The sequence below is a fragment of the Zingiber officinale genome, chromosome 11B (assembly GCF_018446385.1).
Source record: "Zingiber officinale cultivar Zhangliang chromosome 11B, Zo_v1.1, whole genome shotgun sequence".
Taxonomy (NCBI): domain Eukaryota; kingdom Viridiplantae; phylum Streptophyta; class Magnoliopsida; order Zingiberales; family Zingiberaceae; genus Zingiber; species Zingiber officinale.
The window spans coordinates 27,258,227-27,313,107 of NC_056007.1; the positions used below are offsets into that span (position 1 = coordinate 27,258,227).

A 54,881-nucleotide genomic window follows, 5' to 3' on the forward strand; every position below is an offset into this window, starting at 1 on the left:
AGTTATACCTTTCTTTGTAACTAATGACCTCTTGATCTTCTATTGTATTCCTCTCCTCCTCTTAGACATTGTGTGGGCAATGATCTACCAAGATGGAATCCACCCGAACCACTTCTTCTCCTCCAAGACTCTCGAGCCACCAATGGATGCCAAAATAGGAAGCTACCTTCTCTTCTTCTTCTCCTCCAAGTAGTCGATCATCAAGGAGATGGAACTTCTTTGATGTGCTGTCGGCCTTGAGAGAAAGAAAACAAAGAGAAAGAAGAGAAGCAAGGGTCGACAACCAAGGAAAAGAAGAGGAGCCGACCAAGAGAGAGTTTCAGCCACAAGGAAAATAGAAGAGAAGGCAAGGCTTAGGTTAATATCATAGGGTACCCTCTACCACTTTTTTATAATCCTTGGTCTTGGCAAAAAAGGAAATTTTAATAACAATTAAAATCTATCTCTTTTAAATTTCCTATTGTACATGGCAACAAAAGGAAAGTTTTAAAATTAATCTCTCTCTTTTAAAACATGTAGACAACAACTACAAAAAAGGAAAGATTAATTAAAACTTCTCTTTTTAAATCATGGTTACAAAAAAGGAAAGTTTTATCAAAAATTAAAATCTCTCTTTTAAACATTATACATAATTACAAATAAGGAAAGATTTTAACAAAATTAAAATCTCTCTTTAATCTTTTGTACATAGCTATAAAAGGAAAGATTTTAAATTTTAAAACTCTCTTTTAAAACCATGAGGATGGCTATAAAAGGAAAGTTTTTAACACAAAATTAAAACTCCCTTTTATTCTTATGTGGTCGGCCCCTAGCTTGGATACCAATCTTGGCCGACCACTACTTGACTCAAAATTAATGCTTGGCCGACCCCCTTGCTCCAAGCAAGGATGTGTCCGGCCTATTACTTGGGTAAGAAGTGGACTTTGTGAATACATGACTTTATTGAAGCTACAACAGGGACCAAAGGAGAAATTGGTTTTGGTCTCCCGATGAGTTTGAGCCTCCTGTGTTCGCCCCGAACACCCAACTCAAGTTCATCAATAATAACTCATACCACTAAAGAGTTATTATTGAACTACCGCACCAATTCCAAATTACATTATGGGCTCCTTCTTATTATGAGTGCATTAATCTCCCTGTGTTTAAGATATCGAATGTCCACTAATTAAATGAGTTACTGACAACTCACTTAATTAATATCTATCTCCAAGAGTAGTACCACTCAACTTCATTGTCATGCCGGACTAAATCCACCTGCAGGGTTTACATGACAATCCTTATGAGCTCCTCAAGGGGGCATCATCAACCTAGATTACTAGGACACAGTTTCCTTTTATAATCAACAACACACCATATAAATAATATTATTTCCCAACTTATCGTACATATTTATTTAACGAAATAAATCTCACCCATTGATAAATTAAAGAAATAAATACTAAGTATATATGCTTGTTATTATATCGAGATTAAGAGTACGCACATCAATAAAAATAGAGGTTTTGTTCTTTTATGCAGTTAGTATAAAAAAGAAATGACCTCAAATGGTCCTACTCAATACACACATAGTGTACTAGTATAACTTTATAGTCAAGATAAACTAATACCAAATTACACTATAACAATTCCAATGGTTTGTCCCAATCCATCATGGTTGTGAGCTACTATTTAACATGATCTTCTGTGTGGCACCACACACCATGTTATCTACAATATAAATTAAATGGACAACTATATTTAACATAAATGTAGACATTTGACCAATGTGATTCTTATGTTCATACAAAACCTAGGCTTTTAGTATACATCCCAGCAATCTCCCACTTATACTAAAAGACTATGTTTCCATATATGCTGTCATACATCTGATTCTCATCCTCTCAACATGCCGATCAAAAGCTCTCATCGGAAGGGCCTTAGTGAAAGGATCTGCCAGGTTATCTTTTGATGCAATCTTGGTGACAACAACCTCTCCTCGTATTAGGTGGTACTTTCCCTCTATATGTTTACTTGCCTTATGGACTCATGGTTCCTTCGAGTTTGCTACTGCACTACTATTATCACAATAAATTGTAATAATTTTGGGTAAACCAGGAATCACATCTAAGTCCATTATGAAGTTTCTGAGCCATACAGCTCTGCCTTAGAGGTTGCCACATACTTAGCTTCCATGGTGGAGTCCGAAACACATTTCTACTTAACACTCCTCTATTGTTATTGCTCCACCTCCTAAAGTAAATAAAAAATCCTGAGGTCGACTTACTATTGTCCCATTTAGTCCGAATCCGTGTAACCCACATGGAGCAAATTATCTGTCTTGTAAACTTGCATATAATCTCTTGTCCTTCTCAGGTACTTTAATATATGCTTTACGGCAGTCCAGTGTCCCGGTCCTGGGTGACTTTGATATCTGCTGACCATGCCCACGATAAAACAGATATCCAGTCTCGTACATAGCATTGCATACATTAGACTTCCTACAACCGAAGCATAAGGAACTGCCTTCATATCCTCTATCTCCTTTGATGTTTTAGGACACATCTCTTTAGATAAAGGTACTCCATGTAGAAAACCTTTCTTGGAGTTTTGCATGCTAAAGCGAGCTTGGATAGTATTGATGTATGAAGCTTGGGATAAGTACAACATTCTTTTCTTGCAATCCCTTATTACTTTGATCTAAAGAATATGTCCACATTCTCCCAAATCCTTCATATCAAACTGCTTGGACAACCATACCCTTACGTCTGATAATATTTTGACATTGTTGCCAATGAGCAAAATGTCATCTATGTATAGTACAAGAAATACCACCATGTTTCCATCACTCTTCTTGTATACACAAGACCTATCCGGACACTGAATAAATCCATAAGACTGGATCACTTCATTAAACCGGATGTTCCAAGATCTCTTGCTTCATCATATGTCCAGGGATCAGGTTCATGTTCACCAGGGATCAAGTCCAAAGACTCTCCCAAAAATAACCCTCCCACTAAGATGAGGCATTACTTGTAATTATGTATCATTTGTGACACGTGTTACAGTTTCTTGTGGTATCTCATCTTGTACCGATGGTACTAAGGTAAATGTGTCTTTTCTTCAAGAACAATTTTACTCATGGACTTGAGGTTCATTACATAGTCCTCTTCTAAAAATCGGGCATTGGTGCTAACAATGACCTTCTGATCTTTAGGACTATAAAATAAACTACCTTTCGTTCCTTTAGGATAACCCACAAACAAGCGAACTTCTATTCGTGATTCTAACTTATCAGTGTCTCCCTTCAACACATGTGTTTGACTACCCCAAATCTGAATATACTTCAGACTAGGCTTACGCTCATTCCATAATTCTATGGGAGTAGAGGGTACTGACATAGAAGGTACCATGTTCAGAATGTATACTACCGTTTCTAGAGCATATCCCTAAAATGAATTTGGTAATTCTGAATAACTCATCATTTATCTAACCATTTCTATAAGAGACCAATTCCTTCGTTCTACCACACCATTCTGTTAGGGTGTACCAGGTGCAGACAGTTGGGATTGAATCTCGACCTCTGATAAGTAACTCCTAAACTCTCCTAAGAGGTACTCTCCACCACAATCAGACCGTAGTGTCTTGATACTTTTACCATGATGTTTCTCCACATCAGCCTTGTACTCTTTGAACTTATCAAAACACTCAGACTTGCGGTGCATTAAGTAAATGTACCCGTATCTCAAATAGTCATCTATAAAAGTGACAAAATATTTGAAACCACCTCTTGCCTGGATAATCATAGGGCCACACAAATCAAAATGAACCAATTCCAACACATTTTTGGCTCTATACCCCATAGCCTTAAAAGGTGTCCTGGTTATTTTCCCTCCCAAGCAAGACTCGCAAGTTGGAAAGTTTTCCATCACCAATGAACCCAAAAAGTCCATCGACTATTAACTTTTGGATCCTACTTAAGTTAATATGACCTAGCCTTAGATGTCAAAGATATGTTTGGTTCATTTCCGAAGGCTGCTTTCTCTTATTTGAATTAGAAGATGTGTTATTAATTTTCATTTATTACACTGTGGAAGTTATTGGATTAAGAGTATACAAATTGTCAACCAACATACTAGAATAGATAATCTCCCTATTTTTCTTGACAACCACTTTGTCATCAAAAGAACTAGAATCTCCATCCATAAATAGTTTAGAAACTGAAATCAAGTTCTTTCTAAAACTTAGTACATAAAGATAATTTCTCAAAATCAATGTTTTATTCCTATCAAAAGATAAATAAACATCTACCACTACAACAGCTGTTACTTTTGCAGTAGTACCCATGTAAACGATGATTTCCCCTTCATATAGTCGTCGGGTTTCCTGGAACCCCTGCAATGAATTGCAAACATGATCAGTGGCTCCCGTATCTACACACCAGGTACCGGTAGATAATACCACTAAGCATGTTTCAATAACTAATGAATAAGATACACCTTTATTGTTCTCACTTTTGAGAGGACAGTCCAAATTTTGTTTCCAATCAATGTAATTTGGACCAGTAAGTTTGTTCTCTTTCAATATAACAGCAAGGGGATTGAAGGTCATCCTAAGAATCTCAAAACATTTGGTCAAGACTTTAGAATTTAAAATAATATTGATTCCTCAAACAATATCATTTAAATTCACCAACACCTCAAACACCATGAATTTTGTATGCCACGATAGTGTGGACGTATACAAAATCAAACATTTGTAAGAGGAGAGTTTTACCCATTAATTATCTTGTCAACCTAACTTTATGACAAATAAAATTACCTCAAACATCGTGAATTTTGTATGTCATGTTAGTGTGGACGTATACAAATTCAAATATTTGTAAGAGGGGGGTTTACCCATTAATTTTATTATCTTGTCAACCTAACTTTATGATAAATTAATAGTTGGTTTTTCTTCGGTCACACAAATAATAGCAGTGACTCTGATAGGGAGGATACTATTAAATATGCCTATGTGTATACCATTACTTGATACTTAGTCCATTAAATAGGATTGTGCCCCTTCAGTTGGAGAACATCACACGCTCCTAAATAATTTCCTATAACCATCCAGTAAGGAGGTTTGATCTAGTGATCCATAAACAAACTCATCCGTTGTGGAGGAAGGCACTCAGAGCCAACACGCAAGTTTGAATGCATCACTTACAAACCAGTAATAGAGACCATGGAATTTAAATAAAATTCCTCTCCCACTTAGTTATTTATAGATGAGGAATTTTAACATGCACACAAGCACACAAACACAAGCACACACAGCATAAAAGGCAACAAATAAGAAAAATAATTTTCCTACTATTATGGCCTCATCCAATGCTGTCCTCCGTATGCCACCAACCCTAGTCCCCACCAAAGGGTTTACGTCATCGCGTCCATCATGCTTCCTTTTCCGCTGCGCCTCCGGTGCTCAATTAGTATCACGCCTCACAAGGATACGATCCACGACAAGAATAAAATTTTACATTTATTGATCCTATATTCCATGAAGGAATGTACATATAATCTAGATTGAACAGAATGTAAAATCCTAATAACTAATACAGCTCCTATTGTATTTAATAATTACAATCACGGACACATATAAAATTCCCTCGACTTGTCCGAGGGTCCAATCACACACAATCACAATAGGTCATAATAGTTGGAGCTTGTAACCACAGAGTTAAACTATTTGCACATCCTACTACTATCCTACCTAAACTTATGTATGAAAAGTGCATAATTAACTGAAAACCAAACACACAGAGGCAAAAACCTAGCTCTGATACCAATTGTTGGTTGCTACTCAGAACACCGTTCTATTTCCCCTTACAAAAATTTATACAAGCACAAAACTTAACCTAGCTACCCATGTGCTCTACTGAAGTTAGACTTGGATTGTAAACGATGCTCAACATTATCCAAGTTGCTCTTCAGAAGTTAAACTTGGATTGGAAACGATACTTAACATTTTTACTCCAAGTTTAACCGATGTGATTTTCCTAAGTTAAACCATATTACAGAAGTTGATTAAATATCTATTTCAAAGATTGGCTTCCAGGTTAAACATGGCGAGGCACTAGGCCTTCTTGGTTATGGGATCATCCACCACTTCCTAGACAAAGCCTTTCAAAGAAATTTGGATATTTAACTTCTTACAGTAACCCAAGGTTTAACTACAGAGACCACAATAGAAACACAAGATTGAAACGTAAAATCGAAATACAAAATCGATAGCATGAAATTGAAACATAAAATCACTAGCCTCTTGTGTTGGTGTTTCAGAATCCATGCAAAGAAAACTAACTAATTAATTCAAAGTGGAAACCATTAATTAGTTATACCTTTCTTTGTAACTAATGACCTCTTAATCTTCTGTTGTATTCCTCTCCTCCTCTTAGACGTTGTGTGGGCAATGATCTACAAAGATGGAATCCACCCGAACTACTTCTTCTCCTCCAAGACTCTCGAGCCACCAATGGATGTCAAAATAGGAAACTACCTTCTCTTCTTCTTCTCCTCCAGTAGCCGGCCACCAAGGAGATGTAACTTCTTTGATGTGCTGCCGGCCTTGAAAGAAAGAAAACAAAGAGAAAGAAGAGAAGCAAGGGCCGACCACCAAGGAAAAGAAGAGGACCCGGCCAAGAGAGAGTTTCGACCACGAGGAAAATAGAAGAGGAGGCAAGGCTTAGGTAAATATCATAAGACACCCTCTACATCTCTTTTATATGTTGGTTAGTCCTAGGAAAACGTATCGGTTCCACTATACAAAATTTTTTTGTACAAGTGTCGAACCTTTCCTTAAATAACCTATTGTGTTCTTTAGAAGTTAAATTAGGAATCGCAGACGGAACTTAACATCATTGATTCCAAATTTAACTTATCTGTTCTTAATGGTTTAGATTTGAATCGCAAGCGAAACTTAACACTATTGATTCAAATCTACCTAGGTTATTAATTTCATAAATATTAATTTTCAAAATTAGCTTCTAGGACTGCATGGCGAGGCACATGGCCTTCTTGGATATGGGAGCAACCACCACCGCCTAGGCAAAGCCTTTTAAGGAAAGTTAATATTTATTTCCTTAAATAACTCTAGGTTAACCAAAAGGAACAATCGAATCACAAGTTTGAAAAAGAAGAAAACACAAACTCGAAAAATAAATTCGAAAAAACTAGATCTAATTACCTCTTGTATTTAGAATTCTTACAAAGAAAATAACTAGTATGATGCAGAAGAAAATTACTAGTTATACATTCTCTTTGTAAACTAATGACCTTGAGATCTTCTGCCGTATTCCTCGCCTCACCTTGGACGTCGTGTGGGCGACGATCCTCCAAAATGAACACCACCCAAAAGAGTCCTTCCTCTTCCTCTAGAATTCGGCCACCACCACCACCAAGGAGAAGAGAGCAAAGGGAAAGGGAGAAGAGAGAAGCTCAGCCACCAAGGGATCTCCAAGCAAGAGAATAACAGTTGTGTCTCATGAAGCCCCCCTCACCCCTTCTTTTATATTACTTGCCCAAGGCAAATAAGGAAAAACTTTTTACAAAAAATAAAATCATCCAAGAGTTTTTCCTTTTCCCTTTTTATTTTTCCTTTTCTTTTCTCTTGATTGAATCAATTACCAAAATTAATTTTTGTGATGATTCTATAATTTTTAATATGGCCGGCCCCAACCCAAGCAAGTGGCCGGCCACCTCATCAAGGGGAAAAAGGAATTTTATTTTTATAAAATTTTACAAGAAAAACTCTTATAAAATTTTACAAGCTCTCTTTCCAAAAGTAGGAGTTAAAAAGGAAAGTTCTAAAAATTAAAACCATGTTTTAAAATTTAAAACTTCTTTTACAAAATTTTCTTTTTTAACATGATAATAGAAAATTTTAATTTTAAAACTTATCTTCCTTTTTTTTCTTAAACCATGAGGATGGTTAAAAAAGGAAAGTTTTAAAACTTTTAAAACTCTCTATTAAAACATGTGGCCTAATTCAAATAAGGAAAGTTTTAAAAAAATTTAAAATCTCTCTTTTAAAACTTATAGTTTTCTACAAGGAGAAGATTTTAAAAATTCAAAACACCCCTCCTATTTGAATTAATCTTGGCCGGCCCCTACAAGCTTGGTCACCAAGCAATAGGGCCGGCCCCTATAAGAGGATGTGGCCGGTCATTGCTTGGTCACCAAGCTATGGTCCGGCCCCCTTCTTGTACACCAAGAAGAACCTTACATTTGGATGGACTTGAGGCTATAATGAGGCTACGACAGGGACCTAGAGGAGAAATTGGTTTTGTCCTTCCGATGTGCTTGAGTATCCCGTGCTCGCCCCGAACACACAACTCAAGTTCATCGATAGTAACTCATTCCACTAGAGATTTATTACCGCACTACCGCACCAATCCCAAATTACATTATGTGCTCCTTCTTATCATGAATGTGTTAATCTCCCTGTGTTTAAGATTACGAATGTCCACTAATTAAGTAAGTTACTGACAACTCACTTAATTAATATCTAGCTCCAAGAGTAGTACCACTCAACTTTATTGTCATGTCAGACTAGGTCCACTTGCAGGGTTTAACATGGCAATCCTTATGAGCTCCTCTTGGGGACATTCTCAACCTAGATAACTAGGACACAGATTCCTTCTATAATCAACAACGCACACTATAAGTAATATCATTTCCCAACTTATCGGGCATATTGATTTATCAAGCTAAACCTCACCCTTTGATAAGTCAAAGAAATAAATATTAAATATATGTGCTTGTTATTATATTAGGATTAAGAGCACACACTTCCATAATAACTAAAGTTTAGTTCTTTTACTAAGTCAGTACAAAAAGAACATACCTAAATGGTCCTACTCAATACACTTAAAGTGTATCAATATAATTTATTAGTTAAGATAAACTAATACTTAATTACACTATGACTATTCTGATAATTTGTTCCTTTCTATCTTAGTCGCGGGCAACTGTTTATAATTTATAGAGAACCGACAACATGATCTTCTGAGTGTGACACCACACTCCATATTATCTACTATATAAATTAATTGAACAAATTACATTTAACAAATAAATGCAGATATTGACCAATGTGATTCTTTTATTTCAACAAATAAATGTTTACAAAAGCTAGGCTTTTAGTATACACTCTAAAATTATAATCTTTGGTCTTGGCAAAAAAGAAAATTTTAATAACAATTAAAATCTCTCTCTTTTAAATTTCCTATTGTACATGGAAACAAAAGGAAAGTTTTAAAATTAATCTCTCTATTTTAAAACATGTAGACAACTACAAAAAAGAAAGATTAATTAAAATTTCTCTTTTTAAATCATGGTTACAAAAAAGGAAAATTTTATCAAAAATTAAAATCTCTTTTTTAAACATTATAGATAACTACAAATAAGGAAAGATTTTAACAAAATTAAAATCTCTCTTTAATATTTTGTAGATAGCTATAAAAGGAAAGATTTTAAAAATTTTAAACTCTCTTTTAAAACCATGAGGATGGCTATAAAAGGAAAGTTTTTAACACAAAATTAAAAACTCCCTTTTATTCTTATGTGGTCGGCCCCTAGCTTGGACACCAAGCTTGGCCGACCATTACTTGGCTCCAAATTAATGCTTGGTTGGCCCCCCTTGCTTTAAGCAAGGATGTGTCCGGCTCAGTACTTGGGTAAGAAGTGGACTTTGTGGATACAAGGCTTTATTGAGGCTACAACAGGGACAGAGAGGAGAAATTAGTTTTGGTCTCCTGATGAGCTTGAGCTTCCTGTGTTCGTCCCGAACACCCAACTCAAGTTCATCAATAATAACTCATACCACTAAAGAGTTATTATTGAACTACCGTACCAATTCCAAATTACATTAAGGGCTCCTTCTTATTATGAGTGCATTAATCTCCCTGTGTTTAAGATATCGAATGTCCACTAATTAAATGAGTTATTGACAATTCACTTAATTAATATCTATCTCCAAGAGTAGAACCACTCAACTTCATTATCATGCTGGACTAAATCCACCTAGAAGGTTTACATGACAATTCTTATGAGCTTCTCAAGGGGACATCATCAACATAGATTACTAGGGCACAATTTTCTTCTATAATCAAAAACACACCATATAAATAATATTATTTCCCAACTTATTGGGTCTATTGATTTAACGAACTAAATCTTACCAATTGATAAATTAAAGAAATAAATACTAAGTATATGTGCTTGTTATTATATCGAGATTAAGAGTATGTGCATCCATAATAACAGACGTTTTGTTCTTTTATGCAGTCAGTATAAAAAAGAAAACAACCTCAAATGGTCCTGCTCAATACACACATAGTGTACTACTGTAACTTTATAGTCAAGATAAACTAATACCAAAACTACAACCATTCCAATGGTTTGCCCCAATCCATCTTGGTTGTGAGCTACTATTTAACATGATCTTCTGTGTGGCACCACACACCATGTTATCTACAATATAAATTAAATGGACAACTACATTTAACTTAAATGTAGGCATTTGACCAATGTGATTCTTATGTTCATACAAAAAGCTAGGATTTTAGTATACATCCCAACAGTGGTGGTTGGATTAGAGAAGAGGCGACGACAGTGCGGTGGTGCATATGGATAGTGGCCGATGGTGGAAATGCTAGGGTACCAGAGATGGGGTGGTTATGCTTCAAAATCGAGGGGAGACCGGTGGCTCAACCCTTGCGACGACAATGACTATGACATCATAAATCTTGCCTCACGTGAAGGAGGTGACGACGTCGGGCAGTGGCGTGCTTCGGGAGCCAAAGCATGGCTCAATGGGGCTTGCAGAGATGGTGTCGACAGAGATGCGTGAAGGAGGGGGAGGGATTAGGACAGCAACGCGATGGGAAAGCCATGGCATCATCCCCTAGCAATGGTGAAGACTGCGGTGTCGTCGGTCTGGCCTTTGTGAAAGTGGGGGAGGCGGCGGCGACAAGTCGAGAAGGGGAGTAGGGCACGGATACAGGACGAATAGAAATGGGAAGTTTATAATGTAGCTCTTTTTAATTAAAGGTCTAGGTTAATCAACTCCTACTTTAGGGATATTCCAAACAGACTTTATCCTAATCCAATAGTTCCATCGCTAAAAACATATCATACGATCTCCGTTTAAATCCTATAAAATTTCTAAAAATTCTGAAAAAAATCCTATAAGGTTATTTCTCTAATAAAATATTTTATTTAATTTGTCATATCTTACATCAAGTACTCTAAGATACCCCTTAGAGTATGTTTTGTTGGTGCAGTCAGTATCAATAATTGAACATATATTTTGATGTATGACAAAGGGTTTAAAATTTGATATTATGTGTTTAATGGGTAAGCTAAATGTGCAAGTCACTAAACATGGAAAGTCCTAATGCTCAGGAAGACCAAACATTAGGCATCAAAAAGACCTAGTGGTTCAGGATGATCAGACACTAGGTAAGTAGTCTTAGTGGATCAAAAGTACTAGATACTAGACAAAAGATCGGATGAGCTCATCTAGCAGTGCACTTGATGGGTTAGTTGGATCAGACATAAGAAAGGAAAGTCCTGGTGGGTCGATTAGACACCGAGTAAGAGAAAAAGTCCAAATAGGTTTATCAAACTAGTTGTTTAGTGGTTAAGTTAAGGTATGCTCCTAGAGTAGAGTGCAATGAGGTCGTGTCATTATTGGACACACCTTGGCGTTGATCTGACTGAAGGAACCAATGAAGGTTTCTAAGTTGAGATCAGACAGTCCTATCTATCTTCTTTATACATGCATATTATATCTAACTATGTTTTGCAGGATCATAATTATTATTATACTGTGCTTGTCATGCCTTAGAAGTGTACTTGTTCGATAAAATGGACAATACCCCTTATGACAATATTAGATATAACTTGATACAATACCACAAGTAGGAATAAACATAACAACGAAAGATAAAATAACCTACTACATAATAGAAAAATATATCAAAACCCACTCAACATACAAATTGAAATGATTGCGTATCGGTACGACTTAACACAACAAGTACATAACTGAATAAAAGATCACCATAAGTCCAAAATCCACACACAAGTTATTTATTACATAAGCAAGTCCGGAAACCAATAATGCAAGTAAAAGCAATAACGGGGAAAACGCTTGATGTGACATGGGACTGGTGGACAAGATCTCCAAATGACTCCACATATCATCTATCTACTACCTGAGGAAGAGAAAATACAATCGGGAAGTGAGTCCAAATGACTCCTCGGGTAATACAAGATAGTGCATGATCAAAGCATAAGGAGAACAAAGGTATATGGCCTCAAAGGTAAATACTCATAATATGAAGATGACATAAGTATGCATATACTACATAATCAACCTACTCAGCTGCAAATAATACCATGAATAGTGCCAGATAATAATCAACATGGGTATTGCATATCATAAGTATGTACCAGTGTAAGTAACAGTAATAGATCATCATATATAGAAGCAACGCTCCACCACAAGAAATATCATCACATGTGGGAGTAACACTTCACCATAAGAAATATGAATGACTAAGACATCTAGCTACATAGCTAGGTGAACAAGACTATTTATTCATTTGCCCATCTTATGAAATCCATATTATAACTCATCTTAAGTTAGCTTTGGCTAATTGGCCAAGACTAGTATAATTTGAATTACATTGCATGGGATATGCCTCTAAGTTCTCAATTCAATTGAGATAACTTAGTTGAGTCACGACCAAAGTCTAATAGTCGGATATCACAATTGTCCTATCGCACTCTATCAAGATAAAATGAGTTATTTTTCTTTGACAAAACCTGACTACAAATGATCGAGATAGTAGTGAGTACTAAACTTTGGTAGGCATATTAAAAGGACCTAATTATGATAGCTACATATGCATCCCATACATTCATGGCATATCAAGGCATACATCAACATATACGCTAATGAAATGTGACATGGTTATGGCCCCATAAACTATGATCTTCTCAAGCCAATGAGAAGATTGAAAGGTCAACCTAGGTCTAAGAATCTTCTTCAAGTGCTTCCTTGGTAGCCATGTGTTGTTGTCCTTCTCTCTTTTCACCATCGTCCAGTAGACTGGTTCTTTCTCTAATTTATACATTACAAAATCTAAAGAAATCTTGATTTACATTCGAGGGTAGTCTAAATTTACAATCAGAATGAAAAGAAGAGAGGCACGACACACAGGTCGTATTATGAATTACAACATACACACACATTCAATCACATTGTGGCTAAGGTCATAACCATGCACCATGTCATATAACATTCATAATATTTTTTGACATAAAATCTATTATGATTTCAACAAAGACTTATGAGCCGCAACGCCATGATGGTCCCCCTACCCATAAAACCTTTGGCTAAAATCTTGCTGTTCACAATAGTGTTGGTCGAGACCTTGCTGTTCACAATAGTTTCTAGGCTGAGACCTTTGGCCATCTAACTACAACTTAGTATATGTCTTTGCAAGTGGCTCTATTACTACTGTAGAGATCTAGTGCGCTAAACACGTGAAAAACGTAGTAAAAAAATAGCTAGATCCTCTCTAGAAGATCCATGCGAAGGAATAAAACACATATACTAAGTTTGATGAGATTTATACCTTTGTTGCATGCCCTTCACAATCCTGACAGTAACTTTTCTTTGGATACAAATCTCAGTATGATCAAGTGGTCGCACCTCTATGGTACCCACATGAACACGTTCTATCCATCTCACGAACTCACGATTTGGAGAAGAACCACCACTATGGTGATAGCCACACATAGAGGTTCGGCCAAGAGCAAGAATTCAGCTAAGGAGGAAGAAGGGAAGATCTAGAGTCTCATTTTTCATCTCTAAAGAAAAATCTAATCAAAAACCTAATTATATTCATCCAATGGATACCAAGGGTTCTTGTCTATTTGTATTCCTCTTATTGGGTTGGATTATTATATTGGATTAATCATTAATCCAATAACTCAATGAGTCTAACCCATTAATCCAATAATCCAATGAGTCTAAACCATTAATCCAATGTGTCTAATTCAAATTGAACTCAATCCAATGAGTGCTCAATCCAATGAGTGGATTCATTTGAGTCTAACTCAATGAGTAACCCAAAAAGCTTAATCATCTCATAATTGACTCTTAGGGCTAATACCAACAGCTCGCAATCATTAGCTAAGGAGCTAGATAGCTACCTTATCCTATCTGTCCACTGGACCAGATGGTGGTAGCGTGTATTATCACCCGTAAATAGTGGATACCTTGACTGCTCACGAGACTCATTCGTGGTAGCATGTTATTGCGTGTAATCAGAGCTTGTTTTGTGGTTGTTATATGCTTGCTATGTGCTGAGTTTATGAAGGTGGTTTTTGGATTTACTATATTTACTCTTGAATTATTGGTTATATGATAATCATCATTTTGTATTGATATTTTGATTCATATAAGCATGTCATTTGATCTTCTCATGTGTTAATTCCACATTTATATCATATTTCATGAATTGCATTCATTTGTGGACTTAATTATAAATTATCTTATATTTACAGTATTTGATGCTAATATTCAAATATAATCTTTTAGGCATCAAAGGGGCATTGACTTGATCAGATCAGACCAAATTTAGGATCAAATCGAAGGCTAATTAAGGAGATCAAGCTTTGGAGACATCTGAAACATTCATCAAGATCAATAGCAATCTTAACTATCCATTGAATATCTAGTCCATCCGAGCTAGGAAAAGATAGATCATGTCCCTTGATGAAGATTTGAGCCTTTGGATCAAATTTAGATCAAATCTCACCATTGGATTAGATGTGAAAGAATCATAGCCGTCCATCATAGATTTCAGATCTGATTTAAATGGGAAATGAGAAGCTATAGGGGGATCCTCAATTGCTACAGTACGCACGCCAAGAAACAGGGGAACAATCTACTTCAGCGATCTCGATTCCGATCTTCCACCGCCGGCGAGCAAGCGAGGTCAAGGGCGACCCTTCCTCCGAATGAAATCCATCCATCAGCAACCAGTGATGCCACTTCATCTTGCTATTTCAGATCTGACTGTAATTGCTGCTACGACTTCGTGTGAGGAAGAAGAAGCAGAGAAGGTGGAAAATCTGGTGGTTTCAGCCGATTCCTTTGTCTTCCGGCCGGTGATCTTCCTTTCCTGAAACTCTTCATCCATCTGAATGATCAGAAGTATTTTCTTCTGCCTTCCCTCTGATCTTGCTCCATTTTCAGCCGAGTTTATCTCCTCTGTTACCTTCATCACTGAGTTCTTTCTCTGATACACATCAGATCCAAGCTAGAGTTTCCTAGTTTGATTAGTGAGAATCTTTTGGATGTTTGCTTCCTCATTTTTGTTTGAATTGTCATTTTGTTGTAGTTTATTATGGCATAGTTGATTCGAATTCCCGTGCTATTATTTTGGAACCTTTGATTAATACCACTGTTCTTGATTCTTGATTTCTACACAATTTAGATTTGCTTAATTGTTGTATTAGGTTATTCTTGTTTGCCATTTCTTTCAATGCAGTAGTTTGGATTAGTTAGCTTCTTTATTTGTTAATTTCCATGAGTTGAATTTGCAAATGTAGCATAGCTTTAGGTCCTTACTTCTTCTCTTTGTTCAAAAGTCAATTCTGAAATCCCCAATTTATTCAGAAAACCCCAAGCCAACAATAATTGATCCTAAGACTATCATTTTACTGTTTACATTCGTTGGGAGACGGCCCGAGACATCTCTATACTATATTAGTGTAGAATGAATTCGGTCACTTAATTCTTTTGATACTCATTTCGCGATAAAATTAGGGTGTATCAGTATACCTGGTGGAGCAGATTAGTGAAGGATTTTGTCATTGGTTATGGTTTGTTTAGTAGATGATTTTATGTCAGTAAGTACTTTCGTAGTAAGTATTATTATCTAAGAATGCATCATTTGATCCTCTTATATATAGTATCATACACTATCTTCTTATACCCACTGAGTTATTGTACTCGCTACCCCTTACTTTTCCTCTATTTCTAGATTAGCAGGTAGAGGATGTGTTATGTCTCACTCAGAGATCCTGGCTGCCGATTCCACTTGAGTTTGGATTCTCTGTTCAAATTGTTTTATTTTTCTGTTCCACTACCATTGTTTATTATTTTCTTTCCTTCGTTGAATTGATGAGGTTTTGTAATAATAGTATAATTATTATCTTGTGTAGATTGGTATGTTCACATGTTCATACATACATATATGCATCAATTTTTATGAGTTGAGATTTTATATTGCATCGATGTTTATTTTTCTTGACCAGAATTTGATATCGTATTTTTCATATTATCACTAGGTGTACCATCCGATTTGACGGACAACTATACCCTTGGGGCATTACAAGTGCTATGTTGATATAATCAAGACTGAAGCCAATTCTACCTGAAAGATGCAACAAATGGAAGTCAACATCATTCGAGAAGCACCATCTACCTTGGTCTATGAAGAGAAGGAGGAGGTTCAAATTCGACTAAGGTGACCAGAAACCACTACCCAAGTAGCCACCGACCTACCTTTAGAGCTTAACGAAGAGCTTGTTGTGTGTTTTACACGTAACAATGATATTTTTGCTTGGGAACCTAAGGAGATCATAGGCATCTCATCTATAGTCATAGAGCAAGTATTTCATGTCTTCCCTAAAGTCCGGCTAGTCAAGTAGAGAAAGAGAGATTTTAGGGCAGATCATAATAAGATCATTCCCACAGAAGTGGATAAGCTATTGGAGGTCGACTACATCCAGGAGGTGTAGTTCCCAAATTGGTTAGCCAACGTGGCCTTGGTGTCCAAGTCAGAAAACAAATGGAGGGTCTGCATCGACTTCTAGGAACTCAATAAAGCATGCCCTAAGGATTACTACCCCTTATCGAGAATTGATCAGGTAGTAGATTCCACTTCTGGATGCAAGTTAATTTATATGTTGGACGTCTATCAAAGGTACTATCAAGTACCACTCGCCATGGATGACTAGGAGAAGATTAGCTTTATAATTGCTAAAGGCACTTACTACTTAATGTTATGTCGTTCGGACTAAAGAAAGTAGGTTCTACTTACCAATGACTTATGAACAAAGTGTTTCAAAAGTAAATTGGTGAAATATGGAGGTTTATGTGAATGACATCCTTATTAAGTCCCTCAGGGTGATTGATCTATGCACCGATGTGGAAAAAACCTACTAGACTTTAAGGCGGTACAAACTAAAGCTCAACCCAGTAAATTTTTGTATGGAGCAAAAAGTGGGTGGTTTTGGGGATATATTATGATCGAGCAAGGGATAAAAGTCAACCCAAGCAAAGTGCAATCCCTCCAGGATATGGCTCCCCTACAAAATCTGAAGGAAGCACAAAGACTGATCGGCAGGATAACAGTCTTGTCTCGCTTCATCTGTCGATCGACTGATCAAAGCCTGCCTTTCTTCAAGATCATCCGCTGAGCAACCAAATTCCAGTAGGATGCTGAATACAACAAAGCCTTTGAGGAGTTAAGAAATTATTTGTCCACACTATTGATGTACGCAGATTATATATATTTTTATGCATAATTTAACGCACATCTACCTATATTTCATGAGTATAATCTATGTTTATTACACTCTATTTCATTATAACATCATATTTCTACTCCTTTTGTTTAGAGATCTACTCTTTACTTGTTTTGATTAGTAGGATGTGCTTTTGGGGTGAAAACGGTGTTAGTAGATGGATTGGAGAACAAACGAAGAAAAAGGGCCCGGCTATGTGGAATTCACATGGTCGTGCCACATGCCCAGAGGAGAAGAAGGTCATGACCGTGTGAAACCACATGGCCATGCCACAAAGTAGAGCAAGAAACCATACTATCGTGTGGAAACCACACGGTCGTGTCAATCTCCCATGGCCAGGTAGCACACTACCGTGCCATTCTTTCAGAGCTGATGAAGATCATGGCCGTGTAAACCCACACAACCATGTCTTTTATCTAGATAAGGGGAAGACCATGGCTATTCTAGGAGTCACGGTTGTGTGACAAAGAACACGAGATCGTGTCGCACTAAAAATAAGGCTGTGTTGAATTATGGGCAGGCTACAAACTTATTTTGAAACGGTCATAACTTTGCACTCTATTGAAGTTATGGGTAGTCAATTATATTGAAACATAGCTAACTTCAAGATATACAACTTGCTTCAGGTTCAATAGAGAGAAAGCGTAAAAGCGTGCTAAAAGGCACAGTCGTGCCTCCCAACCGCGATTTCATTGGAAACTTTGCCTAGACTGTAGACCAAACTTTAAACCATCATAACTTTAAGCTCAGTTAGAGCTATGGCTCAATATAAATATCAAATTATAGATAATTTCAATGGATACAACTTTGGTTCAGGGTGAATTATGATAAAAATATATTTAAGGGATGAAAAACTTAGTTTATTAGACCCCCTATAATCCTAGTTTTCCTGGACAGTTTGGAGGAGGTATAAAAGGATCAAGAACCTCATTCTTTGACTCATCTTGGGTTTGTTGGAACTTCATCCCTCTCCTTGGCATCTCCGACGATCCATCCACCTTTGGAGTAAGAAGTCTAGCCTAGAATATTGATGACACACCGATAAGCATTCTCTTCTCTCTCAATCCATGTTTTGAGTTATAGATGCTAATTTTATTATCTCTTGGTTGTATCTTCCTTGAAATAGAGTAGATTCTCTTGATCTAGGATGTAGGAAGTAACTATGATATAATGTGATGTATGAACTATGTACTTAGATATCTTCTTATTCGATGAAGCATTTATGTCATATTCTATATATATTATGTCTTCTATGTGTTTGATGAATTGTGTGAATGGTGTAAATATGTAGATGTATATTGATTGTTCACCCTGAGGGGGAATGCCCTAGATCATATGACTGAGGGATCCTAGTGATAAGAGTATCCCATTTTCGGACATCTAGGGCATTGCCTTGAAAGGGAGAACAATTCTCCACAAGGAAGCATCTAATTAGGTTTAATGGGTTATCTCTAATCCTATGTTAATAAGTGTCCATGTAATCTTGTGATTGTATAACCAGGGGGACCTAGTGATAAGGGTATCCCTTTAATCGGACTCGCTAGGTTACTTCTTCTACTTAGTGGCATTAAACACTAATAGGGGTAGCACTCTGACATGACCTCTAAGGGATAGTATCGGTATTTAGTTACACTTCCTGCATGTGCATAAAGATGGAGGTAAGGAGATGAATAATACATAGAGACATTAACTAGCATCATAGTAAAATCGAAATCCTAGAATCGCCTCCCAAACCATTTCTCACATCCTCTTCTTAAGCTCAACTCCTCTTAAGATCAATTCTTCTCTCTCTTTCTCTCAACCTTCTCTCCCTCTCTTCAATCTCTCTTCTAACATTTGTGAACCACCTTTCAATTGTCTAAATAATTCATTGTGTGAAGTTAACTAGTGTTTAATCAGCAGTCCCTGTCGGATCAATATTTTATTACTTGATGACACCCGTATACTTGCGGACTCGCATCAAGTTTTTGACACCGTTGTTAGGGACTGTTTGTATTAACATTAGTGGATTAGCATATGAGTTACTCTAGACTTGTGGATAAATTTTTCATTTATTTGTTTACTTTTATTTCTATATTTCCTTTCTTTCTTTTCATTATACACTTTTTTTCTTATCTTTAATTCTGTATTTTTAGTTTTCCTTATAAATTTTTTAGATACCATGAGCACTAACATGTCAAGCAGGCAATTGAGAGAATTTTTCACACCCAACCTGAGCAAAGTACAAGCCCTTTAGGTTATGGCTCCCTCGCACAATCTGAAGGAGGCGCAAAGATTGACCGACCGAATCACAACCCTATCTCGCTTCATCTCCCGATCAGCCTATTGAAGCTTGCCTTTTTTCAAGATCCTCCCCTGAGCAACCAAATTCCAGTGGGATGCTGACTGCAATAAAGCTTTTGAGGAGTTAAAAAATTATTTATTTACCCTGCCTATACTCACTAAGCCAGTGGCAGGAGACCCTTTGCGGGTGCATTTGTCAGCCAATGAGCATGCAGTCAAATCAGTGTTGGGGTCAAGTATCGTTACACTGTGCTCGAGAAATTAGCGCATGGATTGGTCTTAGCTGCTAAGAGGTTACATCCTTATTTCCTTTCTCACTTGATCATGATACTTACTAATAACACTTTAGGTCGAGTACTTGTCAACCGAGAGGCCTCTACGAGGTTGATTAAGTAGGTCATAGAGCTCAGTGAATATGACATACAATATCAACCTCGAGCGGCCATCAAGACTCAAGCCCTAGCTGATTTCATAGCAAAAGTGTAAAACCTTGAGCTTGAGGGAACTTGAAAAATATACGTGGAATAATCATCCATTCAATAGGGAAGTGGAATAGGTATTCTTATGATATCACCCAGGGAGACACAATAGAGCTATCTATTTAGCTAAATTATTAGGCATGAACATGAAGCAAAATACAAAGCATTGATAGTTGGCCTGCAAGTCTCCTGACATGTGGGAGCTTCTCAGATTTTAATTTATTCAGATTCTCAATTGGATGCTCAGCAATTATCAGGAAATTTTGAGATCAATAATGAGCGGCTCAAGCTTTATGCAGATGCATTCGAGAAGTTTGGAGCTAGATTTCAAGAAGTGATCATACAAAAGGTTCCTCGGGCAAAAAAATCAAACAATAGATGACTTGGCCAAGTTAACTTCCTCCATAGTTCCATGGACCCTAGACAACCCAATAGAACAAACATTGTTAGTAGCTTGCATTGAATAACAGGCTGACCTTGAATTGTAGAGTGATTGAAGAATGCCCATCATTTTATTTCTGAAACAGGCCATCTTACAAACAAACGAAGAGCAAGGACGCATAATCAAGAAAAAAGTCGGTCGATTCACTATAATTGGAGATTATTTTTATAAACAAGCTTTCTCATGTCCTTTACTCAAGTGTATCAAATCCGATGATGTGCAATATATTTTATAGGAAGTGCATCAAGATTCCTATGGAAGTCATGCGGGCAGCCTGTCTCTCGCTTGAAAAATATTACTAGCCTAGTATTTTTTGCCTATCCTGCAGGCTTATGCAACTCAATTAGTAAAAATCTGCTTATCATCACAGAAACATTAGAATATCTATCACCACCCCCATGGAGTTGCTAAAAATATTTTCCTACCCATTCGATCAGTAGGATATGGATATAGTGAGCTTTTTCCCTTAGGATCCATCCAAAAAATATTTTTCTAGTGGCTGTGGATTATTTTTTAAAATGGGTGGAGGTCGAGCTGTTGGCTAAGATAATTGAGTAGATAGTCATCAAATTCTTGTGGCAGCATATCATTTGCAAGTTCAGAATTCCACACAAATTGATTTTAGATAATGAAAGATAATTTCAGGATAGGAAAATCTAAGAGTGGTGTTCAATCTATGGTAGAACACAAGCCTTTACTTCTATGGCTTACCCCTAGAGCAACAGTCATGCAGAAGTGATAAATAGAGAAATCATCAGAGATCTTAAAACTAAATTAGACCATCTCAGAGGAAGCTGGGTTGACGAGTTACCCAGCGTACTGTGGGCATATCATACAATCCCTCAGGAAGCGACAGGTATAACCTCTTTTCATCTAGTTTACGGTGGTGAAGCAGTGGTCGCGATCAAGATTGGTGTGGAATCCGATCGAAAGTGGTTGTACGATGAGGACAATGTCAATCGACGCCTTATGGAGCTTGATCTGATAGAAGAAGTGAGAGACAAGGTGACAGCTCGGTTAATATCATACGATCAAAGGATGAGTAAAATTATAATAGAAGAGTTATCCCCAAATTTTTTTAAGTTGCCAATCTGGTCTGGAAGCGGGTGAAACCGGTCGGGGATGTTAACAAGCTAAAGCCGCAATTGGGAGGACCATATAAAGTGGTGCAAAAGCTCGCTTATGGCTCCTATTATCTCCAAGATGCGGATGGAAAAAATTTAGATTGACCTTGGAGTGTCAACCACCTGCAGCCTTATAGGACTTAAGAGTACGCTTGTAATGCATTGATGTAGTACTTTAAATATTTTTTACTCAATGAAAATGCAGGTGATCTATCTCAAAAGGTCCTAGCAAATTCTAGACTCCCGAGCCACCGGTCAGGTTATAAGTGAGCATGTCTCATACCATTATATTCCAGACTCTTGAGCCTCCGGTCAGATTATAAATAATCATGCTCTCGCACCTTTATATTCCAGACTCCCGAGCCTCCGATCAAGTTATAAGCGAGCATGCTCTCACACCTTTATATTCCAGACTCCTGAGCCTTTGGCTGAGTTATAAGCTAGTATGCTCTCGTGCCTTTATATTTAAGACTCCTGAGTCACCAGCAAGGTTATAAGCGAGCATACTCTCGTGCCTTTATAATTCAGACTCCTGAGTCACCGACTAGGTTATAAGAAAACATGCTCTCACATTTTTATATTCCAGACTCCTGAGCCACTAACCGGGTTATAAGAAAGCATGCTCTCGCACCTTAATATTCCAGACTCCTGAACCACCAACCAAGTTATAAGCGAGCATGCTCTTGTGCTATCAAAATTATAGATTTCTGAGGCACCGGTCGAGTTATTAGCTGGCCTAGTTATTCCAATCAATTTCATCATCTTGTCTGATTTATTATTCAATCCAATAATCAATTATAAAGAATTCACTCGAGGCCATATCATAAATATATTAAGGGATTATAGTTGCCCTTGGCCTCTTTAGTTTATTAAACTTAGTGCATGGCTATTTTGATTGATGAATTAGGTTGTTTTACCTTAAATCTATTTGTTTGATATCTTTCTTGAGACTTATCTTCTTGAACTTAGAGATGATCTAGCTATTTCATATATAGTGTTGGCTTTTCGATATCTATACTCTGTTGTGTTTATATATAGAGTATAAACTATAGGGGATGTCTTATTGAATGAGTTAACATGCAGATTATTGATGTGTGTAGATTATATACACTTTTATGCATATTTTGACGCACATCTACTTGTATAATATTAGCATAATCTATGTTTATTATACCATATTTCATTATAATGTCATACTTCCATTATATTCTGTTTAGAGATCTGCTCTTTGTATATTTTGATTGACAGAACACATATTAGAGCAAAAATAGAGCAAAAATACACACGGGAACAACTCTGGAAGAAAACAAACTCAGGCCGTGTGACCCACACGGTCGTGCCCCCACCAGAGGCAAATCAAGCCACAACTGTGTGCCCCACACGACCATGTGAATCTCCCCGTGCCAACATTCCAGAGGAGAAGAAGGCCATGGCTATGTGACACACACGGTCGTGTGAGGCCAACAGTGAAGAAGAAGGCCACGGCAATGTGAGCCACATGACCATGTGACTCAACCCAAGAGAAAGTCGAGTAAGGCCGTGTGAATCTACATGGCCGTATGACAAGAGCCGAGGCCAAGAAGAAGCTGGCCATGTGGATGCCACACGGTCATGACTGAACCTCATTCTTTGACTCATCATGGGTCTGGGACTTCGTCTCTCTCCTTGAGGAAGGGTTCTCCCCTTAGGGGAAAACTCTAGAGCTTTATTCACCTCCATCCCTTAACAATCTGTCCATCTCTGGAGTAAGGAGGCATCCCCAAGACATCGAAAACATCGGCAAGCATCTCTTCTTCTCCTTCTTTTCACATCTAGGGTTGTTAGTATGCTTTACTTTATGTTTTGGGGGTGTTCTTCCTTTGCAATGGAGTATATCTCCTTTCTAGGATTAGGGAGTATTTGTGATGTGATGGAGATGTAAAACTATGTGGATATGGCATGTTTCTATTCAATGATTTGTTAATGCCTTGTTCTTGTTTGATGAAATGTGTGTGTGAAGCTTATATATACCTTTTGCATATTTTATCAAATAGCTGTGTAGAATTGTTAATCCCGTAGGGGGATACCCTAGATCGTATGATCGAGGGGTTCTAGTGACAGGCTACCCCGCTAACGGACGTCTAGGGTATCACCTTGAAAGGAGAAGCAAATCTCCACATGGAAGTAGGAGATCGGGCATAATCACTATTTCTATTTCTATGTTATTGTGTGTTAGTGTGTTTCTGTGTTGTATGACTGAGGGACATTGGTGATAGGTTGTCCCGCTAATGGACTTCATAGGAATCACTTCCATTTGGTAGCATAGGACATGGAGTAGGAGATCATGCCGGCTTATCCACTGTAGGGGAGAGTCGGTAATGCATCTAACTTCTTACAAGAGTATGAACATGGAGGATAGGAACTAAGCAATCTATGTAACATCACCTAGCATCACAAGGAAATCGAAACCTAGAATCGTACCTTAAACCATCTCTCACATCCTCATAGCTCAACCCCTCTCAAGATCCACCATCTCTTCTCTCTTCTCTTTCTCTTACTTTCTTTTCCAACCAATCTTACGTTTGTCTAGATAATTCACCGTACGAAGTCAACTAGTACTTAATCAACAGTCCCTATAGGATCGATAATCTTTTTATTACTGACGACAAAATCGTGCACTTGCGGTTGCATAACAATTATGCATATGATGTTGAGTGTACACACGATTGGTATGTGCTATAAGAGTTCTCAGGTTGACTATTCATTTGTATGTTATGTGTGCACACATGTCTAGTGTTTACTGTTGGATGAACCATGTTGATTATACAAGCAAGAAGCAAACTAGAATTTGTAGTTTTTAAGTTTTTAAGAATGAAAATTACAGAATTAAAATGCAGAAATAAAATGTAGAAATGAAAAGATAATGAGTAAAGAATAAGGACTTAAAAAATTAAAGAAATGTAGAATTGTTTAGACAAAACCTAAATGTAAACTAATTAGATTCAAACACTCAATCTCAGGCAATGATGCCAAAAACTTGAAGTCATACCATAAGCGTACGGTCGTCGTCAAGTAATAAAATTTATAAGTCGATCCCATGAAGATTGAGGATTAAATGCTAATTGGTTTTGCACTTCGAATTTAGCTAGACAATAGTCAGTAAATGAGTGTTTTGGATTTTTAATTAAGATGTGAAAATAAAAGGAAAGAAAGATAACTGAGGAAGTCCTTAGTTCAGAAAATATTCTAGGTCGAAGGTTTCATTGTAATGGTAGATGTTGTGCTACGAATTAGCCTATTCCTAGTTCTCTGCTTGTAAGTTTGCAAGATAGCCTAAATATCTGACCCGGCGATAAGAATAGGGGACCCCCTTTCCGGGGAGTCCACGCCACGTGGAAGTCTGAGGGTCAGGTGGTCGATCGGATAAGGATGGACCGACCTGACGACCGAGAGAAGGTGGGATGGATCGACCGACCGGAGAAGGGGGGCTGACCACCCGGCCGGCCGACCGGTGTCTAACTGATGGCAAAAGGCGCCCCGGCGGGAGTCGGGGTTCCGGCACTCGTTGAACAGGATCGAAGGGCCGAGCGGATGAAACGCTCAGCCGAAGACATAAGGTGGCATACTGCGGACAATCTCCATAGAGCACGTTACCGAGAATCTCCCAAGTAGACCACTATATATGACCGGGCGGACGTAAGGCGCGTGCTGGCCGACCGGACGCCCGGCAGGGAATAAGGAGAAAAGGACAAGGGACATCTTCTGACAGTGGGCATGCTCTATAATCCGACCATACTCCAAATCTTACGACAAGGGGTTCCGCTGTCCCATCGAAGACGTGCTTGGACTGTAGCAGTATGGTGTCAGGTAAGCTTGCTGACAAGCCCTTACTGAGGTATGGGCTGGGGACACGTATTTATCTCGGTATGTGTGCATGGACTCCTTCCCAGCTCTATATAAGGAGCCTCGCACTTCACCGGAGGTACGCCTTCTTTGATACTTGGAGCCACTTCTTTGCTATCCACTTGCCTGACTTGAGCGTCGGAGGGTCGTCGCCGGGAACCACTTCCCGGCCCGACTTCCCTGCAGGTTCGCCGGAGGTTCGTACGACCGGTCGGGGATCTACGCCAGCAGTTGGGAGAGCGCCACGTGCCCAGCATCCGTTGATTCAGTGTTCGGTGCAAAAATAAAAGGAAAGAAAGATAACTGAGGAAGTCCTTAGTTCAGAAAATATTCTAGGTCGAAGGTTTCATTGTAATGGTAGATGTTGTGCTACGAATTAGCCTATTCCTAGTTCTCTGCTTGTAAGTTTGCAAGGTAGCCTAAATATCTGACCCGGCGATAAGAATAGGGGACCCCCTTTCCGGGGAGTCCACGCCACGTGGAAGTCTGAGGGCCAGGTGGTCGATCGGATAAGGATGGACCGACCTGACGACCGAGAGAAGGTGGGATGGATCGACCGACCGGAGAAGGGGGGCTGACCACCCGGCCGGCCGACCGGTGTCTAACTGATGGCAAAAGGCGCCCCGGCGGGAGTCGGGGTTCCGGCACTCGTTGAACAGGATCGAAGGGCCGAGCGGATGAAACGCTCGGCCGAAGACATAAGGTGGCATACTGCGGACAATCTCCATAGAGCACGTTACCGAGAATCTCCCAAGTAGACCACTATATATGACCGGCCGGACGTAAGGCGCGTGCTGGCCGACCGGACGCCCGGCAGGGAATAAGGAGAAAAGGACAAGGGACATCTTCTGACAGTGGGCATGCTCTATAATCCGACCATACTCCAAATCTTAGGACAAGGGGTTCCGCTGTCCCATCGAAGACGTGCTTGGACTGTAGCAGTATGGTGTCAGGTAAGCTTGCTGACAAGCCCTTACTGAGGTATGGGCTGGGGACACGTATTTATCTCGGTATGTGTGCATGGACTCCTTCCCAGCTCTATATAAGGAGCCTCGCACTTCACCGGAGGTACGCCTTCTTTGATACTTGGAGCCACTTCTTTGCTATCCACTTTCCTGACTTGAGCGTCGGAGGGTCGTCGCCGGGAACCACTTCCCGGCCCGACTTCCCTGCAGGTTCGCCGGAGGTTCGTACGACCGGTCGGGGATCTACGCCAGCAGTTGGGAGAGCGCCACGTGCCCAGCATCCGTTGATTCAGTGTTCGGTGCAAAAATAAAAGGAAAGAAAGATAACTGAGGAAGTCCTTAGTTCAGAAAATATTCTAGGTCGAAGGTTTCATTGTAATGGTAGATGTTGTGCTACGAATTAGCCTATTCCTAGTTCTCTGCTTGTAAGTTTGCAAGATAGCCTAAATATCTATCGAATTCCACCACGCAATAGTGTATCGAAGTATTTCCCCTGCTAGTAATGATAGCCATCATTTTATTGCATTATTAAGGATCCTATACTCATGTTTTTGAGTCGATTATGTGCTTACATCCACATTTATATCACATATCAAGAGTTGTGATTCATTTTGGGTTTTGATACAAAATTATACTCTATTTGTGGTATTTTGCCTAATATTTGAATGTGGTCTTTGTAGGTGATCGAAGGGCCATGGACTCAAGTTGGATCGATCCAAATTGTGCTTAATTCTGAGATTAAATGAGGAGATCAAGCATTGGAGTCATCTAAACCATTCACTCAAGATCAGGAGTGATCTAAGCCATATATCAAAGATCTACTCCATTCAAATCAAGGTGAAGTAGATCACAGTCACTGATCTATATCTGAAGCTTTTGAGCCAGATCTAGACCGATCCGACCATTGATCAAGATCTAGAGAATTCTAGGCCGTTGATTCAGATATGGGAGATTTAAATTGAGAAGCTATAGTAATAGAAGTTGTGTTAATTTTGGAACAAGGATTTTCGTTAGAAGTAGAGGAGGACACGATCGCGAGAAAGAAGGGGAGATCACCGATCTTCTTCCTCCCACTCCTCTCCACGGGCCACCGGAGCTCCACCGATGTTAAGGGTTTACTTCCTCGTCCATCCTCATCTCCATCAGAAGCTCCAGCCACCATCTTCCTCATCTGATCCACTCGACGTCCCTCCATTCTGAAGTGCATCAAAATAGCGAAGCGGAGAAGATCAGCAATCTCCTTCCACGATCCATCACCGATCGTCGGCCACCGAAGCTTCACCCTTCTCATCCACTATCTACCTTATCCACTCCATCAAGCTTCAGTGATCATCTTCGACACTCACATCGTGACACAAAACAGAGCTTCAGTTTCCTCCTTCGATCGTCGGCCATCTCAATCCATCTGTCACCTTTATCAGAACTATGTCAAGGGATTTTCCTTCCTAATTCTCAATCCATCTTCCTTCTATCCATGCCATCCTATTTCTCCATTGTCACTGTCGTCGATCACCATCATTGCCAACTTCTTCTCCGATTCTGATCACGTTTAAGCTTGGGGCTACCCTAGTTGATTTTGGGAGCATCATCAGATTAAATATTTCTTCGTTGATTAACTGTAGTTCCTGTTCTATTAGATCTAATTGTAGCAAAGTGTTGGTTAAATCTCCTCATGAAATTGAATTTGGATTCATATGAACTCTAGATTTAGTTAATTGGCACATTATGTTTACAATGCTACTGTTCTTGTTTGTTCATTCAATTAAGTAGATTAAGCTGGGTTAGATCACTTGCTTTCTAATCTCTTGTGTTCATTTAAGTTCTTTGTATGGTTTATTTTGATCTCTTATCAATTGAATGTTCTTTGGTTCCTTGCTTTACATTTTCATAAATTGTTCCATTGTCGTATTTTAGCATGTCCTTACTTTTGTTAGTTGCATTCATAGTGTAGTTTTCCATTTATTGTTTTAGCCTTAGCATCTGCAAACCCAAGCCCCCATTCAAAACATTAAAAAACCTAAAAATAATAAAACTAATCCTAGATTTATCATGCATCATCTACATTCATTGGGAGATGACCCAGGCTACTCCCTATGCTATGTTAGTGTGGAGAGGGTTTGGTACTTAAATTGATTTTGATAACAGAGTACTTCTTTTGTCAATAACCAAGTATGCCATCAAGTGAAGAAGTAACTTAGAAAGTCTGGATTTTTAGTAAAGTACCTCCTGTCACAAGATCTCCCCCAGGTATACATCTCTAGATTACGTAGGTCACTTGCATAGCATATGATTAGGGGAAGCCCATTAGGTCAAGTGATAGACTTATCCATACATAGAGTTGTTCTCCCTTAGGAGGTTATGCCTCATATAAAAGGATAGTTACCTTAGATACTCAACTTTAAAACAAGTATCCTAAGGTCATGTCGAGCTATATTAGAACGTACACTCAAAAGAGACCATAAACTATGCATCTCTCCAATGAAAATTCATGTTCATACGCAGTCCCATATATAGACAGAGAACAATGCATCTAACTCAGAAATAAGATCTATGCATGCAGAAATGCAATATAGATAGATAAATTCATGCTCATAAGGGAAATCCTACTTGCTAGCATTTCGTCAAATAGAACAAGTATCATACAAGCTTCATCAAACAAGGAAATTGATAATTCAATAGAATTTATTGTTAGCTAGAGCCCTAGAGCTAATCATTAGATGATTGTATTTTGGACTTGTTGTATCATATTCTATATAAATAACGGCATTTGGTTTTTGGTTATTATACTTACTTGTATTGGTGTCAAATAAACTAAGTATAATAACGTCCTTGAGTAGAAGGTTCTTACCTATATCAATCGATTGGTTGAATTGATAGTGAGATGATATATGGAACACTACTCTTAATCATTCCTAGTCAAGTATTAACATTCAGGGACAATGTTAATGTGACGAGACTAGCATGTAGGTCAACTCGATGACTTGATCTCACAAGTCATGGATATAGAGATATCAAGTTGACACATGGGTATGCATTGGAGAATGTATACTGAATAACCTGCCATGAGAAAGTATCATGGATCGTTATATGAGTGTCATATACTTTCTCATGTGACTATTAGTATAACTATCAGTCCTTGGACCTGAAGTCACCATGGTTCCCTACATAAGGAGTTGCATACTTTGGCTTCGTCAAACGTCACCCGTAACTGGGTGGAGTATAAAGGCGATTACTGGGTATGTAACGAATTATGCAAAGGGATGTGAGTGATGTAGATGGAATCTATCCCTCCTATATGACGGGAGTGACATCAATATTCTTGATAGAGTGAGACCACGAAGTGCATGGTCATGCCCAAATGAGTCAATATGAGATATTGAGCTCATTTGATTGAGTGAGTCTACTTAAAGTTCAAGATTTAGATTGGTCAGAGGATGACACGGTCTCTGCCTCACATTGATTAATCTAGATGTCTAAGATAGAAGGACACTTGTCATATATTGTGAGGAGTCACAATTAGTAGTCACAAGGTGATGTTGGATCTCAACATTCTTGTAACTTGGGTAGTAATGATGTGTTGCTAGATACCGCTCATTACTTATGCTCCTAAATGGGTTTAGTGGCATTGCCAACGTTACAAGAACCTATAGGGTCACACACTAAGGACAATTAGATGGAGATTAGGTTCATATGATGAACCAAGAGGATTAGAATCATTTGATGAATCAAATTGGATTAAGAGTAATCCAAATTGGGCTAATTGAGTTGGACTCAAGTTGATTCATGTATTCAATGAGTCTAATTTAGATTATGACTCATTAAATCAACTTAATTTAATGAATTAGATTCATTATATTAAGTTGGCTTGAATCAAATGGTTAGATTAGATCAACCATGGAAGAAATTTGGTCAAGTTTGACTTGACTTGAGAGGAAGAGGAAGAGTCAAGTTTGACTTGACTAATTGCCACATCATTAGTGAGATGGCAAGATGTGGACCAATGATGATGCTCCACATCATCATGGTGTGCCACCTCATGGAGGTTACAAGCCTCCTTTCCCATTAATGTGGCCGGCCACATTAAATGAGTGGGAGTTACTCATGTGGCCGGCCACACAAGAGAATGAATGAAAATGAATTTTCATTCAAGATTCATTTAATCCATCTTCTTCCTCTCAAGCTCTCCCTCTCCCTCTTCTCCTCTCTTGCCGTGACCTATCAAGGTGCTAGCACACCTTCGTTTAGGTCTTTCTCCACCTAATTAGTTCGTGTGGATACTTCTAGAGGAGTATCTATTTTGATACTCTTGAGATCCGGCACCGTTTGGACGTGAGAGAATGCGAAGGACTTCGCTTCAAAGGTATAACCCTTTTTCCATGTAGATCTAGGAGTAGATCTCGGTAGAAACTCGTATTCATAGTTTTCAAAATTTTTCTTTGCACGGATCCGTTTGCTTTGGGGCTTTCGGGGTTTCCGTGACGCGAAAACGCGGTTTTTGTGGCCCGAAAAACCCAACAGTGGTATCAGAGCCACGTGCGAAGACGAATACGAGTTTATTTTGTGTTTTATGAAAACTTTTCAGTTCTATAATATTCTTTAAATTTATGATTTTTATAGTTTTTATGGGTATTTTTCTCGTAGAAGCGAAGCACAAGTGTTTCGATACTTGTAGGCTTCGACTATCGAGAAGAATTTTCCAAAACGGCCAAGTTTCGCCCAAAAACTTTTTGGGACAGCGGGCTAAGGCGCTGTTAGATCGCAATGGAACCCTCGCAATGGTTAGATCGCGGGTAGGGGCGTTGCCCCTAGCCCCACAAGGGGATTCGTTCCGCGATTGCGCCTGAAAACCGCTAAACGGAACCGCCGAGAAATTGTACTCGTAAAAATTGTAAAAATTATAGAAAAATTACAGAAAATTATAGAAATATATAATTTTGAATTATATATTATTTTTTTGATAGTCATGGCCCAAAGACCCAATTCGATTGGATAATTCGTGTTGTAATTCATAATACGGCCTGCGTGCCGTGATGTGATGTGCGTGTTGTATTTTATTTTATTTTTTTTTCCGCGACCTGCGCGTCGTGTCTTTCTCTTTTATTCTTGTTGTAAATTAGATTTTGACTCAAATGTAACTCGAGTTTCAAAATGTAATGTAAATTTTGAAGCGGTGGAAGGAGCTTGAGAAGATGTTGACCTTAGGTTGACCATCCGATCTTCTCATTGGCTTGAGAAGATCGTAGTAGGGCCATGACATAATCACAAAATTATTTAATTATTTGCTTTTGTGTGTATGTGATGCATGCTAGTTAATTAAGTAATTAATTAGTGCCTAACGATTAGATTAGATCTAAGTCGTGCACATGATGCACCCTTCAATTAGATTAGATCTATCGAGTATATGATACGTATCATCGTTTAGATTAGATCTAAATCGTGTCAACTCGTAATGCCTACCATGCCGTGATACCTACCACTACCTCGATCGCATGTTGTTGTTGAATCTGCCAAAGCAGAGCAACACATACTATCTTGGTAGGGTACGGAGGGACAATTTTGGTCCCGCCTATCAACGCATGGGTGAGTACAACTCAATTAGATTGAGTAACTAGTGAATTCAATTGGATCGAGTTTAACTATAGGCATTATCCAATGGTTGGTAGATAGGTCAAAATCACGTTTATATTAACTCTTGGGCGTATTAGCCAAAGCTAACTCGAGTTTTAATATAAATGCGGATTTTGATCCTATAAACAAGAGTTGCATAGAGATGTAATTGGTAATCGTTACCTACCGATCATACTAAGTCTTGGACGTATTAGCCAAAGCTAACTCAAGGGTTTGTATGATGTGGATCTTGTCTCACATGAATTATAGAATTCAGTGGGAGCATCATTTAGTTAAAGGCCTAATTAAATGATTAAGAATATAATACTTATTTCTACATTTATTTCTGTTGTAGATTACCATGACGTCGAATACGAACACCTTCTCCCTGTGATCTATCCTCGAGAAGGACAAGCTCAACGGAGCAAACTTCCTGGACTGGTACAAGAACCTGAGAATAGTTCTCACCCAAGAACGTAAACTGTACGTTCTGGAGCAGCCCATTCCGGAGGCTCCTCCTACCACTGCCCCGCGAGCTAACCGAGATGCTTTCAAGAAGCATCAAGATGATGCATTAGATGTGTCTTGTCTAATTGTCGCGACCATGAACTCTGAGCTTCAGAAGTAACACGAGTTAATGGGCGCTTACGATATGGTTGAACATCTTCGTCAACTGTATCAAGGTCAAGCGAGGCATGAGAGATTTGACATCTCAAGGGCACTGTTTCAGTGCAAGATGTCAGACGGGGCTCCTGTAGGCCCATATGTACTCAAAATGATTGGGTACATAGAGAACCTACAAAGGTTGGGGTTCCCACTTGGCCAAGAGCTGGCCACTGACCTGATCTTGCAATCCTTGCCGGATAGCTACAGTCAATTCGTTCTAAACTACAATATGAACGAGATTGACAAGCCACTGCCCGAGTTGCTTAGTATGTTGCGAACTACTGAGCTGAACCTTAAGATGGCTAAGCCCAACACTGTTCTGATTGTTCAGAAACATAAGGGCAAGGGCAAGCCCAAAGGCAAGGGAAAGTCTCAAGCCAAGGGCAAAGGCAAGGCACTGAAGCCTAAAGGAGGGGTCGCCAAGGATGCTAGACCGAGCACTGGAAGAGGAACTGCAAGGTATACTTGGAGGATCATAAGAAGAAGCGAAGTGAGACTTGCACTTCAGGTATATATGTTATAGAAGTCAATCTATCTATTTCTACATCATGGGTATTAGATACTGGATGTGCTTCTCACATTTGTATTGATGTGCAGGCGCTGAGAAATAGCAGGGCATTAACAAAGGGCGAGGTGGACCTACGAGTAGGCAATGGAGCACGGGTTGCTGCTGTTGCTGTAGGGACTTACTTTCTATCTCTGCCCTCTGGGCTTGTACTAGAGTTAGTCGATTGTTGTTATGTGCCTGCATTAACTAAGAACATTATATCAGTTTCTTGTTTGAACAAGAAAGGTTTCTCGTTTACAATAAAAAACAAATGTTGTTCCGTCTATTTAAACGATATGTTCTATTGAAGTGCACCTCTGATAAACGGACTCTATATTCTAGATCTTGAGAGCCCTATCTATAACATAAATACCAAGAGGTTCAAGTCAAATGACATGAACCAAACCTACCTCTGGCACTGTCGCTTAGGTCATATAAATGACAAGCGCTTATCCCAGCTCCATAAGGATGGTTTGCTGGACTCATTTGATTTTGAATCATATGATATATGCGAGTCATGCCTACGAGGCAAGATGACCAAGACTCCCTTTAGTGGGCACAGCGAAAGATTGACTGATTTGTTAGGACTCATACATAGTGATGTATGTGGCCCTTTCAATGTCGCTGCTAGAGGTAGTTATAGAAACTTCATCACATTTACTGATGACTTCAATAGATATGGTTATGTGTACTTGATGACACATAAGTCTGAATCCTTTGAAAAGTTCAAAGAATTCAAGAATGAAGTACAGAACCAGCTTGGCAAGAGTATTAAGATACTTCGATCAGATCGAGGTGTAGAATACCTTAGCCATGAGTTTCGTGATTACCTAGCTGAGTGTGGGATTCTATCCCAACTCACTCCTCCTGGAACACCACAGTAGAATGGTGTATCTGAAAGGAGGAATCGTACCCTATTAGATATGGTACGATCTATGATGAGTCACACAGATCTTCCGACATACCTTTGGGGCTATGCTCTAGACACGACAGCTTTTATACTCAACCGAGTTCCATCCAAGGCCGTGATAAAGACACCATATAGGATATGGACTGGGAGAGATGCCCAGGAGTCTTTCATGAGGATTTGGGGTTGTGAGACTTACATTCGACGTCAAGTCTCAGACAAGTTAGGACCCAAATCTGACAAGTGCTACTTTATTGGATATCCCAAGGAAACTAAGGGATATTACTTCTACATTCCCAGTCAGCACAAGGTAGTTGTGGCAAAGACTGGGGTCTTTCTAGAAAGGGACTTTGTTTCTAGAAAGACTAGTGGGAGCGCGTTCGATCTTGAAGAAGTTCAAGATGCGAACAATAGCACTGAAGCCTCGATGGAAGTTGAACTGGAACCACAAAGTGTTGTGGATGATGTTGTTCCACAAAGAGTTGAGGAACAACAACCATTTCAAGTAGACCTACCTCTTCACAGGTCTGATAGGTTACGTCGTCAGCCTGAGAGATACTCATTTCTCTTGTCTGACCATGATGACGTTGTGCTCATAAAAGATGAGTCTACCACCCATCAGGAAGCTGTGATGTGACCAGATTTCGAGAAATGGCTAGAAGTCATGAGATCCGAGATGGAATCCATGTACACCAACCAAGTATGGACTTTGGTTGATCCACCTGAAGGGGTAAAACTCATTGGGTGTAAGTGGGTCTTTAAGAGAAAGGCTGACATGGATGGACTTATCTATAAGGGTCGCTTGGTAGCTAAAGGTTTCAAGCAGATTCATGGTATTGACTATGATGAAACATTTTCTCCAATAGCGATGTTTAAGTCCATTCGGATCATGCTTGCTATTGCAGCTTACCACGATTACGAGATCTGGCAGATGGATGTCAAAACCGCTTTTCTAAATGGAAACCTACTCGAGGATCTGTACATGACACAACCTGAAGGTTTTGTAGATCCACAGCATACTAGCAGAGTATGCAAGCTGCATAGGTCCATTTATGGACTAAAGCAAGCTTCTCGGAGATGGAATCTTCGATTCGATGATGCAATCAAACAGTTTGGTTTCATCAAGAATAAAGATGAACCTTGTGTCTACAAGAAGGTTGTAGGGGATGTAGTTGTCTTCCTCATATTGTATGTGGATGACATACTACTTATTGGGAAGGACATCCCTATGCTTCAATCTGTCAAGACCTGGCTAGGGAGTTGCTTCTCAATGAAGGACTTAGGTGAGGCATCCCGCATTCTAGGGATACAGATCTATAGAGATAGATCTAAGAAATTGCTTGGCCTAAGTCAAAGTACATACATTGACAAGGTACTCCTACGGTTTGCCATGCAGAACTCTAAGAAGGGATTTCTGCCGATGTCACATGGCGTGAGTCTTTCGAAGACTCAAGGTCCCTCTTCTAGAGAGGAGAGAGACCGCATGGATCAGATCCCTTATGCCTCAACCATAGGATCGATCATGTACGCCATGCTATGTACTCGACCTGATGTCTCGTATGCTTTGAGCATGACGAGCAAATACCAGTCAGATCCAGGTGAAAGTCACTGGATAGTGGTCAAGAATATTCTTAAGCACTTAAGAAGGACTAAAGAATATTTCTTGATATATAGAGGCGATGATGAGCTAGCTGTAAAGGGTTACAGTGATGCTAGCTTCCAGACCGACCAGGATGACTATAGATCGCAGTCGGGGTTCGTATTTTGCATTAATGGTGGTGCTGTCGGCTGGAAGAGTTCGAAGCTGGACACAGTAGATGATTCTACAATGTGAGTACATTTCGCATCGAGGCGTGAAGGAGGCAGTTTGAATTCGCAAGTTCATCACTGAACTTGGGGTGGTTCCTAGCATTGCTGACCCCATTGAGCTCTATTGTGACAATAATGGAGCTATAGCACAGGCGAAGGAACGTCGCTCACACCAGCGGACCAAACACATACTACGGCGCTTCCATCTCATTCGAGAGATCATCGAGAGAGGAGATGTGAAGATTTGCAGAGTACCTACAGAGGCTAACATCGTAAATCCCTTGACCAAGGCTTTGGCACAGAGGAAGCATGATGTTCACACTAGGTCATTGGGGCTTAGAGCCTACACAGATTGGCACTAGTGCTAGTGGGAGATTGTTAGCTAGAGCCCTAGAGCTAATCATTAGATGATTGTATTTTGGACTTGTTGTATCATATTCTATATAAATAAAGGCATTTGGTTTTTGGTTATTATACTTACTTGTATTGGTGCCAAATAAACTAAGTATAATAACGTCCTTGAGTAGAAGATTCTTACCTATATCAATCGATTGGTTGAATCGATAGTGAGATGATATAGGGAGCACTACACTAAATCATTCCTAGTCGAGTATTAACATTCAGGGACAATGTTAATGCAATAAGACTAGCATGTAGGTCAACTCGATGACTTGATCTCACAAGTCATGGATATAGAGATATCAAGTTGACACATGGGTATGCATTAGAGAATGTATACTGAATGATCCGCCATGAGAAAGTATCATGGATCGTTATATGAGTGTCATATACTTTCTCATATGGCTATTAGTATGACTACTAGTTCTTAGACCTGAAGTCACCATGGATCCCTACATAAGGAGTTATGTACTTTGGTTTCGTCAAACGTCATCCGTAACTGGGTGGACTATAAAGGCGATTACTGGGTATGTAATGAATTATGCAGAGGAATGTGAGTGATGTAGATGGGATCTATCCCTCCTATATGACGGGAGTGGCATCGATATTCTTGATAGAGTGAGACCACGAAGTGCATGGTCATGCCCAAATGAGTCAATATGAGATATTGAACTCATTTGATAAAGTGAATCTACTTGGAGTTCAAGATTTAGATTGGTCAGAGATGACACGGTCTATGCCTCACATTGATCAATCTTGATGTCTAGGATAGAAGGATCCTTGTCATATATTGTGAGGAGTCACAATTAGTAGTCACAAGGTGATGTTGGATCTCAACATTCTTGTATCTTGGGTAGTAATGATGTGTTGCTAGATATCGCTCATTACTTATGCTCCTAAATGGGTTTAGGGACATTGCCAACGTTACAAGAACCTATAGGGTCACACACTAAGGATAATTAGATGGAGATTAGGTTCATATGATGAACCAAGAGAATTAGATTCATTTGATGAATCAAATTGGATTAAGAGTAATCCAAATTGGGCTAATTGAGTTGGACTCAAGTTGATTCATGTATTCAATGAGTCTAATTTAGATTATGACTCATTAAATCAACTTAATTTAATGAATTAGATTCATTATATTAAGTTGGTTTGAATCAAATGGTTAGATTAGATCAACCATGGAAGAGATTTGGTCAATTTTGACTTGACTTGAGAGGAAGAGGAAGAGTCAAGTTTGACTTGACTAATTGCCACATCATTAGTGAGATGGCAAGATGTGGACCAATGATGATGCTCCACATCATCATGGTGTGCCACCTCATGGAGGTTACATGCCTCCTTTCCCATTAATGTGGCCGACCACATTAAATGAGTGGGAGTTACTCATGTGGCCTGCCACACAAGAGAATGAATGAAAATGAATTTTCATTTAAGATTCATTTAATCCATCTTCTTCCTCTCAAGCTCTCCCTCTCCCTCTTCTCCTCACTTGCCGTGACCTATCAAGGTGCTAGCACACCTTCGTTTAGGTCTTTCTCCACCTAATTAGTTCGTGTGGATACTTCTAGAGGAGTATCTATTTTGATACTCTTGAGATCCGACACCGTTTGGACGTGCGAGAATGCGAAGGACTTCGCTTCAAAGGTATAACCCTTTTTCCATGTAGATCTAGGAGTAGATCTCGGTAGAAACTCGTATTCGTAATTTTTAAAATTTTTCTTTGCACGGATCCGTTGGCTTTGGGGCTTTCGGGGTTCCGCGACGCGAAAATGCGGTTTTCGTGGCCCGAAAAACCCAACATTTATAACATTCCACACATTAATTACTTCCTACGTCCTAGAATAATAAAAATCTACTCCATAATGGGAAAATTTACAATCTAAGTGCTTAAATACATATAATTTCAAGAACTCTAAAAAAGGGGAAGAAAAACTTATCATTGGAGTCGAGAGAAGCCCCTGGACAAAAATCTTGGAGTGTCGATGAGGATGGAGCAACAAGACATCCTTGGATCACCCAGATGACACCTCCGAATGTCAAGATTTGACCTAGATGTTCACTTCTCACCTAGGATCCCCCTCCTCTAGCAAGGAGATGAAGTGCCCATCATATAAAAGTAAGGCACGGGGTGGTCGTGCCTCTGGGCATGGCCAGACCAATGCTTAGGCTTCTGACTGTTCCATTTGGCACGACCAGAGCCATCTTGTCTTGGCCATAAATACCTAGCCTTGGCATTTGGCATGACCCTTCCCTGCTTTTGGATTCTTGGTCGTGCCTTAAGGCATGGCCAGAGCCGGCTTGGTTCTGTCCATATGGCTTGGCGGTGCCATTTGGCACATCCAAAGAAGGGAAAGTCTACTTTTCTTCTTCTGGGCCATGCCATTTAGCATGAACAGCTCTTCAAAACTTCACCTTTAAGTATATGGGCGTGCCTCAAGTCTAACTTGGCTCTAGAGGATGGCATGGCCAGCTTCTAGCCGTGCTATGGGACATGGCCGGAACCATTTCTTCTATGATTCCATCCTTGGCCATGCTTTAAAGCATGGAAAAGTTCAATTTGACTATGAATTTACTTGGGCACTCTAATCCTTGCTTTAATTAATCTTCATTTGTGTCTTAAGCATCTTTTTCCGCTCCAAACTACTTCAAAAAGTGAAAACAACCACCGAGCAAATTATTGGATGTAAAATAGCAATTATGTTAAAATATAATAGAAAAGGATGTAAAACACATAAATCATAAATATGAAATATACGTAGATGTGTGTCAAATAGTGAGAAATAACATATATAATCTATGTGCATCACACCCTCAAACTGAAACCTTTGCTTGTCCTCAAGCAAACTCTGCAATCTAGATTCATGTGATAAAAATGTGTATCCCTAGTGATTCTATTCAATTCTATCAATCTTATTAAAACTAATGAGCATAATCAAGAGTGATCTACCCTGAAGCCATGATAATTATCAAGCAAAATTCTACAATTTAGAAGCATGTGTAGGAATAAGTGCATCATAATCTTTGGTGAATCAATTTAACTCTATCAAATAATTTTAATAATGAACATGATCAAAAATGGATTTAATTAGCCTAAGAGTGCTCAATGCAAATTATGGCCTAAATTTCTCAAGTTTCAATTCCTAGTCTTAGTCAAGTCGTCATTGAACCATCTTTTCCTTTTATTCCTTGCAGCAAACACTGCTTGGTTCAACTTTTCCTAGATCTACCCAAGGTCTAAAGAATGTGCTCGATAACAAGAGAAATTTAGTGTTCGTTTCCCCAGTAACCTAACTCGGTCTCAAAGAGGTAAACAACTAGTTTCCACTCATAACAGTGAATTTTTCAATTGCTTATTTCATATGCTTTTTTTTCAATTGCACATTTAAAATGATGCAATTTATGGGATTTCTATTTTTTCAAATGAGCTTTAATATTTCGAGCATCAATCTAATAACTGCTATGCAACCGCAAGTGCATGGTTTCATCATCAGTAATAAAAAGATATCGAATGCACAGGGATTATTAATTAAGCATTAGTTAACTTCACACGGTGAATTATCTAAACAAACGTAAGATTGGTTGGAAAAGAGAGTAAGAGAAAGAGAAGAGAGAAGAGATGGTGGATCTTGAGAGGGGTTGAGCTAAGAGGATGTGAGAGATGGTTTGATGTGCGATTTTAGGATTTTGATTTCCTTGTGATGCTAGGCGATGTTACATAGATTGCTTAGTTCCTATTCTCTATGTTCATGCTCTTGTAGGAAATTAGATGCATTACCGACTCTCCCCTGCAGTGGATAAGCCGGCATGATCTCCTACTCTATGTCCTATGCTACTAAATGAAAGTGATTCCTATGAAGTTCATTAGCGGGGCAGCCTGTCACTAACGCCCCTTTATCATACAACACACTAACACACAATAACATAGAAATAGAAATAGTGATTATGCTCGATCCCCTACTTCTTTGTAGAGATTTGTCTCTCCTTTCAAGGTGATACCCTAGACGTCCGTTAGCGGGACAACCTATCACTAGCGCCCCTCGGTCATACGATCTAGGGTATTCCCCCTACGGTATTAATAATTCTACACAATTATTTGATAAAACATGCAAAAGATATATAAAAGCTTCACACACACATTTCATCAAACATGAACAAGGCATTAACAAGTCATTGAATAGAAACATCGCAAATCCATATAGTTTTACATCTCCATCACATCACATATACTCCAAAACCCCAAAACATAAAGTAAAGCATACTTACAACCCTAGATGTGAGAAGAAGGGGAAAAAGAGATGCTTGCCGATGTTTCCAATGTCTTGGGGATATCTCCTTGCTCTGGAGATGGACGGATCATGAAGGAATGGAGGTGAATGAAGTTCTAGGGTTTCCCCCTAAGGGGAGAACCCTTCCCCAAGGAGAGGCATTAAGTCCCAAACCCAAGATGAGTCAAAGAATGAGGTTCTTGACCCTTTTATACCTCCTCCAAAGTGCCTAGAAAAACCAGGATTACGGGGGTCCAGTAAATCGGGTTTTTTACCCATTAAACTAGGTTTTCTTGTGATTCACCCTGAACCAAACCTGTATCTCTTAAAATTATCTACAATCTAATATTTGTATCGAGCCATGGCTCCAACCGAGTTTAAAGTTATGGCAATTCAAAATTTGGTCTGCAGTCTGGGTGGAGGTCCAGATGAATCTGCGGTTAGGAGGCACAATCGTGCCATTTAGCACGGGTAGACAATGCTATATCTCTGTTGGATCTGAAGTAAAGTTGTAGATTTTGAAGTTTACTACGTTTCAGTATAAAGAACAGCCCAAAACTCCAACCAAGCGCAAAGTTATGGTCGTTTTACGATCAGTCTGCAATCAACCCAAAATTTAGCACAACTCTATTTTGGTGTGGCACGGCCCGTGCCACGACCGTGTAGCATCCACACGGCCAGCTTCTTCTTGGCCTCGGCTATGGTCACACGGTCGTGTGGATTCACACGACCTTACCCGACTTCATCTCGGGTTGAGTCACACGGTCATGGCCTTCTTCTTCACTATTGGCCTCACATGGCCGTGTGTGTCACACGGTCATGGTCTTCTACACCTCTGGAATGTTGGCATGGGGAGATTCACACGGTCGTGGCTTGATTTGCATCTGGTGGGGACACGGTCATGTGGGTCACACGGCCTGAGCTTCTTTTCTTTCGGAGTTACTCCCGTGTGCATTTTTACTCCATTTTTTCTCCAATATGTGTCCTGTCAATCAAAATATGCAAAGAGCATATCTCCGCACAGAATATAATAGAAATATGACATTATAATGAAATAGGGTGCAATAAACATAGATTATGCTAATGAAATACAAGTAGATGTGCGTTAAAGTATACATAAAAGTGTATATTGTTAGTTAGAGCCCTAGAGCCAATCATTTGATGATTGTATGGACTCATTGTATCATATTCTTGTATATTAATAAAGACATTTGTTTGGTTATTATACTTATTTGTATTAGTGCCAAATAGACTAAGTATAATAGCGTCCTTGAGTAGAAGGTTCATACCTATATCAATCGATTAGTTGAATCGATAGTGAGATGATATAGGGAACACTACTCTAAATCATTCCTAGTCGAGTATTAACATTCAGGGACAATGTTAATGCAATAAGACTAGCATGTAGGTCAGCTCGATGACTTGATCTCACAAGTCATGGATATAGAGATATCAAGCTGACACATGGGTATACATTGGAGAATGTATACTGAATGATCCGCCATGAGAAAGTATCATGGATCGTTATATGAGTGTCATATACTTTCTCATGTGGCTATTAGTATGACTATTAGTCCTTAGACCTGAAGTCACCATGGATCCCTACATAAGGAGTTATGTACTTTGGTTTCGTCAAACGCCACCCGTAACTGGGTGGACTATAAATGCGATTACTGGGTATATAACGAATTATGTAGAGGGATGTGAGTGATGTAGATGGGATCTATCCCTCCCATATGACGGGAGCGACATCGGTATTCTTGATAGAGTGAGACCACTAAGTGCATGGCCATGCCCAAATGAGTCAACATTAGATGTTGAGCTCATTTGATCGAGTGAGTCTACTTAGAGTTCAAGATTTAGGTTGATTAGAGGATGACACGGTCTATGCCTCATATTGATCAATCTAGATGTCTAGGATAGAAGGATAATGTCTCATATATTGTGAGGAGTCACAATTAGTAGTCACAAGGTGATGTCGGATCTCGACATTCTTGTAACTTGGGTAGTAATGATGTGTTGCTAGATACCGCTCATTACTTATGCTCCTAAATGAGTTTAGGGCATTGCCAACGTTACAAGAACCTATAGGGTCACACACTTAGGACAATTAGATGGAGATTAGGTTCATATGATGAACCAAGAGGATTAGATTCATTTGATGAATCAAATTGGATTAAGAGTAATCCTAATTGGGCTAACTTGAGTTCGACTCAAGTTGATTCATGTATTCAATGAGTCTAATTTAGATTTTGACTCATTGAATCAATTTAATTTAAAGAATTAGATTCATTATATTAAGTTGGCTCGAATCAAATGGTTAGATTAGATCAACCATGGTAGAGATTGAGTCAAGTTTGACTTGACTTGAGAAGGAAGACCAAAGGTCAATTTTGACTTGACCTTTTGCCACCTCATTGGTGAGTTGGCATTAGGTGGACCAATAATGATGTTCCACATCATCATGGGTGCCACCTCATGGAAGTTACAAAGTCATTCTCTTTAATGGCTTCATATTAATTGCAATTAATGCAATTAATTTGGGAGTTTTTTTAGAGTGGCCGGCCACTTTGTGTTGGGGTGGGAATTCATTTTTCCATTCAAGTGGTGTAACTCCTTCTTCTTCCTTGTGTTCTCTCCTTGCTCTCCCTCCTCTTCCTTGCCGTGACCTATCAAGGTGCTAGCACACCTTTGTTTAGGTTTTCTCCATCAAGAATTGTTCGTGTGGATACTTCTAGAGGACCGACGCTTGACGGTCTAGAGATCCGGCAACTTCTTGGACGAGCGGGAACGCGAAGGGCTTCGCTACAAGGGTAATGATCTTAACTTTAGTGTAGATCTAAAGTTTTTACAAACTCGTACAAGAAAAAGTTTTTCGAAAAGTTTTGTTTACGAATCTTTGCACGAGATCCATGGCTTTGGGTGACTCGGGGTTTCCGCGACGCGAAAAAGCGGTTTTCGCGGCCCGACGAACCCAACATATATAATCTATGCACATCATACCCCCATACTTAAACCTTTTCTTGTCCTCAAGAAAAAACTGTATCTAAACTCATGTGGTTAAATAGTCCATCATAATCTCTAGCAAGTCAATCTAATCCTATCAAATGATTTCATTGGTGAGCAAAATACAAAAGTTGTTTGAGTACGACCTAAGTAGTAGTTTTCCGTGATCAATGCAATAGTGGCCTAAATTTGTCAAGTATCAATCTCTAATCCTAGTCAAGTCATCATAAAACTGTGTTCCTTATGCTTTTAGCGATATGCACTTACCTGCCACACGCTTGGTTCATCCTCCACAATCTACCCATGGTCTCAAAGGTGTTCTCGATATCAAGAGAAACATAGTAGTTATTTCCCCAGTAACCTAACTCAGTCTCAAAGGGGTAACTTGCTAGTTTCAACTCATGACAACTATTTTTTATATCCCTTATTCATTCATTTTTTTTCATCATCATTTTTTTTCTAAGTGATTACAAGATGCAATACTTGAACACAAATGCAAATAAATGTAAATGTTGGGATATTTTGATTTTTCAAATGAGTTGACATGATTCGAGCCTCGTCTAGTAACCAAAATGCAGCTTGAAAAGGCACCATAGAAACACTAGTACTAATCAAGTTCTATGAATCATGACTATTTTCAGAGTTATCTACCATCAAAACTAGGTAAGGTGTAAGAGATCCTAAAACAAGGCCAATACTTAAACTCTTACAGTAAAAATATTGCTCACTTCATGCTATCATAGATAGAAAAAGATAGATTACTAAACATACTAGCATCATAAGTAACCCATAAACCACATAAATCTAGAACAAACGTGCTAGTATTTTGCATTAAGGAATAAACAATCATGATATGATGAATGATGCAACTAGCAAAAAAAATTATTATGCAAAAAGAAGAATATAACAAAAACTAAACTTAACCTAATGCATCCCCCCAGACTTAGACTTTTCATTATCCCAATAAAAACTAAAAACAATGTGTAGGAGATTTAAAGTAAGAGAAGTTACCAAATGATGCATGTCAAATACCCATGTCATAAACTTCTCCATCATGTAATTGTCCTCCTCCTAATCTTTGAGTCCTATACAAGAAGATAGACAACAAAAATTAAGTAGAGGATATAGATTTATTATATAATGAAAGAAATGAAACTAGGAAGAACTAAAGACATAAATGAAAACAAGAAAAATGAACTTGGGTTGCCTTCCAAGAAGTGTTTGTTTAAGGTCATTAGCTCAATCACCTTATTAGATCATTAAAATCGTGACTTGGCCAGAGTAGAATACTTCCGGACTTTTCTTCCAATTGCCCAATTTATTATGAAGAGAGTTGTCATTATAAGAGCAATGTAGTGTATCACTGCTCTCCTCATCTTCGTCTCCTTAAGAGTTCTTTCCGACGGTCGGAGACGGTTCAATGTGAGCTTCCAATTATTAGCCGCTTGAAAGCCTGCACACCCAAAAGAAAGGCAGACCTCCCACAAGCATGTAATATAAGAAAGAACTAGAACTATATTAGTATGAACTGAGTATGTATCAAAAATTGAATCATATCCAATAAAATCAATTATAGGTACCTCCATGAAATTTTCTAAAAGATTACTAGAAATACTAACCTTGCATTGTTGAGATGTACCTGAAAGTTATAAACAAGTGGATGTGACCCCTTCAGAATTATGTAGTGGCTCTAGCTCTGACTCAAGTGGTAGTGCTTCTAAAAGTGGTGATTCTTGAGGCTTTGCTTCCATTCCACAAGTCCTTGCACATTTACCATCAACTAATTCCATTCTTACAACTTCCATAGTGTCAATTGGTTGTGTGATCAAAGGAGTTGATTCTTGGGACATTTCCACCATAGTACATGTCCCTACACTTTTATTCACATATCAACATAAGTGGTGAAGAGTCCACTAACATCAATATCATTAATAGAAAGATCAACAACTTTATTAGAAATTTGTTGTAATATTCGTAAAGCTAGGATCCCCCGTTGGACCATTAGCTCTTCATAATCTTGTGTTGTGATCTTTATCTGACTTAGAGCAGGAATATTTGGGTTTTGAGAGTCCTCCAAGTCAATCAGCTCATCTGGTTGTGAATGATGTGGTCTGTCCAATGAAAAATCATCCTAAAACTCTGACGGACTCTGATACACATGAGAAGAATGCTTAACATGTTGTATACATTTGTAGTCCAAATTTTGATGGTTCATCCAAAAATACTTGTCATGTTGAGGCATGTCAGGGTTCTGCTGCTAGAATAGTGACTGCTCGCTCTGCTCTGGAATTAACTAGGATTGAAGGTTCTAAATTTGATGATCTCCCCAATCATAGCCATAAGTATCAAGAACTTTCTCATATGTATCTTGGTGTTGAGGTTAAACTAAAAACTAAAATTCCGGAGTATTAGCAGATATTTGGAAGAAGTGATAAATACCAACTGGATGAGATGTGCTACCACACTCTCCACAAAGGAAATCAAATTGGTGATCTTTGAATTCATAATTTTCATCAATGAGAGATTTTTACTCTTGTGCTCATGGGTGTGAAAAATTCTCTCAAAGTCCTACTTGACATATTATTGCTCAAAATATCTAAAAAAATTATAAGGAAAACAAAAAATACAGAATTAAAAACAAGAAATAAAATGCATAATGAAAACAAGAAAGAAAATATAAAAATAAAAAGAAAAATATCTAGAGTAACTCATATGCTAATCAACTAATGTTAATCGAAAACAGTTCCCGGAAACAACGCCAAAAACTTGTTACGCAGCCGTAAGTGCACGGTTTCATCATCAATAATAAAAAGATATCGAATCCATATGGACTGTTGATTAAGCACTAGTTAACTTTGCATGGTAAATTATCTAGACAAACTTAAGATTGGTTGGAAAAGAGAGTAAGAGAAAGAGAAGAGAGAAGAGATGGTGGATCTTGAGAGGGGTTGAGCTAAGAGGATGTGAGAGATGGTTTGAGGTGCAATTCTAGAATTTTGGTTTCCTTGTGATGCTAGGCGATGTTACATAGATTGCTTAGTTCCTATCCTCTATGTTCTTGCTCTTGTAGGAAGTTAGATGCATTACCGACTCTCCCCTTAGTGGATAAGCCGACATGATCTCCGACTCCATGTCCTATGCTACTAAATGGAAGTGATTCTTATGAAATTCATTAGCGGGGCAGCCTGTCACTAATGCCCCTTGGTCATACAACACAGAAACACACTAACACATAATAACATAGAAATAGAAATAATGAGTATGCTCAATCCCTACTTCCTTGTGGAGATTTGTTTCTCCATTCAAGGTGATACCCTAGACGTCCGTTAGCATGACAACCAATCACTAGCACCCCTCGGTCATACGATCTAGGGTATTCCCCCTACGGTATTAATAATTCTACACAATTATTTGATAAAACATGCAAAAGATATATAAAATCTTCACACACACATTTCATCAAGCATGAACAAGGCATTTACAAGTCATTGAATATAAACATCGCAAATCCATATAGTTTAACATCTCCATCACATCACATATACTCCCTAATCCTAGAAAGGAGATCAACTTCATTGCAAAGAAAGAAAAACCCCAAAACATAAAGTAAAGCATACTTACAACCCTAGATGTGAGAAGAAGGGGAAGAAGATATGCTTGCCGATGTTTCCGATGTCTTGGGGATGTCTCCTTGCTCCGGAGATGGACGGATCATGAAGGGATGGAGGTGAATGAAGCTCTAGAGTTTCCACCTAAGGGGAGAACCCTTCCCCAAGAAGAGGGATGAAGTCTCAAACCAAAGATGAGTCAAAGAATGAGGTTCTTGACCCTTTTATACCTCCAAGCTGCCCAAAAAAACTAGGATTATAGGGGTTTGGTAAACCAGATTTTTTACCCATTAAACCTGGTTTTCTCATGATTCACCCTAAACCAAAGTTGTAGCTCTTGAAATTATCTACAATCGGATATTTGAATCGAGCCCTGGCTCCAATTGAGCTGAAAGTTATGGCAGTTTAAAGTTTGGTCTGCAGTCTGGGCAGAGGTCTAGATGAATCCGCAATAGGGAAGCACGGTCGTGCCATTTAGCATGGGTAGACAATGCTATATCTCTGTTGTATCTGAAGTAAAGTTGTAGATCTTGAAGTTAGCTACGTTTCAATATAAATAACAGCCCAAAACTCCAATCAAGCGTAAAGTTATGGCCATTTTACGATCTGTCTATAATCTGCCCAGAATTCAGCACAACTTTGTTTTGCCATGGCACGACCCCATGGCACGACTGTGTGGCATCCACACAGCCAGCTTCTTAACTGAGTCGAAAGTTATGGCAATTCAAAGTTCGGTCTGCAGTCTGCGTGGAGGTCTAGATGAATCTGCGGTTAGGAGGCACAACCGTGCCATTTAGCACGGGTAGACAATGTTATATCTCTGTTGGATTTGAAGTAAAGTTGTAGATTTTGAAGTTTACTACGTTTCAGTATAAAGAACAGCCCAAAACTCCAACCAAGTGCAAAGTTATGGTCGTTTTACGATCGGTCTACAATCAACCTAAAATTCATCACAACTCTATTTTGGCGTGGCACGGCCCCGTGGCACGACCATGTGGCATCCACACGGACAGCTTCTTCTTGGCCTCGGCTATGGTCACACGGTCGTGTGGATTCACATAGCCTTACCCAACTTCCTCTCGGGTTGAGTCACACGACCGTGTGGCTCACATCGCCGTAGCATTCTTCACTGTTGGCCTCACACGGTCGTGTTTGTCACACGGCCATGGCTTTCTTCGCCTCTAGAATATTGGCATGGGGAGATTCACACGGTCGTGTGGGTCACACAGTCATGGCTTGATTTGCCTTTGGTGGGGACACGGACATGTGGGTCACACGACCTAAGCTTGTTTTCTTCCGGAGCTGCTCCCATGTGCATTTTTACTCCATTTTCACTCCAATATACATCTTGTCAATCAAAATATACAAAGAGCATATCTCCGCACAGAATGTAATGAAAGTATAATATTATAATGAAATAGGGTGCAATAAACATTGATTGTGCTAATGAAATACAAGTAGATGTGTGTTAAAGAATGCATAAAAGTATATATATACTACGCACATCAATAACCGAGATACAATTAAGAAACCACCATGGTAATTCAAGTACTCATCAAGTCTAATGATTCATGACTATTTTCAAAACTTTCAACTATCAAAATAAGACAAGGTGTATAGAGATCCTCATGCTAGACTAGAATCAAATCATTTCAATGAAAAATAAAGCTCAAAGTCCTTCTATTGATGATAGAGAAAAGTAGATCACCAAACATACTAGCACTCATAACCTATCAACATGAATCTAAACCATAAACATGCATAAAATTTTGTTATTAAACAAATCATATTATTATTTTGTTCCATTATAGATAGAAAAATAGATCACTAGATATACTGACAAAAAGAAATGTAGCTCATGACCTCTAGATAATTATCATACTAGAAGTTTACTCTTGGACAAGTTAGCAGTAATAGTGTAGAAAGTGTAACTCTAAATGCCTCAAAACATGAGGGGAAAAAAGTTCAACTAGACTAAGAAAATAAAATGCGACTATACCTAACCCCCCCCCCCCCCTTCCAACTTGGACACTTCATTGTCCTCAATGAAAATTCTGTATCAAATTTTGATGATATTGATATACAACATTTATTTGAATTTAAACTATTCGCATAGTGCCCTAAAATTCAACTTCCTTCCTCCTAAACATCTTGAAGGCTAATTTAACTTAGAATTTCAAGAACTAATCTAGGGTAAGTAAAGTAGTGCATATTCATGAATCCACCCCACCCTATATTATTGAAAAGTTCATTCACATCTTTGTCAAAACCAAGAGTTTCCAAAGTTTTGCAATCAAGATACCTTGTGCTTACAATTAGACGCTTCACTAAGTCATTAAAATGCAATTGTTGAAGGATATTTAAGAAGGTAATACCAAAGTTGTTTGATGTACCTTTGTAATGTGCATTAGGTTCTTCATTGATAACAATTGATTCCTTGCCCTTGCTCAAAGAAGCCCCAAGTCCATTGTTGCGTCGATGATACATGATTTTGAAGAGATATGGTCCAATCTAAGGAAAAAAAATAGAGAAGAAAACTTAAGAGGAGGAAAGAAAATTTGAGAAGAAGAAGGGAGTGTGCGGTGTTGTGCCCTAGGGCATGGCCACGACTGGGTTTATAACCTAGCTGTGTGTTATTGACATGGCCCATTATGTGGCCATGTCTTTTGACATGGGCAAAACCAAAATGGCTCTGCCTCTTTATTTTGTGGTCATGTATTTTGACATGGTTTGCCTCCCTTGTTGCTTCATACTGGTGGAAAATAGCATGGGCAGATCCAAAGTGGCTCTGTTATATTTTCCTAACCCGTGTCTTAGGGAATGGGTACTCCCCATTCCCCGTGCCAAAGGGCATGGGAGCTTATTCTAGCCGAGTTTGTCCATGCCAATTAGCACGAGCAGAGCCAAGATGAATATGTTTTCCTTCCTTTGCTTGTGCCAAATGGTACAAGCATGACCTTATTTGCTCTTCAGGCTGTGCCAAATGGCATGGCCAAGTCTAAAATTTGAAAAGTACAAAGATGAAACTATTAGGCTCCATAAAGCAGAAAAATATGAAACAAGATAATAAAACTCTTGGGGTGCCTCCCAAGGAGAGCTTATTTTAGGTCCCAAGCTCAACCTTTGACACAGCTCAACTTAAAGCCTTGACCTTGAAAGGGAGGTGTTCCCCTCCACAGCCAGCTATAACAGAAAGATGGTGAAGCCAAATCTGATAGTTTCCTACCAAAACTGCCTATTACTTCCCCACACTAACTGTTATGTCTGGGGATTTAGTCAGATGATACAGAAATTTTTCAGTCTTCTCCAAACCTATAACCATTTTCAATTAACATCAAAGTACTTGGAAAAGAGTTTGGAATTATTTCAAAATAAGGATACGGTGATGCTGGGGATAAGTTAAAGGCAAGATCTTCCTTGCCAACTTTCAGTGATAGCTTGTGATTCTTCACATCTTTGTTTGCTCAAGCTATGGCGAGAAAAGTTCTTTCAAGAATTATAGTAATCTTTGAGTCCTCTTCCATGTCCAGGACCACAAAATCTGTAGGGAAAATAAAATTTCCTATTTCTACCTTCACATCTTCAACTATACCTAGTGGATATCTGCATGTTGAGTCCGCTAATTGAAGTGAAATAGTAGTTAACTTCAGATCACTTAAACCCAGCTTCTTACAAATGGAGAATGGCATGAGACTGACACTAGCTCCTAGACCACAAAAGGCTTTGTATATCATAATATCATTGATTTTGCATGGTATTAAAAAACTACCTGGATCTTGGAGCTTGGGAGGCAAGGCATTCAAAAGTAATGTACTAACATCTTTCGTTAAAGCCACAGTCTCAAACCCATCCTTCTTTCTCTTGTTTGAAATTATGTCTCTCATAAACTTAGCAAATTTAGGAATTTGATGTAGAGCGTCCAATAAAAGTATATCAATACAAATTTCTTTGATTTTTTCTAAAAAAAATTTTGATTTTTTCTAAAAAATTTTCAAACTCTGCATCTTTCTGTGCTCTGAGCATTCTTTGAGGGAATGGAACTGTTTAAAGTTTAATTGTAGGTCAGAGCTCTCCAACCTTGATGGTAATCTCCTCCTCCTCTTTGTCTCTCTCTGGATGTGAGAAAGGAGTAGATGGCTCTTGACTTAGATCAATTTCATCTTCAATTGTAGCAGCCACTTGGGGATTGCCCAAGGTTTATCCGCTCCTTAGCTCAATTGCCTTGCAATTCTCCACGTGATTTAGTTCAGGTTTGCTAGGAAAATTCTCTTGAACTATTCAGGAAGAAGAACTAGCTATTTGAGAAACTTGATTTTCAAGCATCTCGATATGTTTGTCATGATTATCAATTCTTGAATTTATTTGCTTTTCAGAGTTATCCAATCAGATGTTCAACTTCTTGATGTCAGACTTCATTTCATTTTGATTAACTAATATCTCCTCAAGTGAATTAGCATCCGGGTGAGCCCTATTTCGGATAGCCGTGATCACCCAGGTGATCAGAGTAGCAGAAGAGCGAAAGGAGACTAGAATTGCTGCTGGAGGCACCTTCAAAGTGAATTGAAGGCGCCCCCGCACCTTCACTGTAGAAGGTGTCTTCCATGGATGGAAGGCTCCTTTGATGAACAGTACGAAGGCGCCTTCCAGCCTATGGAAGGCACCTTCAATACGCTAATTTTACCGTTGACAAGGAATAAAGCTTTATCTTTTGGCTCCTCGCTGGAGGTGTCTTCCAGCTCATTGGAGGTGTCTTCCACCCATGGATAAGATTTTCTAGGAGCTATAAAAAGGCCCCTGGAGTTAGGAAATAGATAACAACTTTAGTATTAACTCTTGTAATCATTTCCTGACAACTGTCTGAACTTTTCAATGAGTGTAAGAGGCTTCTCCACCTTCAACGAAGGAGATTTTTATTGCGCTTTCACTTGTCTTGGATTAACAATCATCTAGGTTGTAACCAAGCAAATCTTGTGTCTCTTCTTTCTAGTCATTATTTTTATTTATTATTATAGTTACTTTTAATTAGAGTTGAAAGAACGGGAAAGGTTTTTATTTATTTTTTTATGTAATTCAGGTCCTAACAAGTGATATCAGAGTCTAACCGCCTCAGAAGGATGAACTGCCGGCTGAAGCACTAAAACGATGGTCAGACCGATAATTTACCCACCAAGGTTTGAGGGAGAATTTATATTTTGGAAGAAACACATAGAGGTATTTTTGAAAACTGATTTTGAATTATTGTTAATATTAAAATGTGGATTTATAGCATCGAAAGAAAAAGAGGAGTATCAATGAACCAAAAAGGAGCAAGCATATTTCGTAGCAAATGGATGAACCAAATTCCATCTACTAAGCGTTCTACCTCTGCAAGAAGTCAACAGAATTGGCACCTATAAATCAGCAAAGGAACTTTTGGAGAAGTTCTTGGAACTACATGGAGGTACGGCCAAAGCCAAACTCGCAAAACGAGACCTACTCGGGAACCAAATATGCAATCTCTGAATGGACGAAGGTGAATCGGTTGCTCAACTACATGGAAGAATTAAGGAGCTAATTACTAGCTTAACAAACCTCAGAGAAACGGTGACCAATCGGGACATGCTAAGGTATGCTTTAAATGTGTTCCTGAGAACACCGGAATGAACATCTATATTAGACTCCTACTATATCTCCAAAGATTTCGAGGTGAGTACTTTAGAAAATATTTTCTCCACTTTTGAATTACATGAATCTCGATGTGCAAGACAAAGAAAGGGACCGAGTGAGAACATTGTCCTAAAGGCAAGAATGGATGATCCAGACCATAGTTTGCAAAATCGCGATCCGGATCGTAGGATCGTACGATCCTACGATCCGAAAACCCAAAATCGATCCAGGATCGTGCAGAATCGTTTTTGCAGTAGGATCGCAGCAGGATCGGTAGGATCGGTAGGATCGGATCAGAATCGGTAGAATCGGAACAGGATCGGAGCAGAATCGGAGCAGGATCGGTGGAAGCTTTGAGAGGTCATAACTTTTGACTCGGATTGAACCACGGGGCCTATAATATATCAAATTAAAGCTCGTTCAGATATCTTTAATAAATTTCAAAGTTTATCCTTAACCATTATCTTTTTTCCATCTTATTAGAGTTTTAAATTATTTAAATATATGTTTAATTATTTTTGAGTTAGTTTTTTTATCAATAATATTCTGTCATTTATTTTTCTCAAAATAATAAGTTTTTGGATGTCTATTGTCTAGTATTGTGTGACATCAACCAGTCTTTAGAAGATTATTTCCGGCATTCATATTTGAATCAAAGGATTCAATAGCTTCTGTTATATACGTTAGATGCTTTGTTGACATTTAAATTGAATTATCTTATAAATCAAGGAAATATTTTTGACATTGTATGTGTTATTATTATTGTCTTAATGGATATTTTATATTTTTTCATTTTATGATATGAAAATATAAATATTATTACTATGCGAGAATGATAGTTGAATTACAAGTTAATTTAAATTTGTACATGTAGTAATGTAATTTGATGTGTTGAGTTTAAATAATTACATATATATACAAAATTAGTTATTTATTTATATGTAAATGAGTTTTTAGGTATTTTTTCTAATTATTAATCATGTATGATAAAATTTTAAGGGTTTTTGGTAGGATCGTACGATTCTACGATCCGATCCTGACCGATCCGATCCTGACCCTAAATCGATCTTGCGTAGAATCGCGATTCTACAAACTATGATCCAGACTTTGAAGAGTCAATTGATGAAGATGAAATGGCTTTAATGGTAAAGAAATTTAATAAGTTTATTTAATCTAATAAGTTTAAATCGTAGATAAAAAAGGATTATCGAAACAAAAGGAGGGTATGATGCTACAACTGTAGTGAAGAAGGGCACATTAAGGATGGATGCCCTAAACTAAAGAAGAAGGAGAAAGATAAGGCCAACAGATGAAAACACTAGAACTTGAAGGCCACATGAGATGAATCATCATCCTTTGAGTCCGACATCGAGATCTTCTCTGAACTAGCCCTAATGACAAACCATCAAACAGAAGATGAAAGCAACTCAGAGATCAACATCGATGAAGGAGGAGGATCATCAGAAGAAAGCTGCGATGAAGGGGGAACATCAGGTCACGAGGTAAGTGAGGTACGTGCACTATTTCCCGAGCAGTCTTTTAATTTATCAAAATACTCTCTAAAAATTTGTACAAATTAGAAAAAGAAAGTATTTATTTAAAAAGAC

At 38.7% G+C, this 54,881-nt stretch overlaps 1 long non-coding RNA gene across 2 annotated transcripts; it reads right to left on the bottom strand.

Moving 5' to 3' along the window:
* Positions 1-11,967: 11,967 nt before the first annotated feature.
* On the bottom strand, positions 11,968-52,107 carry LOC122035230. Of its 2 annotated transcripts, none has more exons than XR_006126933.1 (3): positions 50,022-52,107; positions 45,032-45,105; positions 11,968-12,238 (listed from the first exon to the last, which is right to left on the bottom strand). It is a non-coding gene; the product is annotated as an uncharacterized LOC122035230 (long non-coding RNA). The 2 variants fall into 2 exon arrangements; XR_006126932.1 differs by lacking the exon at positions 50,022-52,107 and adding an exon at positions 45,268-45,564.
* Positions 52,108-54,881: the final 2,774 nt, after the last annotated feature.